Source organism: Pelecanus crispus, chromosome 2 (genome assembly GCF_030463565.1).
Source record: "Pelecanus crispus isolate bPelCri1 chromosome 2, bPelCri1.pri, whole genome shotgun sequence".
Taxonomy (NCBI): domain Eukaryota; kingdom Metazoa; phylum Chordata; class Aves; order Pelecaniformes; family Pelecanidae; genus Pelecanus; species Pelecanus crispus.
Window position 1 is genome coordinate 150,344,482 of NC_134644.1, and position 50,670 is coordinate 150,395,151.

At 41.0% G+C, this 50,670-nt stretch overlaps 2 protein-coding genes across 2 annotated transcripts; one reads left to right on the forward strand and one right to left on the reverse strand.

The window, feature by feature from the left end:
* Window positions 1–2,875: 2,875 nt before the first annotated feature.
* RIDA (reactive intermediate imine deaminase A) lies at window positions 2,876–14,174 on the reverse strand. Its single transcript, XM_075706316.1, has 6 exons — window positions 14,110–14,174; window positions 7,072–7,177; window positions 6,444–6,498; window positions 5,489–5,557; window positions 3,787–3,842; window positions 2,876–3,348 (listed from the first exon to the last, which is right to left on the reverse strand). Exons 1-6 carry the CDS (start codon window positions 14,172–14,174, stop codon window positions 3,286–3,288), a joined length of 414 nt encoding a protein of 137 aa, XP_075562431.1. The 3' UTR covers window positions 2,876–3,285.
* A 368-nt stretch (window positions 14,175–14,542) lies between these two features.
* On the forward strand, window positions 14,543–39,744 carry POP1 (POP1 ribonuclease P/MRP subunit). Its single transcript, XM_075706007.1, has 15 exons — window positions 14,543–14,663; window positions 17,823–18,005; window positions 18,833–19,008; window positions 21,988–22,236; window positions 24,083–24,170; window positions 24,489–24,664; window positions 25,296–25,546; window positions 25,685–25,778; window positions 26,577–26,688; window positions 27,658–27,777; window positions 34,335–34,450; window positions 35,850–36,041; window positions 36,935–37,089; window positions 37,927–38,271; window positions 39,090–39,744. The coding sequence occupies exons 1-15, from the start codon at window positions 14,543–14,545 to the stop codon at window positions 39,742–39,744; spliced, it is 3,033 nt and encodes a 1,010-aa protein (XP_075562122.1).
* Window positions 39,745–50,670: the final 10,926 nt, after the last annotated feature.

Sequence of the window (50,670 nt, forward strand, 5' to 3'; positions counted from 1 at the left end):
TGGTATGTTATAGCTGTAAATAAGAGAGTTTATTTCAGTTATTCTAGAATTCCAGTATCTGAAGAATACATATTTAGATCTGAGGCATTCAAGAAACTGTGCAGCTGGTCTCCAGCTAAAAGCTAAAGAACTGTAGAGCTGAAAGTGGATTTTATTTCCTGACTTTCTGCAGAATGGAACCTACTTACCGATACAAACATTATTAATGGAAGTAACATGTTGTGACTTGTTTGCTGCAGCCAGCATGCATTTTTTATTCAGGTATTTCACTTACATTTCAGTCTCAGACTGTACCTTACTGTGGAAAGTAATGGTATATTCACACCGCTTTGTACTAGTGAAGACACCCAGAGTAGTTCTATGAAGGACTTACATCAGCAAATGGACAAGTCAGCACACACCAAAAAAAATCAAAACTGCCATCTAGCGTTAGGTTCAAGCTTGGCAAAGAGGCACCATAGCACAAGTAAGGCAGCGGAGAATAACATGAGGTAAGAAGGGATAACTGCAGTGATTGTACAAGGCTGAACTTAGCTCGTGTTCAACACTATTGAAATCTACAGATGGAGAACTTTACCTAAATCTGCTGCAAAAAAATTAAATATATTCCAACAAAGTAATTATATCTGAGCAAAACTGTAACAGAGAAACACAAATAGAAATTAGTAATCTGTTTAAATGTAACTCCATTCAATTACATTGTTCTTAATTATTCTTAACTGACAAAGTGAAGCAACATTTGCTCTATGTTTGCTAGAAGGTCATATTCATATTAGTACTAGCTCCTTCCTAACAAGTCCAGTCATGTTTTTTCTTAGGTGGGATTGCTTCCTTGAGTCAGAGCTGTAGAGCATAAAAGACATTAATAGTATAGCCAAGGAGAGAGAACAAGAGCAGAAGCCAAAACTAATAAAGCTTATGTGTAGGAAGTTTATATGCAGAAAAGTCAGGTACTTTTCAAAGGTGGTTGCTTGGAAGTTCACTGTTTGAAACACTGAAAGCATTATCTTGCTTCTAACACAAATAAGTACCTCCCATTTTGGCAAGGGAAAGCAAGACAGTGCTGTAAGAAATCCATACATCTCTATATCGCTGCTGTGACAACCTCATTGTTAGTCTTTTTTTCCTGTAAAGATACAATTTACAAGCTCAGCAAAAAGCAGGACAAGTGGCCACTTCACATCTAGAAAGGGTAAATAGGGTTGACTGTTCTCACAACTTTCCAACTGCCCTTGTGGCGTATGCTGAAGTGATACCAGGAATGCATGAAAAATACAAAATAGTTACTACAATACTGCAACTGAAGTAACAAGAGCTGGAAAGCATGTTTGACAAGCAAGAAGGTAAGAAACCACAAGTGGGACACTTACAGTTTATCCAGGGGTGGAAGATGATTCACACAATGTGGCTGTGGTATCGAATGCAGGGGGATTTTCAGACAAGGCAGTATCTGCACGTGCCATGCAAAGGTAGACAGCAAAGGTAGACAGTACTGCCAGATTGGATTTTTCTTGCACGCTTACCATATGAAAATCATTAACCAATTAAAAGTGTGAGATGATCACCAGCAGGCATTAGAAGACAAATGATACACAGACAGGAGAACTGAAGTTTCGATTTGAGTTGTTGGACAGCTGAACCCACAGTATTGTGACTTGACCTGTCGCAAACCAGCATTATGCCTTCTCCTTGCTACACTGCTGGTTTTATGGCTTACCAAAATTGAGTGAGTTTGGTCACCCGAGATGGGACTAGAAACAGATTCTGAAGCGCTCAGTTGTGGCACCCTGGCATACAAACAGCAGCCTCTGGGAGGAGCAGCCTACAGGATGCCTTCTCACAGTACATTTGCTAATGCAGGTACATGTTTCTTCCACTGAAATGGTACATTCTCCAAGCTGCTGTATATAGCTATTTTTACTTTATACACAAAGAAAGTGAAGATACAGTGACAGTAGCATCCCATATGTAATTGGATCGCCATCTTCACAGAAGAGAGCAAAACAAAGACGTTGAGGAGACTACAACAGAAAAGAATTTCTGCTCACTTCTCCCCAAATAAACCGATACTGTGCTTAGTCATATGGCTGTGGGGAAGACAGGGAATCAACTCTACCATGAGATAGCTGACTTTCAAACCAGTTCCTTAAAAACACTGTATCCATTTCTACTTGGTTAGAAGATAAATGCAGGGGATGGGATAACTTAGGAGCATCACCAGTCTGACTTCCCGATATTGCTTAATCACCCCATCAAGCAGATGCTTCTGTCCTTAACGGCAGAGAGAAAAATGCCAAGAACTGTAATGTCATGGTAGCTGAAAGCTTCCTGTCTTGGAGGCTTATTTTCATCCTTAGCTATTAGGAGACAGAAAATAAATCTATTCTTTTGGTTTGAATCATTTCTTACTGAATAAGCAAGACAGGGACTTTTTTGTAATGGAGTATCAAAGCGTAACCAGGAAAAGAAAAGTTTGTTCCCAGAATAGACAACCACAGTTTTACAGATGCAATTATAATTTATTCTCATTAAACAAGATTTTTTTTTGTGTGTGTTTTTGTTTTGTTTTTAAATCAAGATGGTAAAAGTTGAATTGCTATAAAAAAGATTATGAAAAAGGTTACAGGTATAGATTAATTTACAGCTGATTTATAAAGTTAGCACTTTATTTCAGAAAAGCATAATTTTCTTCTTTCTGAACTTAGTATTAACTTTCTTAAGCAATTGCTTCCATATGAAAAAAATGTGAGTCCCAACAGTAATCTATTCTGTTTAGAAAGAGTTTAAGACAGTTCAGAAACAAATAGAGCAAAATTCCCCAAAACACAAAAGTGAAAACATACACTAAGCAATTCAAGTGTTCTACTGTCTTCCCATTTGTCATTTTTTCTTACTTAAAATTGTTACTAAAAATCTACTATTACAAATTATTACAGTTTTCCATGTCCATATCACCCACAGTATAACTGTCATATGTTCACCCAAACACGTACTTAGTATCTGAATATCCAGTCACCACCACAAAGTAAGGGACCTGTCCTGCAATCAAGCTCGGCTGATTTTAGCAGAACTCCTGAAGGTTTCAGGGTTTGCCTGCATAGAACTCACTGTAAGGTTGTATTTTAGAGAATCCAAGGCCACAATCCAGAAGAAAGCACCTTTCCTTGCTAAGTTTAGTGATTTCATCTGTATGTAACTGCTGATAGTCAATTGTAGGAATAGGATGTAAGGGAGAAGTATTAAATCTAAAACTGCTGTTGTAGGATATTCAGTTTCTATTTATAGTCAGGCTGAAGCATCTTGGAGGGGTCCCTGAATGGCAATAGCTTCAATCTCAACTCGGGCACCCTGTGAGAAAACAGTGAAGAAATTTATTAGGAATTTAATATATCTATTTTATGAAGCAAATGAATGTATAACACAACCTTGTAAGAACAGAGTGACATCTAGGTGAGATTATACTTCTGACAGTTATATTACTAATTTAGCAATGTTAAGTAATACTGAAAATTCACTTTACTCTTACTTAAATATCATAACCCCTTATTTCTAGTGTTGTAGCCATCTTCCACCATAAAGAAATGTATCTCTCATATTCAGATCTCTTATCATGTGTGGGAATAAGACTGGTATACTTAGGAAAAAAAAAAACCTACTTAAGAGTCTTCATTAAAATAATTGCAACTGAAGCTATTCCAGAACAAGAAAAGCTGACAGAATGCTTCAGAAGTAAGGAATTTCAGAAAAATCTTTTTTTTTTTTTGTAGGCAGAAAAATGACACTTACTTTTGGCAAAGCAGCAACCTGATAGGCTGCTCTGGCTGGGAAGTTTGTCTTGAAAACTGTAATTAAAACAGAAACATCCACCAACATTCACCAATCACTTAACTTTGCTTGATAAAACACCGTTCAAAGTAATCTGTATAAAATGCAGTCATTAGAGCAGTTTCAGGTTCAAGGCTACAAGACGAACAGTCTGTGTGAGCTATCATTTCCCCCTTGTTGGTTTTTTTTTTTTTTTTTGGTCACTAACTGGTCTAACATCTCAGCACACTACCATTCATCATGAGGAAGGCAGCTACAGTAGTGACATAGTGGCCAGTGATAACTTGCACTCTGCTGACACTGCATGGGCTTAACACCAACTTGGCTGAAAAGGAAAGATTAAATCAGAACAGTGATCAGCCAATTGCAAAGACCAGAGAGTGGGAGAGGGCTCTTTCACAGACAGAGCAAGAGGGAGAAACAGGCCCCTGCCAAAAGAGTCATGAGCAAAGATCCCAGATTTGCCTAAAGTCAACAGGGGCCAACCTCACTCATATCAAAGGAAGGCAGAGTTTCAACAGGCCCTTGACCTATTCCTCCATTCACAATTAGGCCTGGCACTCAAGGATATTAAAAGAACGGGGGGCAGGGGGAAGGGTATTGGTCAAGATACAGGAGCTGAACGTATAGAATCATAAAATAGTTTGGGTTGGAAGGGACCTTTAAAGATCATCTAGCCCAACCCACCCCCCCTGCCATGGGCAAGGACATCTTTCACTAGATCAGGTTGCTCAAAGCCCTGTCTAACCTGACTTTGAACACTTCCAAGGAATTTGCATAATTAAAGTTTTACTAGTGAGAGTTAACACCAAGCTCAGAAATGTTAATTTCAGGGTGCTGCACTGAGAAGGCAGGTTAATAACTCACAATCAAAGAACACCAACAACTGCTTTCTTGAACTACGGGTAGGAGGAAACAAGTAACTAAGTATCCAGCTGGTCTTTTTTTAACCCTGCTTAAATGGACACAAAATTCCATTTTGACATGCAGAAGACTATGTTGATAGCTCATAAATAAAAGACTTCATTCAAGACCAGATGTTGCTATCTAATTAAAACCCAAAGCTATATAAATAAGGAACTTACGTGCATACTCTCCCAAATGGTTCTGCACAATATGGCTCATTGGAATCACCTATTTCAGTCTACATTCAGTTTTGTTAACCAAGCTTTTTTTCTTCTTTTTTTTTTTTTTTTTTTTTTTTAAGTGGAGCAGCGTGGCTCATCCTTGTATAAAAAATGAGCCCTGTCTTATAACAATAACCCAAAAATCATTCAAAGAAACAAACAGACTTTAAAGAAATGGAGATACAAAATCTGAAATTAAGCATTTGAAGGCTGCCTACGGTAGAATTATATCAGGAACAATATAGCATCTATCAAGGTAAAGAGACATGGAAGATCAACCTGTAGGGATAGCAGGAGTTGATCTGCACATGACAGTGAGTTAGTAGGATGGTAGGACACAAATCCACAAGAAATTGGGCTGTGCTTGATCTGGTGCTTGCAAATTATTATTTTTTTTTTTTTAAACGTTATATTTCTACTGGAATCTCAAAGAATCTGGAACTACGTCATCTGAGTCACTAGAACATTTTGCTTAGTGTGAATATAATTTGTTCCACAAGCCATACTGGTAAAATAGAAACAAAAGATCTACTTACATTGTTTGTAAATATCATTAATATCATTGAAGTCCTTCATGTCTGCCATCAAAACCGTAGTCTTCACGACTAGAAATTACATAATTGTAGTTATTTTGGACTCTGACTTTTATATAAAAGTGGAAAATCTTTAGTGCATTTCTTGCTTTTATTTCATAAATTTCTCTCAAATATTCTAAACATTTTGAAAAGTTTTGCAAACAGATATTGACCATTAGAGCTACTACCTAGAGAACGATCTAAAAAATCTGAATGCCTAGTACATAATAAAACTTCAAGGAATTAGACATTCCTGGCCAGCACTGAAAATACCTGTTTTAAATTTTGTTCTAAGCCCAGTTCTTCCAAGAGGCACAGAACTGATAAGCAGGTTGAATAAAAAAAGCTATTGTAAGCCAGCTGTTGGCAAAAACTACACCATATATAATACCTGCTGCCAAAAAACAGTCCATAAAAGGCCTGAAGATATGGTCTATGCTAGAATTTTTTACCCATGACTGCCCAAGCCAACATTAATCCTGGTTTGGCTCCACTTTCAAGAGTCCTCCTCAAAAAAGGCAGAGAAAGTGCCTAGAATATTAACACCATAGACACAGACCTGCTTTTACCTGGAGCAGAGCCTAGGATGCTTAAAATGCCTGTAGTCAGTTGCAGCTCTGTCTATACCTGAGCTTCCTCAGCTAGAATTAACATATTAGTACTGTGGACAGGAACGTATGGTGAAAAGTAGTGTCCCATTGATACCCATCACAAACACTTGCACATTGATTTATTTCTTTTCTTTTTTAACCCAGACTCATGATTTCTTTTGTCTCCTTCAGCTGTTGATAACAACTGCATGTTTAGCAAACAGCTTTTTTTTTAATTTTCTTTAAAAGGTCACTTAAGTTTTTTTTTTTTTAATCCAGCTAGGTAAAAACAACCACTTGTTTGCCACCATCACCACAACACTTACCATTGCCATAGTCACAGCCTGCAGCTTTCAGGATTTCTCCCATATTTTTTAGAGCCTAATGAAAAATGACACAAAAATCTTTAAGATTCACCCGGGTTGTATTTAGGTAAGTATGTAAATATGAGTTGTAATCTGGCTACATCCATGTTACAGTATAAGTTCACCCAGCAAATATTCAACTGTCATCAGTGAGTAAGCAAAATCAGAAACAGATTAAAAAGTAAATTAATAAAAGGGAGCTTCCAATAAAACACAAATATTAAACCATCCATTCATTAGATGTAAACGCATGATGCAGCGCCTTCTCATCCTACCTATTACCTCACACCACCTCTTTGCCGCTGGGGGAACAAATCTTTCCCCATCTCAAAGCCAGGGTTTTTACTAGGGTCTGAACCTTTGTTACAAATATTGATTCTTTCCTACATGAAATACAGATTCTTCCCCTGACCTCCACATTGTTTGGGTAGAAAATGACAGGGATAGGATGGAATGACTTCCTCCTGCTTTTCCCTGATCTTGGAGGATGTGAAATGTGCTCTCTAGGGCTTTTCAATTTCTCAAAAGTCCATGTTTAACTAAGCACATGCCAACTGCATTACAAGTTTATTGCTAGAAGACATCTTACCTGCTTAGCTTCTTCCTTTGCCCCTCCAGAGACAAGCTGCCCGGTGGAAGGTTCTATACCTATCTGTCCTGCAATGTACATTGTCCGGTCTACCAGCACTGCTTGGCTGAAAACACAGGTGACATTTTAAAGGTTAATGTTTCCCCATTGAAACATTTCACTATCTGAAAGCACACTTCACATTTTCTTCAGTAGTTTATAGTACCTCAGAAAGACAGAGGACTTAGGTTATGCACGCACAAGTCTGTACACACAGTCATATGTTCAATCTGCTTATGCTTTGGGAGACCTGGAATTAGATCACCTATGGAAAGACATAGCTACATTAGCACAGCTCTGTTTTTGAGGTAATAAACCCTGTTTCTTGGAAAGGCAAAAGGCATGAGTGCAGCAACACAACACTAAACACAGCTACACAGATTCTACACTGCAGATAGCACAGGGGGGAGGCAGAGTAAATAAACATTTGTTGCACCTGCCCAGATATATATTCCATCCCAGTTTGATAGGTAGACAATACCTTTCATCTACATGTCAGCTGCAGAGGAATGAAGTTTAAAAAAAAAAATATCCAAAAAGAGCTGATTAGTAAATTTACCATTTTCTTCTCAAATGGGCATCATGATAAATGACTTACAGCTGTGAGGTGAAGCCCTGCACACTAGTTCTCTGGCATTATTCCTTCAGAGTCATAAATTTGGCCTGTCAGCACACCACCTTAATCACTCCATTCCCAGAACAATCACTCTCCTCTCACAAAATAACCTGGATGACCTGTTGGCTGGGTGAGTTCAGAAGAACGCAGAATTCAAGCTATTTGCAAAACATTTTTATATAGATGTCAGGTGTGTTTTTGCTGAAGTAGAGTTGGCAACTATTAATGTCTCTAATTACTACAAAGAGATTAAAAGATTAAAACAAAGATTTAAACTTCTTAGCAAACATTATGCGACAGACAAAATTTACTTCTCTTCAGCTGGTAATTAAAAATATTTTGCAAAGAAATTAGAGAAAGATTCTTTGAAAGCATCTGTGGTGTGTCAACACTGTTTTTCTTATCTCTTCCCATTCCACAAGAAAATGCATCGTTTTGACAGTTCAACAAGCCTCTCAAGTTAGACAAACTAGAGTTAGGCACCTCCCTGAAGTATCTAAATTAGGAGGTTAGCTTCCCTTTAATGTCAATGGAGAAAGGGATTATTTCAGAGAACGTTTTTACTACATCTCTTCTCTTAATTGAGATTGGTTCAATTGGATTGGCTCAATCCATGGACTTCACAGGGGACCAACCTAATTTAGGGACTTAGTAAAATGATTATGGTTAGGCAACAGTGCCATCACTCCCATCTTTCCTTTTACCCCTGTCCTACATTCACTTGTAATTTCATAAGGGGAAAAAATAGACAGTAACTTATCTGATATAGTAAAATATCTTACATGGTGATTATTTTCTCTATCATCAAGCAACAAAACTGGAGTAAATCACAAAACTACACTACATTTACAGAAGAGAAACTAGTGAATGAAGTAATTTTCTAACTAACACAGTCTTGTTGATAGAAAATGCGTGTATGAACCAAACACACATGCTTCTTCAATTTTATTTTCTTTCCTACCATGCCCTGCTTTTTTTGAGACACAGGCCCTCAGACCACAAACTTTTGTTTCTGTTTGAAGCAGAGAACCATGCAACAAGAAGGTATGAGCTCTCTAAAAAAATATTGTCTTGTACTGCTTATTATAAAGAAAATGACACAATGAAACATTTATCCCAACAAAGGCCTTCGGACAGTCCTAAATCCCGAATAATTTGGGAAAAAAACAAGCTGAAGCCTTCTGATACCACTGCCAGATCAACACCTGCAGCAGTCTTACTGGGTCCCCTTCTCTGCTCAACTTTCTTCTCTTGGTATGCTTACCAGTGGAATCCTCCATTCCCTGAGACTATTAACAATTTACCAGAGATATGGATTTGATGAGTGGACTGTTAGGTGGATGAGGAATTGGTTGGATGGTCGCATCCAGAGGGCAGTGGTCAATATCCAGATGGAGACTGGTGACAAGTGGAGTCCCTCAGGGGTCCATATTGGGACCAGTACTGTTTAATATCTTCATCAATGACATAGACAGTGGCATCGAGTGCACCCTCAGCAAGCTTGTAGATGACATCAAGCTGTGCGGTGCAGTTGACATGCCTGAGGTATGGGATGCCATCCAGAGGGGCCTGGACAAGCTTGAGAAGTGGGCCCATGTGAACCTCATGAGGTTCAACAAGGCCAAGTGCAAGGTCCTGCACCTGCAGGTCGGGGCAACCCCTGGTATCAGTACAGGCTGGGGGATGAAGGGATTGAGAGCAGCCCTGCAGGGAAGGACTTGGGGGTACTGGTGGATGAAAAGCTGGACATGAGCCAACAATGTGCACTTACAGCCCAGAAAGCCAACCGTATCCTGGGCTGCATCAAAAGAAGCGTGGCCAGCAGGTCAGGGGAGGTGATTCTGCCCCTCTGCTCAGCTCTGGTGAGACCCCACCTGGAGTACTGCATCCAGACCAACCTGTTGGAGCAGGTCCAGGGGAAGGCCATAAAAATGACCAGAGGGATGGAACACCTCTCCTACGAGGACAGGCTGAGAGAGTTGGAGTTGTTCAGCCTGGAGAAGAGAAGGCTCTGGGGACACATTATTGCAGCCTTTCAGTACTTAAAGCGGGCATATAAGAAAGATGGGGGCTGACCTTTTAATAGGGCCTGTAAATGATTTTTACAGCATTTCTTCTCTTGGTATGCTTACCAGTGGAATCCTCCATTCCCTGAGACTATTAACAATTTACCAGAGATATGGATGCTGTAAAAGACAATAAAAAATGCTTTTATAAGTACATCAGCAATAAAAGGAGAGCCAAGGAGGATCTCCATCCCTTGCTGGATGTGGGGGGGAACATTGTCACCGAGGACAAGAAAAAGGCTGAGGTACTTAACGCCTTCTTTGCCTCTGTGTTCAACAGCCAGACCAGTCATCCCCAGGGTACTCAGGCCCCTGAGCTAGAGGATAGGGATGGGGACCAGAATGGAGCCCTCATAGTCCAGGAGGAAGCAGTTAATGACCTGCTACGCCACCTGGATGCTCACAGGTCTATGGGGCCGGATGGGATCCACCCGAGAGTACTGAGGGAGCTGGCAGAGGAGCTTACCAAGCCACTTTCCATCATCTATCAGCAGTCCTGGTTAACAGGGGAGGTCCCTGATGACTGGAGGCTTGCCAATGTGACGCCCATCTACAAGAAGGGCCGGAAGGAGGACCCGGGAGACTACAGGCCTGTCAGCCTGACCTCAGTGCCAGGAAAGATTATGGAGAGGTTCATATTGAGTGAACTCAACAGGCAAGTGCAGGTCAACCAGGGGATCAGGACCAGCCAGCATGGGTTCATGAAAGGCAGGTCCTGCTTGACCAACCTGATCGCCTTTTATGACCTGGTGACCTGCCTGGTAGATGATGGGAAAGCTGTGGATGTCATTTACCTGGACTTTAGCAAAGCTTTTGACACCGTCTCCCATAATATTCTCCTTGGGAAGCTGGCAGCTCATGGCTTGGACGGGCGTAGTCTTCGCTGGGTAAAAAACTGGTTGGATGGCCAAGCCCACCAGGGTTCTGGTAAATGGAGTTAAGTCCAGTTAGCAGCCGGTCATGAGCAGTGTTCCCCAGGGCTCTGTTTTGGGGCCAGCCTTGTTTAATATCTTTATCAATGATCTGGATGAGGGGATTGAGTGTACCCTCAGTAAGTTTGCAGATGACACCAAGTTGGGTGGGAGTGTCGATCTGCTGGAGGGTAGGGTGGCCCTGCAGAGGGACCTGGACAGGCTCAATCGATGGGCCAAGGCCAGCTGTATGAGGTTTAATAAGGCCAAGTGCCGGGTCCTGCACTTGGGTCACAACAACCCCATGCAACGCTACACGCTTGGGGAAGAGTGCCTGGAAAGCTGCCTGGCCGAAAAGGACCTGGGGGTGCTGGTAGACAGCAGGCTGAACATGAGCCAGCAGTGTGCCCAGGTGGCCAAGAAGGCCAACAGCATCCTGGCTTGTATCAGGAATAGTGTGGCCAGCAGGAGCAGGGAAATGATTGTCCCCCTGTACTCGGCGCTGGTGAGGCCGCACCTGGAATCCTGTGTCCAGTTTTGGGCCCCTCAATACAAGAAAGACATTGAGGTGCTGGAGCGTGTTCAGAGAAGGGCAACAAAGCTGGTGAAGGGTCTGGAGCACAGGCCTTATGAGAAGCGGCTGAGGGAACTGGGGTTGTTTAGTCTGGAGAAGAGGAGGCTGAGGGGAAGACCTTATCACTCTCTACAACTACCTGAAAGGAGGTTGTAGTGAGGTGGGTGTTGGTCTTTTCTCCCAAGTAGTTAGTGATAGGACTAGAGGAAATGGGCTCAAGCTGCGCCAGGGAAGGTTTAGATTGGAAATTAGGAAAAATTTCTTTACGGAAAGCGTGGTCAAGCATTGGAACAGGCTGCCCAGAGAGGTGGTGGAGTCCCCATCCCTGGAAGTGTTCAAAAAACGGGTAGATGTGGCACTTCGGGACATGGTTTAGTCTAGTCTACCCTTGACTGGTTTAGTGTGGACTTGGTAGTGTAGGTTAATGGTTGGACTGGATGATCTCAAAGGTCTTTTCCAACCTAAACAATTCTATGATTCTATGATTCTATAGCAATAGGACAAGGGGTAATGGTTTAAAACTAAAAGAGGGTAGATTCAGACTAGATATATAGAAGAAATTTTTTACAATGAGAGTGGTGAGACACTGGCACAGGTTGCCCAGAGAGGTGGTAGATGCCCCATCCCTAGAAACATTCAAGATCAGGTTGGATGGGGCTCTGAGCAACCTGATCTAGTCAAAGACGTCCCTTGCTCATTGCGGGGGGTCGGGGGGGAGGGTGTTGGACTAGATGACCTTTAAAGATCCCTTCCAACCCAAGCTATTCTATGATCCTAAAGGGTATACTTCTACTACAGTTAAATGCATGAGTGAAGCTCAGAGAAACTTCAACTACACAAACCCCAATCACACTTCAACTGCAGATGTATCCTATAACTAGGGTCAATCGTAGCTACTCTTTAATCTCTGATTCAGCAGAGATGCCACCGTGTGCCTAAAGTCATTCAGGTTTCAGTATCCCTAAGTGCAAAACTGGACGGACATTATGACCTTAGAAGAACATCATCCATCAGAGAGATCATATTAAGAAGCATGCTCTTTAAAGACAAGGACTGCAAGGTTAATCAGATCTTCTTTAAACAAATGATTGGTGATTAATACAAAAAAAGTATCTCTGCTGTGTCTTTTAAAAAATGTAATATCATTAATGAGATGTATATATATATACACACATACACACTCAGACATATGAGTCTGTTTATATATCTATCTCCCTACCTATCTCAAGGTACTGGAAATTGGATGCAGTAAAGGCAATACAAAAATACATTAAAAATAGGTCACCAGAAAGCAGACTGAAGGGCTGTAGCAGAATCAGCAATACAGCCCATACATCCCAATTCTTCATTCCATATTAAGCCCTCATTCCTGTTACCATGCTCAGACTCCACAGCAAAGATGTAGCAGTTATTTCTTGTGCAACTTTTGCTCAATGGACTTTGACTTTTACTGAAACCTGATAAACTAAGTTAGCGATAAACTTATTGATGTTAGACCAGTCATACAATTAACAGGCTGCATAATAAGCAGTATTTCACCAAGAACTACCAATAAGCACAAAATGTTGGAGTGCAGTCAATCCACAACAGAAGCGGAGAGCTATGTTGAAGGCTAGGACAGTTGCGGAGGGGCTACGCAGTTGAACAATTGTTGCCTTCCCATGTCTTAGATGTTCTAACTACAAGCGATGCCAGGCCCCTGGCTGCAATGCAGTTTCTTGTTTACAGAAGTTAACCTTCATGTCATGTCTCTTGGCTTCTACGCTTTGTATTTCCCCATCTTCACAATTCCTATAAAGAACGCAGAGTTTGAAGCTAAGGAAGCTCAGTTTCAAAGTAATGGAGACAAAAATGCACCCGGAAGGCACTCAGATGCTACAAGTGGAAAAGTTTAAACCAAAGGAGTCTGTGTTTACATTGGCAAAACAAAGTAGAATTAAAAAGCAGAATTAACAATTCTTAGAAAATGCCCTGGTAAAAATCCCTCAGTACCTTAGATATAAGGGTCTACTATAGTTATTGAACATTTTTTCACATCCAAATAGCAGAGAGAAACCTTTCTCCAATTAAAATTGGGAATTTTTTTTTTTTAAATTACATTCAGAACCGTTGCAACTAACAATTTACTTGTGAAAACAAGTAACAACATCTTACATATTTTTACAGCAGTTAGCTTTTAGACTGAAAAGCACTTAAACTTGCTGGCAGTCACATTCAAAATAAGAAAAGATTTGCAGTTCCCAGGCAGTGAACTCTCCAACTGCCAAAGCACGCCCTGGATCGGGCTCGGCCTCCCCTGCCCATCACCTCCAGTCATCACTGCGCACTTGCCTATGCAATACACCTTTTTCTAGGAACACATTTTTTCCTTGAGAGGAATCGTTCTTTCTCTTGCTTTTTTTTTTTTTTTTCCCCATTTACTGCTTATCACTAATTTCAGAGTTATTTTCCCAAACTGACTTTCTGAGGGGCATTTTGAAACCCCACCTAAACCGATCAGGACCGCCATCACCCTCAGGCTGAAGTTTGCCGCCAGCACTGCAGACCCACTCGCGCTGTTAGGGCCACGGCTGCCCCTGAGGGGCTACCGGGGAGGAGACCGCTCCCTGCTCGGGTGGCCACCATCACCACAGCCCCCAGAGCAGCCTGACAGCCCCCAGAGCAGCCTGACAGCCCCCAGGGCAGCCTGACAGCCCCCAGAGCAGCCTGACAGCCCCCAGGGCAGCCTGACAGACCTCCCTGCTCCAGGGACCTGCTCGAAACCCTATGAGCAAAACCCGCTCCCGCTCACTCCTGCTTCTTCCAGGAGACCTCCCTCCCGCTACGGCATACCTGTAGGGACCCAGTGCAGCAGGAGCCTTAGCAGTGCTGATTATTTTCTTCACCAGCGAGGCCATCGTTGCCGCCAGCCACCTCTGCCCCCTCCTCAGCGCCCCGCTAACCCCCGCCTCCCCCCGCCCGCCCCGTAACGCCGCGGCGCGCAGGGGTGTCTGGGAAATGTAGTCCCGGTGGTGGTGGTGTGTGTTGTTGCGCCGTGCGCATGCGCGGTACTGAGGTTGGGGCGGCCGCGTGTAGCAGGCGGAGGCCGTGCTGCGGGTGCCCACCGGGCCGGTGCCGGGGACCGCTCCGCCCGCCGCTAAGCGCTCCCCGCGTGCCCCCCGCTACGGGGAGGCCGAGCAGCAACCGCCGGGCGCCTAAGGCCTGCCTGAGGGGCGAGTTGTTGTGACCCGCCCCCTCTCTGCACACGCCGCGGGCCCTGCCGGAGATGTCCGGGGCGAGGGAGAAGAAGCGGGCCAAGAAGATGAGGAACCAGCCGGCCAGCGTCACCCTTCCCGCCGAGCCGGGGCCCTTTCCTGGCGGCGGGAGCAGAGCCTGCCTGCCCCCAGGTACGACGGGGGAAACCCCTGCCCAGGGCCGGGGTGGGTGGAGGCGGAGAGGGTGTGTCACACCCCCAGGGCTGGGTGTCCCTGTCCCCCCCCACCTCAGGGCTGGGTGTCCCTGTCCCGTCCCCCCCCCACCTCAGGGCTGGGTGTCCCTCCCACCCCCCACCCCTCACCCCTCAGGGCTGGGTGTCCCTCCCCCCCCCCCCACCCCTCAGGGCTGGGTGTCCCCCCCCCCCCCCCCACCCCTCAGGGCTGCGTGTCCCTCCCCCCCCCACCCCTCAGGGCTGGGTGTCCCTCCCCCCCCCCCCCACACCCCTCAGGGCTGGGTGTCCCTCCCCCCCCCCCCCCCACCCCTCAGGGCTGGGTGTCCCTCCCCCCCCCCCCACACCCCTCAGGGCTGGGTGTCCCTCCCCCCCCCCCCACACCCCTCAGGGCTGGGTGTCCCTCCCCCCCCCCCCCCCCCCCCCTCAGGGCTGGGTGTCCCTCCCCCCCCCCCCCCACACCCCTCAGGGCTGGGTGTCCCTCCCCCGCCCCCACACCCCTCAGGGCTGGGTGTCCCTCCCCCCCCCCCCCCACCTCAGGGCTGGGTGTCCCTGTCCCCTCAGGGCTGGGTGTCCCTGCCCCCCCCCCCACCTCAGGGCTGGGTGTCCCCGTCTCCTCAGCTCCCGCGGCTGGCGAGGTTTACCTGCTGTGGGAACACGCCAGGGCCTTGTCCTCCGCTGGTGACCTCTTTAGCCCTGGTCCTGCCATAAATCTCGTTAATAGGCGCTTCTCTGTATTACCCCTTCGATTACATGACAAGTCCCTACCTGTTTGTTGCGGTTTCTAGTCTTAAAATTGACTTGGATGTTACACCTCATCCAGTGACCTCCCTTATCTTTCTGTCAGACCTAGGAGCTGCAGGAAGAGCTGGTTTAGTGTGCTGGCCCTATGATAAATGCACTGTTTTTCCATCAGATCAGCATGCCCAACCATTTTACCTTTTGGTGCTTGTGGCTCCTGTATCTATGGAAAAGTATTGGCAGGAGACAGCAAGGCATTTCCCTAAAATAGCAGTGTTGCTAGGCCATTGCTGGAGCATTTATGTACGCAGGTAACCTTTGCAGCTGAAGACTGAAGGATCCTGTCAACTTATATGCTAGATGTGTGTTTCAACCTGCATTCTGTATGCTTCAATTGGACTTTGATTTCTATGCACCCCCCCACCGCGTTTCATGTTTTTATTTTGCTACCTATTTAATTTCTGGAAAAACAAGCGTAAGTAGGAGCAGAGCCTGCTACTGAGAGGCCTTCAGAAGTTGACAAATCGCATCTTGTGGTTGAACAAAAAAATGCTGAGGTGTCACTGCGTATTTGGATGACTGAGAAGTTTGTAAGCAGACAGAATGATGTAGCAAATTATGGTCAGCCCTGTCTGAAGATTTTGGAATGTTGTTAAAGGAGTACTGCTAGATTAAACACAGTTTTCTAACTTCCTTTGTAGCAGGGAACTTCTAAGGTTACGTGGTTATGGTTTTCTGTCCTGTTGAATAGGGCGGATTTTCATCCATATAACATTCTTCTGTAGTATTAGTGAGTATCTCAGTTTTATAGGGCTATTTTGTAGAAACAGGAAAGAAAAAAATCTAAATATGTATTATAAAACTATGGATCTACAGAGTACCTGAAAGAATTTAATTTTTCTTTAGGTATTAAGTCAGTCGCTGTCTTTTAAAACACTCTTCCATCTTCTGATTAAAATAGTTAGTTCCTCCATTCTTAGGCTAACTTGATAGTGAAAAGATGTTTTTGTGATAGGAGTTAATTGTTGTCCAGTTACCCTCCTATGATTGACTTGGGCTGTAGGTCTACACAGATTTGCTGACTCAGGTAGCATCCATCTCGCTCTCCCAGCTACTTCCTTCTCACCTTCCCCTTAGTGTCTGGACAGTGCTGCTCTCAGCCATGTGGAGAACCCAGATCAGGGAGTTATTCCACATGAAAACTAACTTCTGTTTCCACCCCAGATTATTTTTTCATCTGAATTACTGCAGTTCTGCGTGATGTGTGGTTGCATCGGGGCTGCAACAGCATTGCTACTAAACATAAAACTTCATGCTTATTTGAAGTGGAAAAGGAGGTTCCTTGACATTTTAAGTTCATATAAATTGAGGCTACTGGAGGTGAATCTGCTCCAGCCTGTTCCTCGTGCCAATGATAGCATTTCTGGGACAATGTGATAGGCTTGTTTAAGAAGCTGATCAACCTGAAACTTGATTTTTTTTAATCCCTTACCCCATTTTGCCTGACTCACGGGTTGATTTTCACCAGAGGAGCTCCCTGAACTGTATGGCCCCATGTTCCTTTAAGCACTCATCTTAATGCAGTGGGTGGGATGGTGGGAATGGCTGTCTTGGCCCATTTTAGTCCAGTTGTCCAGCATGAGCTGCCTGAGAACCATATTTCAAGTTGTGCTAGAAATCCTAACCAAGTCTTAACTGAATGGGTTGAATATAAACTAATCTTTAAATATGGACTTCAAGGCCCTTTTAAACTTGAAGTGCTGTTAGGTGCTTATCACTCTTGAAAGATATTTCTCTACCTTAGGAAGCTTACTATAGGTTTTAGTTACTTAATTTCAATATTGGTTTAAATGCCTGTACCAGAAAAGTAACTTACCGCACCAACATACCTGTATCATGGTTACCTTATTTATTGCTGTAACAGAAATACATGTCAGTGTGACAAGAATACATTTGCTTACGGGCAAAAAAAATCAAGGGGCAAGAGTGAAAGATACTGACTTTGCTGGTTTGGTACTAAAACCCTGACTAGACAATAGTAAAATTCACTACTGATGTTGCATAGGCTGATTTTAGTCAGGTCTTTCCTATTGGATCTAATAGAGTATTGGAGGCAAAGTCTGGATTGGGTACCATTTTCAGAATGTGCGAAAGTTACTTAATCTACTGCAGACTTGCTGCAGGACAGTGCAAAATTTGTATTTCTTCCTATAAAAAAGAACTTAATTCTTTTGATTTCTGATAGCTTTTTCAGGTACATATATTAAATATAATAGGAGGAATGTGCAATGCAATCTTATGAGGAAAGATTGTGTATAGTTATCAGTTACTCACACTGCTTTGCATTTCTGTTACCTCTTTTCATCTCTAAACCCTCCAGGAGATGTTCATTCTGAGCAGCAGTATCAGCAGCAGAAATTTTCGAATCAGTCATCTGGGCCTTCTTACAGGAAAGACCAGTATTTTCCAAAAGGGCAGAATAGAGGAGAGAGAGGCAGAGGAAGAGGAGGATGGCAAGGAGGACGCCAGAGTGTTTCTGAGGAAATGCCGAAATACATAACAGGTTTGTATATAAGAAAAAGGTCATAATTTATAAGTCCAGGACAACTTGCTGGTGATTATATTTGCTGTCTTTCTTTGGTTTTGTACAAGAGCAAAAATTAGAACTGATGCTGTGTTCTTCTGTTTTTCCTAATTTTCTGCAAAATACAGAAGTAGTTGTGTACTGGAATGAATGACCAGCTGTTGTTCAATGAGTCCTTTCAGACTTCTGGGTTGAAAAATTGCACTTACTTGTAATGAGGGATATGCATTTTGGTTTCTGTTCACCAGCAAAATGAGTACTGACAGTCATCTGCTTTTAATGTAGCCAGTGAAACTGGTTTTGCCCATGATGTGAGTTAAAGACAACTTTTCATCTAACAGAATGTTTATTTAGGAGAGCAGATAAGCTTTTCAAAATGTGGCAGTGCTCTGATAGTAGGTACACTTCCATAAGCATAAAACAAGACCAACCTCTGGATTTTTTATTTGATCGTTTTAAAACAGTCTGTAATATGGTTACCGCTTCCTTTTTTTCCCATGCTGAAGTTTTTTTCATCTCTGAATACCATCTGAAAAGATTGCTACTCTAATTTAGTAAAGTACTTAATGCAAATAGGATTTGTTGGTTATACCATGGCTTTCAGTTTCATTCATGTATAACTGTAAGCTTCAGAATATCTAAAGAATTGAAATTTCTTCAGAAATAGTATATCGTATTTTTATCTCAAGAACTCATTAGACTGATGTACTAGGAATGCTCTGCTGGAATTCAGTAATTTATGTACAGTGTCCCCTTCTTTGATTTTTGCCATTTGTCATGCTCTGATGCAGTTCTTATCATTCCAGTGTCTACCTTTGCTCAAGCTCGTGCTGCTGAGATCAGTGCCATGTTGAAAGCGGTTGCGCAGAAGTCTTCAAACTCTCTAGTTTTCCAGACTCTGCCTAGGCACATGCGAAGGCGAGCTATGAGTCACAACATTAAACGCCTACCCAGGCGGCTCCAAGAGATTGCCAGGAAAGAGGTATAAGTATGTTTTATAGTATTTGATAGATGTCCTGGTTTCAGCTGGGATAGAGTTAATTTTCTTCCTAGCAGCTGGCATAGTGCTGTGTTTTGGGTTTAGTATGAGAATAATGCTGATAACGCACTGATGTGTTAGTTGTTGCTGAGTACTGCTTATGCTACTCAAGGACTTTTCAGCTTCCCATGCTCTGCCAGGTGCACAAGAAACTGGGAGGGGGTACAGCCAGGACAGTTGATCCAAACTGACCAAAGGGCTATTCCATACCATATGATGTCATGCTCAGTATAAGCTGCGGGGAGTTGGCCGGGGAGCCGCTATCGCTGCTCAGGAACTGTCTGGATATCAGTCAGTGGGGTGGTGAGCAATTGCATTGTGCATCACTTGCTTTGTATATTATTATTACTATTATTATTCTATTGTTACTACTACTACTACTGTTTTACTTTATTTCAAATATTAAACTGTTCTTATCTCAACCCAGGAGTTTTTCTCACTCTTACTCTTCCGATTCTCTCCTCCATCCCATCGGAGTAGGGGGAGTGAGTGAGTGGCTGCGTGGTGCTTAGTTGCTGGCTGGGGTTAAGCCACGACAATAGACTATATAGTGGGCATAGCTAATGCACAGTGTTCAGCTGTACATTTATTCATGTTCAGACCTGAGCTTATCTGCAAAACTTCCCTGCGTACACAGGTTCTCAAACTTTGACTGACGTTTGGATTCAAAATGCAGGAACACCTCAGCTTTAGGTGGTAGCTGTAGTAGATCTCACTAACCACTTGGCTTTGTTATTATTTGACATCTTGAAAAGCTATTAGAATAGTCATGATGAAAGGGTCCACTGTAGGAGGAGTTGTTCAGGTGATCCAGGAGTCCTTGATAATGCCTGTCTGCCTTGCACCCCACCACAGCTGTAGGGTGTGACCCTTCTGGCCTCAAGCCAGCATAGCCTGTTCATGTGTTATAGCTCAAAAGTGGGAGGTATGCTGGAGCTGTTGGCAGGCTGCATGCAGCTTAAGACTTACTAATTGACTATTCCTGGTTGCTCATGAAACTGTCTCATTTTGTGGCAGTATCTCAATGTTTAGTCAGAATGCTCCTGTGGAGTTACTTGCTCCTTACCCACTGTGGCCTTCCTGTGTGTTTAAAAAAAACCCAAAAAATTGGTTCAGCAGGATTTTATTGTAAAAAGATCTGTTTGATGTTTGGCATTGATCACTTTATCATCTCTAGACACTTCTTAAAGTGATCAAGTGAGTTTACTTGGTAAGTTTTCTGTGTATTAAGGTTGACCGATTAACATACTACTTGCATTCTTTTTCCCCTTGCATTATCTTTTTTAAGTTCTTTGAGACCTTACCCCCTCCATCCTGAGTTCCTGAAGATAGTTGTTCATGATTCAGAAATTGCTTCGGGTACTTCCACACGTGTTCCTTAAGATGTATTTTATTGGATCTGCATAACCTGTATCTCTTCTTTTACTGCTCTGGTTGGCATTCTTTTTGCTTTGTTAGTCAAGACAAGAGATGCAATTTGGCCTGTTTCCTGAGAACTGGAGGAAGAAGGTGTGGGCTATTTTGCATAGTTAGTTGTGTGCTCTATTCTTGTTAAATAATCTTGAATTTCTTTAATGTTTATGCTTGGTTCTTTTGTGTCCTGCTTTTTTAACTCCTTTCACATGATAGCCTTTCTAACTTCTCTGTACATCCTCACACTTATTCTCCCATCCTTGTTTCCACTCCTTGTGTGATTCTTGGATGTTTGAGATTATTTAATTGGCCCTGGTGCAACTGTATTTCTTCTGCTATGTTTTCTCTCCTCAAGTCTTTTGGTGTAGTTTGTATGTTTGCACAGGCTGTTTTGTTTCATGCTTTCTTGCAGCTTGTCATATCTCCTGAGCTCTTTCCTTTTGTAAAGGTTCTGCCTCCTACTTTTCAGTGTTTGGAGTCTGCTTCTTCAAAGTTAACTGTTCTGATTCTGCTGCATTTTCTTCCTTTTTCTTACATCCTTTATCATGACTGCTTTCATCCAAACATTTACCTGGACTATCTCTTACCTCTTCATAAGCTTAAAGACATGCATTTTTCATCTACAATACCACATCCCTTTTTCTCTAATTGTCTTTCTGAACCAGTCACATACCATTGATCCAGTGGCTTATATTGCCTACTCTGTGGTGGAATGATGGGTCTGATGGGAACATATTTTATTTTTTTGTGCATTTGTATTTTGATGTCATGTGTTGCTTCCATGTTTTCTGTGTTCTTGGCAGTGATCATCTAGCATTCTCATTCCTTTGCTATTCTTACAACCAGTGGTCTGTTGTCAGCTCTTCCTTGGTGAGCTTACAAAGGATATCCTAAGAATTTTTTTGTGTCTTATAGTCCCTATTTCTTTCTACCACTTCTCTTCACAAAAAGACAAATCAAACATTGATTGAGAGAGTCAAGCCTTCCTCTCCAGCCATGCATTTACCTATAATAATTCAGACCTTGACTGAGTATTTATCAAGAATTTGGTCAAGACATCACCACAGTCCCATCCTATTCGCTTCTACACATTGTACAATCATCCTTAGGGCCCTACCTAGTGGTCTGAGGTCCATACTGCTTCTGTACAAGCTCAGATCTCCAGGTGTTCCTAATGTCATGTTCATTTGTTCAGGTGGATATATTAATGTCAGGCAAAAACTTCACACAGGAAGTGACAGAACCAGTGATGTTCACTGGTAGGTTTCTGAATGTGTAGGGATTTTGGTTTATCTATGGGTTCCAGTCAAACCTCGATGCGCTTGTGTGGATGGGGCTTGTGTATAAAGTTTCAAAGTGTTAGTTAGCCTCAAGAATTATGGAGAACTAACATCAGAATGAAGTATAACTTAATGCTGGTGCTTCCTGTATCCTTATATATTTCAGCCTTTTTTTTCTACAGAAGTTTTTCCTTTTGAGATTTACGTCAATATCCTCTCTTAAAAACAGGCAGAGAAAGCTGTACATCAGAAAAAAGAACAGTCAAAGACTAAATGCCGCAAAGCTAGAAGGCGTCACATAAATTTGGTAGCAGAATTTAATCGCAGGCAAAGAAAGAATATTTGGCTGGAAACGCATATTTGGCATGCAAAGAGATTTCATATGGTGAAGAAATGGGGATACTGTTTAGGAGATAGCCCAACGGAGAAGAGCTACAGGGCTTGTTACCGAGCCATGACAAAACACTGCCTTCTTCAGGTACCACATTTACATCTGTTTTCTTTGTTGTTTTGCCAAGGTGAAGTAATCAACTGTTCAGTTATAATCAATATTTCTGTCTCTCTGAAGTACTGTTGTGTCAGCTGTTAATAACTGCTAAGTATGAAGTGAGTGATTTTGTAATAATAGTAATAAATTCACAATAAGCATTCTCCCAGGGAAGCTGGTAGCTTATGGCTTAGACAGGTGTACTGTTTGCTGGGTAAAATACTGGCTGGGTGGCCAAGCTCAGAGAGTTGTGGTGAATGGAGTTAAATCCAGTTGGCAACTGGTCACAAGCTGTGTTTCCCCAGGACTTAGTTTTGGGGCCAGTCTTGTTTAATATCTTTATCAATGATCTGGATGAGGGATAGAGTGCACCCTCAGTAAGTTTGCAGATGACAACAAATTGGGCAGGAGTGTTGATCTGCTCAAGGGTAGGATGGCTCTGCAGAGGGATCTGGACAGGCTGGACCGATGGGCTGAGGTCAGTTGTATGAGGTTTAATAAGGCGAAGTGCTGGGTCCTGCACTTGGGTCACAACAACCCCATGCAACGCTACACGCTTGGGGAAGAGTGGCTGGAAAGGTGCCTGGCCGAAAAGGACCTGGGGGTGCTGGTTGACAGCAGGCTGAACATGAGCCAGCAGTGTGCCCAGGTGGCCAAGAAGGCCAACAGCATCCTGGCTTGTATCGGGAATAGTGTGGCCAGCAGGAGCAGGGAGGTGATTGTTCCCCTGTAGTTGGCACTGGTGAGGCTGCACCTCGAATGCTGTGTCCAGTTTTGGGCCCCTCAATACAAGAAGGAGATTGAGGTGCTGGAGCGTGTTCAGAGAAGGGCAACGAAGCTGGTGAAGGGTCTGGAGCGCAAGTCTTATGAGGAGCGGCTGAGGGAACTGGGATTGTTTAGCCTAGAGAAGAGGAGGCTGAGGGGAAGACCTTATTGCTCTCTACAGCTACCTGAAAGGAGATTGTAGTGAAGTGAGTGTCGGTCTCTTCTCCCAAGTAGTTAGCAATAGGACGAGAGGACATGGGCTCAAGCTGCGCCAGGGGAGGTTTAGGTTGAATATTAGGAAAAATTTCTTTACTGGAAGAGTGGTCAAGCACTGGAACAGGCTGCCCAGTGAGGTAGTGGAGTCACCACCCCTGGAGGTGTTCAAAAAACATGTAGACTTGGCACTTTGGGACATGGTTTGGTAGGCATGGTGGTGTTGGGTTGACGGTTGGACTAGATCATCTTAGAGGTCTCTTCTAACCTTAATGATTCTATTCTAGTTTTACTTTAATTAAAAAATAATCCAGCCACCAAACCAGGAAACATGAAATTAATCATTACTTCACCCTTAGCTGGTTTAGTGGTGGACTTGGTAGTGTTAGGTGAATGGTTGGACTTGATGATCTTAAAGATCTTTTCCAACCTAAATGATTCTGTGATAATTGTAATGAAGGGTGGCAAGTATCAGAGCGAACAAGATGAACTTTTAGGAGAGTCTTTTGGTAACTGTGACTGAAATACTACATCTTCAGTCTTCTCAAGAGCTAAGAGATTCAGTGAATCCCTGCATCATCTTCCTGAGCAGGATGCTGCTGAAGACAGGCACTTTGTTCCATGTCCTTTTTGGTCTGCTGGTTTGAGAAGCAGGTTGTCCCTCAAACGAGAAATGCCTGACAGCTCTCCTATAACTAACAATTTTAAGTTCAAAAAGAAAACTCATTTCTCTTTGACACAAATTTTAGTGAATGAAAAATTACTGCTTCAGTGTAAATTGTGAAGCTCTGTCTGGTCCTTCCTTGCCAGGCTCACTTTCAAGAGCTAGTCTCACTTTGCCACTCTCCTATTGTTTCAGGACTTATCATATTATTGTTGCCTGGAGTTGACTGGTAGAGAGAGCGAGCTTCTGAAGCAACTTGCTCGAATATGTAGCGTTGAAACAGGTAAATTTTGTGTAGTTCAAAATAAAGTTAAGATTCTGAATAGACTAAAGGATGACCCATCCTTTTCCTTTTTTAATACCCTACCAATCTCAATAGTAGTAGTAACAGAGTTGATACTGAGTTGTGACTTTGGTTGAAAAACATAATTAAAATGTATCATACTAGGACTAGACATTCTTATTTTCAGTTGCTTATTAATAAACTAATTGTGGTACATGTTCTTTCTTTGATACTGTCCCAGCAACCAGACTGAATTTCAATCTTCTCTTTTTTAAACGAGAGATTATTTTGGTTTTCAATAAGTATCATCTTCTTTAGGATTAACATTTGAAGAGGCTTGTTGTCTGTCTGGAAGATTTGAGGGTTCCCTGAATCTTTACCGAGCAGATCGCTATCCTGAGGATATGCTTGGTCCCATTACATTTATTTGGAAACCCAGGGATGGGTCTGAAAACAGACAGTTGTGGATCTGGATGCATCCAGCTCTCAAACAGGTATTTTTTTTCTTTATAGCTGGACTTTGATTTCTTTATGCATTGTACATTTTTAATGGTGAAGACACCTTCTGAAAGGTGTAGAAGAGCTGGATATAATGCATGGCTTTAGAAATTAAAAGTTGGAAGATTGTTTCTGCTCTAACAATATTTATGTTCTGCAGCTTGTTTTTATAAAGCTTGTACAGAAGGTGCATGCGTCTGAGGTTTTTTTTAGTGTTTGAGCTTGTTAAGAGTTTTCTAGTGTCACTTGCTTCAGGATACATTTGCAATATGATGTTGCTTGATTCACATCCTTCCCACCGGCACCCCCAACAGGCTAAATTTAGTCTCATCACAGATAATCATAATCTGATACTTAGCTATGAACTTTAAAAAAATAAAAATTAAAAAAAGTAAAATTTTGTGCCTGGCAATTTTTCTTGTGTTAATTTGAGTGAGAATAAATTCTTAACAACATCCAGTATTACTTTCAGCTCTTGATAGTAAGCCCTGGACTTCAGCAGAATGAAGTTTATTCCCTTAAATCCATATAGGAAAATAAAATAGTACAGTGTAATTCTTAAAAGTGTACTTAAGCTTTACAATGCACTGCTTATCATCCTAATCCAAACTTTTCATTTTTCTTAAGGACATGCTGAGAGAGTTAAAAACAATTTTTCACTGTTCAGAGCCTGAAGAAATCTATATTCCTGAGCCTATTACACCATCAGTTCAAGAGGAAAAACAAATGGATGTTGCTCTGAGCCTTGGCAAGAAAAGAAAGAAGGAGGATAAAGAAGGAGAAAAAGCTGTGCCAGTGAAAAAAATAATTGGTGACGGCACTAGAGATCCATTCCAGTCCTACTCTTGGATCTCGCAGACTACTGGCATTGTGATCAGGTTTGTTCATAGTAGAGTCAGAAACTGTGACCCTTAACCAGTTAGTATAGCTGAATTCTGGCTTAACAGTACTGGGGGAAAAAAAAAATCGTGTTTTGTACCATGGTACCTTCACCTGAATTTTTTTCTCTGTTTCAGTGATAGAACTATGGAGATTCTCAGATATCGGCTGATTGGCCCATTATCACACTCTGTCCTTACAGAGACCTTGAAAGCTGCTTCTCTCCAAACAGTAAGGAAATTGGCAGTTTGGATATTACTATAATTTTGATAAGGTTTCTAGAATGTGCAAGCTTGCTTTTGCTAGAAAGAATCGTAAAATATCTAGCTTTACTTATTATAAAGGCTAACCGATATGTTTTTACTCTGTTAGCTTCTCTATATTGAGCCACTTGACTAACGCTGATCTCAGGAAGAACTCCTGTCTAGATTTTAAGTGGGGGTAGGAAGAAAATAGAAGCAATGGTGGTGTTGAGCAGGCTATGTAGTTTCTACTGTAGTGGTGTGTTGTGCTGAGAGGTCCAGAATAATTCACATTCTGTTTGACAAACCATAGATCATGTTTCTCAAGCAATGAGCTAGTGCACCTAGAGCTAAAGGGTAAGACATGTAAGGTATAGAAAACTTCTGTGTTTTCAATCAAATATGCAACTTCTCCAGGGTTTAGTATTTTGTCCACCTCTTGGCACATAGCATCACTGTGGTTTTAATGGGGTTTTTTTGTCTCTTGCAGCAAACGTGATGAGGCCACGAAATCTCTGGCTTTCTGTAAAGAATAATTAACAGCAGAATTAAGGGAGCATTGTGGATTGCTTTGTTTATTTTTGGGACACAGGTTAAACTGGACAGCTTATTGGGATTACTGTAAGGTGGAGTATAGGAATAGACTGCATTAGGAAAAAACGATTTTGGTTTGAAACTTGAAGAGGAAGAAAGCAACCATAGTGATTAAGGCAAACTGAGAGTCTATTCATACTGATATAAAATACTGAATGACCACTCAGGTTTAATTAGATGTGTTGTTTTCCAGGAGACGGCAGATTCAGAGACAGAACTGAATAACTGGTGGGTAGAAAACTGCAAGGACTCTGAAAAAGTATCTCTTCATCAACATCAAAGTGCTATCTTTGAGCTATTAGAAGGTATTTGAGCATGTGGGTTCTATGGGAGGAAGGGGAAACTCTTAAACTCTAGTAGTCAAAACTGGCATACTAATAAGTTGACTTCAATTTGGAAATGCTTTTTTTTTTTTCCTTGATCAAGAGAGTGATGTCATTGAGCATGTGCTTAGGTAATCACCGTGGCATGTCAAAGATTTAAGAAATGTTACATTAACTTTTTTTAAGGGAATTTTAATCATCTGTGTAGTCCAAACTCATAATAGATAAACTGAATCTTATTTCTTATCTTCATGAACTTAGATTTGAGATTGCTGATGGGATATACAGTCTGACATATACTCTCACTCTCTTCCCCCCCATACACCCCAGATTAAAGCAATAAGTTGTACAATACCTCCACAGATAAAATGGTAGGCTCCTACCCAAAGTGAAAGTATTATACCTTGCTTTATATATTTTTGTTTCTAATGAGTGGTTGTATATTTGGCTGAGTTGTAAAGTATCATAAAGTTAACTTCTCCTCACTTTCTAGCACAGAAGCAGGTAAGGAACTGGCTTTGGTAGATCTCACACTATACTCAAGCTATCCAATGTGAGGCAGTTAAGCAGAGAAGAGGTAAAACTTCAAAAACTTTTTTTTATTTCCTTTGGAAGACAAATATAAAACAAAGGTTGTTTGTTCTTTAAGAGATGTGCCAAGTGCAAAGGATGAATTGAGTCTGTAAGTTGTGAGAGTGACCTCACTTCCATGCTAAGCATAAATGTAATTGCAAACTAAGTCTTACGCTATTATTGTTGTCTTCTGTTATTGAACATTTGACAAGCATTGGTGAGTTTTCAAAACATGTTAAATTGAGCACTCTGGATTGCTTCTCTGACTTACAGTGGTGTCACATCCCTGCAGGCAAAAATGCGCAAAATAGTAGTGCAGAAAAAGATCACAACTTAATTGGTAGTTTCATGGCAATGTTCATCTGTGTATTTTTAAAGGGATAAGTTCACCATCAGAAATGCCACCAGGTACAATACTGGGCCTTACTGTTGGAGATCCTCGAGTCAATTTGCCAAAAAAGAAGACAAAAGCCATGCCAGACTTTGAAAAATACCAAGGTAAAATGCCTTGCTTATACTCTGCTTCTCCTGGAACTGCCAAAGGCAAGAGATTCAGTTTCTCTCTATGCTTTTGTTTTCATTTACTGTCATCTTCTACTGATTGTCTCTTGCTGTTTTCCTCTAGCATTCAGTTTCAGAATGTTTCCTTCCCCTTTCCACAGCCCCTGGCAGAACAGAAACAGCTTGAAAGTCGCATAGGTTTTAGAACAGCAATTGTGAGGGAGGGACATGCACCAAAGCTGGTCTTGTGCTCAGTGGAAGCCTCTGTCTGACCATACAGATGATCCAGGTTCGAATCCTGGCAAGGCCAACCAGGTGCTAAAAGCTACTTAGTTTCTGTTTGGTGTTTAGTCTTCCTGATGCTGTTTATCTCTCCAAGAAGATATCTGCTGTTTCTGGTTTATAGTCCTACAATGATGAAAGTTGCAATTCCACTAAAAAAAAAAAAGAATTACAGTTGCAAGATTAGCATTTCCAATGGCGAAGATGCTGGTTATGTTAAAAAATGGAAGATGCAAGCGTGACTTCTGAAACTTTCATTTCAATGCTGACATACAATATTTCAGTGCAAAATTCAAATTCAGTTGGATTTGAACGTCCTTGAAAAATGTGCAAAAGCATATGCAGTATACAATGGAATTTGTGTACAGTGCTATGTAGGCATTTCCAATTAGGTCAGATGGACACAGACTGCCTCACCTAATACAAGAAACATAATAGCCAGCTAGCAAACGGTAGCAAATAGGACAAGTTGAAGGTTCCAGAGACTGGGAAATACTTCATTTCCTTGGCGGTGTGTTTGCAAGATGCTGGAATAAACTAGCCTTACCTTTCACTTAAATCAGGTTGAACACCTGTTTCAGTTACTGTCTTTTAGCAATCTGCACAACTCTCTGTTATTTGGATTTTCTTACATCCTCCTATTCTACTGTCTGTATCTAGAACAGACTTTTTCCTGTTAATTAGTTCTGCTCAGCTAACTTTCTCATCATGCTGCATCATACATGACCTCTCCTTTGGTTCCTTTCTGCTGAGAAGTAAGGTGAGCTATATAGCACTTGTTTACAGATACTGGTTTGAGCTGGTAGACGAGTTAGCAACTACAAGAAGTAATTTGTCTCCCTTCATTCTGCTTGTTGTGTATGTAAAGATGTGTTCAAGAAGGCAAGATCAGCAGAAGGCATCTAGGCATTGGAAATGTCTCATAGTAGTTTCTCTCCCACTGCCAGAGCTGAGTGTCCCTCAGGAACGAGGGGCATGGTAAAGAGGTAATGATGTAAGATACGAAGTCAAGAGGAAAAAAATACCTATGCCTTTTTTTCCTTTGGCTGGCTAGAAATGGCCTTCTTCAAGAACTTTCTGCTTGGGGTTATTCTTCACTTGCAAAAAATCTTCTAACCCGCAAACATTCAGAAAATCTGGTGTTAGCTTCTGGTTCCTTTCTGAGTTGTTTTTTGTTTCATCATGAACTTAAAACTGCATCTGCCCTCTCTGACTTTTATTCGGGAGAGGGAGAAGGTCCTTGATCAGCTAGCGAGGACAGGTAAACTGCATGATACCTTCTAATTTAGGTTCTCCTAAAGGACTTGATGTTACACAAGCACGTCACTACTAAATAAGTTGAGTAGGTAGAAGGATGAAAGAAGACAGACAATACAGCTTCTAGGAGAAAATCAAAAGGACATCATGGTAAGGGAGTAGAAAAGGAGAGGCCAGCCCTCCTACAAGAAGCAGTTAAGGAGAAAATACAGGGGACTGATGGTTCAGCAGGGAAAGTGGCTGCTGTTTTCCACATTTCCCACCTGAGTGACTTCCTAACGCTATGTGGGAAGAGTTACAGGATCATTCGCAATCCCCTGCATACCTATTACATGCGCAGTGGGGGAATCCTGTGGCATGGTAGTTCATCTCTCCTACCCAAGAAACTCAAGACTGAGGTCTAACTGTCACTCTCCTGTCACCCTCATTGAGTATTCCTAGGTGTTAGTTAGCTGGAAAGAGGCTATTGTTACTCTCCAAAGACTGTTGTTACTAAGCTAATTTTGTAGTTGGCTATGTGACAGCTACTACCTGTTCTGTATCTCTGCCTTCATGGGCCTCCTTGTTCAAGTAGTTTAAGTTACATTTTTTTAAATACTTCTAGAAAATTAATCCATGTTAGATTAGTAAACTCAGATACTTTCATAATTTTCTAGTCAGGGGAAAGCAATCAAGTGCATTTAATTCTTGGTGTTTTTGAAAGAAAAAGTAAAATTGCGTAGGAATTAATAAGAGGAAGCCTAGGCATAATCAGTTATTGTGCAGAAAGCATTTTATGTCCAATCTGTTCTCTCTGTGCAAGCATTATGCTTTCTTGCTGCTGTTTACTATTTCAGGACCCATTATAAGGTCTTCCTGAATTCTGTCAGCTTGGTTTGTAATCTCCTTGGAGAGTGGGGTCTTGTCACATATTTCACTGCCTCTGTACACCAATTAGATTAATTCCTTTTTTCTATAAGCACCCTTGATTGCCTGGCAGGTTTGCAGGAGTTAAAAAAATCCATTAAATATATGAAAAAGAACCTATTGAAGGTCACTCAATGCAAAAGGATCACCTCTAACTGAAGAAGTCTGTAAGTCACAAGTGGCTAGAAACTGGCAGAGTGAGGAAATGCAACACTACATACTGATTCCAGTGTTGTACTCTTCCCCAGGACCCTGTTATTGGTCATACTTGGAATCAGATTACTGAAATGCCCAGCAAGAATTTCATCAAAAGCAACATACTCCCCAAGGTTAGTCTAGTTTGATTTAGCACTTTTGCCAGCATTTTTCCAACCAGTTCTGTCCCTTCATTCTACTGGTTCTTTTGCCAAGAGTGACCCAGGAATGGAGACTATCCTCCTCTGCAGTTTTTTGAAGGGCAGTTTGTTTAACCAAAAAAGGAGTTTAATCATGGCACATAGTATACATCACTACAGCAATAGTATTACCAACATTTCCACAGTGACACCCATGCAAAAAAAAGTTAGACTTCTCTAACATCTGTAACTTCATTTGGGTGGTATTAATTTGCCCCTTCTGTAAGAAGAAATCTTTTTATGAACCTTAGAACTACATAAACTTTCTGAGCCTTGGTTTTGATGTAACCTTACTCAGATATGGTAATATAGTGAGTTGATGTTTATTTAAGAAATGTTAGTAGTCATTCATTTGCCTTAATGACATGTCATGTTGATTGAGCAATATAAAGGAACCCTTGCTGTATTCCACACTTTCTTCCCCTTTTTGCTTCCTGGACATTCAAATACTATTAGTATTAGTAAGATTGAAATGGCACTACGTATGTTAGCAGATTCTGTACGTGTTTTAGCCTCTCTTGTTCTTTAATGTGGTATAGAAGCTAACTTATTTTCTTAGGAAATCTTTACTAAATTAAAGATGCATTGTTTGTCAAATGAGTGACTAGTTTAGGTAAGTTGCAGCCATCATTTTTGCTTGTGGGTTGTTGTACATGCAATCTGTCAAATGATACACAGCTGTCCATATCCCTTTTTTCCCAAAATGTTGTTCAGAGATATGCCTGTGTAGTTTTTCCCTTGTGAAGTGACATGCTAACAAATCAAAGGTAATTTCAGTCTTTCCCAGTTACTCTCACTCCTGAATGCATAATGCATGTGTGCAAGCTGTGTGTTATAGACATGTGCTGATGGGATTTAATCAAAGAACTATCCTTTTTTCTTCAGGCTGGGGGATAGAAAGTTTGTGAATAAATCACTTTTCACTGCCTTCTCAGCAGGTTTATGCCTTCTGGAAGTCAAGACTCCCAGTAAGCAGTCAGTGCTTACATGACTGCAAATTAGTGCTGTCTTTTCTCCATTTTAAAGTATGCTTCTGACATTTTGATATGCTTTTACTGTCTTCTGTGGGAGAATATAAATTCCGCTGCCTTAAAAACTGCTCAACATGGAGTATGGTGGAGCTTTTAAACAATCACTGAATGAGATGCATAGAAGGAAAATACATCGTGAAAGATAAGTGAGCTAAAGTTCCTTCTGCAGACAGAGAGCCTGAATCCTTGTCTGTAAACGCACCTCTTGCAGAGGTTTAGGTGTCTGGCATCAGTTGTCCTGGGACCATGCACCCCTACTTACATACGGCTCTGAAACTGCTCCCTAGCAGTGCTTATATTTTTGCTTTTTGTGCTCTTTCCTCACAGAGGGAAGCAAAAATTTCAAATAGAAGCACTCTTACTCTTAGGCCTGTCTTCTAAGACTGTTAAAATAATCAGCGACGCAAATCAGAACAGCTTGAAATGGAACAAAACCTTCCTCTGTCTGCCTATGTTTTCTAAGCACCAACCATTGACACCAGCAGAAGTAGATAATGTGCTGATTGTCACTGAGCGTTGTGTGCTTAGTAATACAACTCCCTATTTCCTATACTAGCTCTAACATCTTACTTCCACCATCATCAGCAATTATTCATCAGTAGGGTTATTTCCCCAGCAATCTTAAAATGTGGACTGAAGAAAACAGGAGAGAGGTAAGAAATAAAGAGAACTGGTGTGAGAATTTGGCATTCTGATTTGAATTATAGTATGCTTAGTAGAGAGATTAAATTCTCCAAGTTCAGTGGAGATCAAGGAGAAAGAATGTACCAAGTTAGAGAAGGATATTTTAGGGTAGTGAGGAGGATATTGGATGGACTGTGGTGATGGAAGGAGACTGACTTAAAAGGGCTTTCTAAAGTGGAAAAAACAAATACTTATGCCATTATAGAAGATAGGAATTGTAAAGAACTCCAAGAATTTGACAGGGATAGACTGCCTAAACTGTGGTAGTAGAAAGAAGTGGTAAAAAAAAAAAAAAATAAAATCAGAGAAAGTCACAGTGAATAATTTATGGTTGAAGGAACTAGAACATGTTTAAATAATTTAACATCAAGAGATTTTGGTGTTCACAAATGTTTTCTGTACAGAAGACAGAAAAGTCACTTTTCTTATGTTTGCTTGTAATTATGTGCCTTTCCCCCTTGGTTATCTGTAAGGGTCAGGAAGGAATTCCCCCACCACCACTACACACAGTTTTGTTGCTGTCTTTTTCTCCTTCCTTTAAGGCATTGATATTTGCTGTATCTCCAGACAGAATGTGCTTTGCTTCTAGGAGTATTGAGTTCTTTTAGGTTCCTGCTCAGGTTCCTATCCTTAAGTTTTGGTCTGAGAAGGAATTCTAGCTGAATTGGCAAGGACTTCCTTTTTAGTTGTATCGTTCTTAATTTGAAGGAGTGCCACCCTAATCCAGTAATTTCTTTAGTATTTCTTCCTCTCACATAAATGTAAGAATACTACATCAGCAAGAATGTGTAGCAAGCATCAGCTTAATAACACCCTTCAGACTGTCAGGAGTGCTACTGTATTTAATATTTCTTTTGAGAGATTTTGCAACTCTTAATAATGGGGACAACTTAAAGATCATAGATTTTAAGTAAATAATTATTGCAGTTATGTTTGGCAGTACCTATTGTATTGTTAGTACCACTGAATAATCCATTATCTTCTGTGCAGAAAGTCTTTGTCAACATTAACTGGAAAAATTAGCTGAATCTTCTTTTGAAAGACTGAGTGATTTAAAAAACAAAACCAAGCCCATACTAGCTACTGTAAAGAAAATTAACTCTATCCCAGCCAAAACCCGCACAAATATGTAAGACCTTGTAGATGACAAAATGGCCACAGTCCCTGTAAGTTGTAATCACAGAACTATTAATAGGTTCGTTGTATTGTTTACTGGTAAGAATTATTGTACTTAAAATATGGATCAGCATGCATTACATACTGTACACTGAAGGCTTGTAATGCATAGATCACTAAAGGTAGGTATACATTTTCTCTGTTTTCGTTAAATTGCGGAGCTGCAGAAGATAGGTTATTTAATACCTCGACGATCAGTTTCAAAGCTAGAAGTGTTATTTGTCTTCAGTAACACATACAACTGTTGGTCTTTGCAGACATAAGCAAAGAATAGTCCTTTCCTTGAAGTGCAGAACCTGAAAAGATGCAGAGTGGGAAGCGAGTGCTAAATAAGTAGTTGCATGCTAGTCATACCCATAAAAATATTTCCTGTATGTACATTTCTTAAAGGTCATCCTCGCTTCTCTTACAAGTTTACTTAGGTGGACTTACTTCAGGCTTTGTAATGTTGCTTTTTCTGATTTTCACCAAACCTGTTGAGCTTCACACTCTGCCTGAAAGTCCAGATTTCAGAATATTAAAGGTGGCACGCTAAAGATGTAACTTACATTGCAAAGGTGATGTCGTTTGTAATAATAAACTCCTATTCATAAGAGAATGCTAGGTTAATGCTTCTAAAACTAACAGTTTATTTCATATTTTGTATTTGGAAAAACGTGATAGTTAAGATATTGCGGAAGCAGTGATGCTTGTTATGCTTTTAATAGTCTGTTCACTTAGTTGTCTGCTTATTGTACTTATGATAGTGGAGTGGTTTTGGTAATTTGATACTTAAGCCACAAAAATTGTTTGAATTTTGTTTGAAGGTTCTCTTCTTTTGTAGATAATGATAAAGTTAGGCAGCTGTACCTGGAGGGTGTACCTGTAGACTGTGCTCACAGCTTTATCTGGGACCGGGACATCTGTAAGAACGTCACTGAAAATAAAATCTCAGAGCAGGTAACTAAGAAGGTGGATTGCCATGGATAAAATGGCTAATGGTTCATAGAGCAAGACTCTTGAAACTTGTATAAATCCAAGAGCAGTAGTTTCCTAATGTCATAGTATCCAGCTGCTGAGTTGAAGTGTTTGTTTTGTAGCCTTTGTGCAATGGTTTTGCACAACCATTGTTCATGATTCAATTGAAAGAAAGCTTTATTGGATTGTCTACAGGACTAAATAGTTGTAGGTTTATTTATCAGAAGGGTTTGGAATTGGATTTTCCTACATCGCTTTGACTCATGTGCAGCAGTTAAAAGGGATGAAGTAGCACAGAGAGGCTCTGGCCATTCACTCCTCAGTCATAGGCAGGTCAGTTCTGACAAAAGAATCATGGAAGTTGGAAGGAAATAAATCCCTCTGGTTGTGAACTGCAGCACACTGTGTTGTGGGCATTTTGGGCAATACCTGTGACTTGTAGAGAGCCTTAAATGTGCTGTTACAGGTTTGAAATCTCCTATCTTGACATTTCCCTTGGCAATGGAGGAGCAACCCATAAAATGCATGGGTAAAATGGTGATTTAGTCACAAAAGGTGATAAACTTTTGGCACCATTGTAATCAAAAAGAAAATACTGGTGTGGCAGAAACATCTCGCCTGAATATTCTCTTCATGAAAATTAGTTTTGTGCTCTTTCAAATTGGCTGCCATAGTATAAAAAAGCAGAGTACTTAAAAAAAAAAAACCAAAACAAAAAACAAAAACAAAAAAAAGCCCCAACCAACCTACACTAGCGCATAACAGGTATCAGCACACTCTTCTTGTATATGAGTGTTTTTCATGCTGTCATGAAAGGTAATGTTTACCTTATAAAACAGCTGGTGCAGAAGGGACATGTAAAGAGGCAGTCTGAGGGTCTGGTTTTTTATAAATGTATTCTTAATGTGGTACAATGAAATATAACAACTGGTGATTGACAAAGCCTTGGTGCCAGCATGCTTTGTGCAAAACTGTTTTGTGACCAAATGTTCTTCCCATCTCCCTGGAGGTAGTTCAGATTTGCTCTGTGTATTGACAGACTGTTTGAAAGCACCTGTTCAGTCTAGTCTTGTGCACAAATCTATAAATATCAAGTTGCAATACTTGTTTTTCCTCCTTCATCTGTGCTGTACATTTTTGCTCTGAGTTTCAGTACCTACCCTCCATCAAGGTCAGTGGAAATAAGGAGGAGAGAAAAAAGGTGCTTAATGCTTTTTTCTAAAAACATTTTTCATGCCTCCATGAAGGTCAGTTCAAATGTGTAGCACATTACTAGTATATTTTTCCTAGTTATAAGCTCACCTTCTCTCTGTATCTTGGAAGGGTATCTAGAAGAGGGAAAATGGTTACTAACTTATTGGAAATATCTTCTCCTCCTCAGGATTTAAACCATATGAGAGCTCAGTTACTGGTACCTGGATCACACCTTGATTTGGGTCCTTGCGAATCTAAGATTCCCATACTGTTGGTGCAGCAGCCAGGGAAAATGGCTGGAGAAGATCGACCAGGATGGGGGAGTGGCTGGGATATCTATCTCCCAAAGGGCTGGGGCATGGCTTTCTGGATTCCTTTTGTAAGTGACTTTCATTGCAAATTGCAAGTAAATGTGACAAATTATACAATTTTGTTCAAAATAATCAATTTTAGAGAGTATACTTCACATTGTATAACCAATTCACAATTACAGGATCAAAATCCCACTTTAAAAGGGTGTATGAACTGGTTGATGGCACAGGCTTGGTCTTAAAGTCTCAAAAATAAACAAGAGCTTTTTATGTCTTCTGTATAACTGTACCCACATGGCAGTCTAAAGCAGGAAATCAGAGTAAGGAGAGAAGGCTGATGCTATAGCTCTTTGGTTTTGTGTTTCTAAGGGCATAGGTCTCTGAAGAGAAATCATTTGGTGCCTGCTGCTAATCCATTTCCAGCTTGGCTATCTCCATCACTCTGTCAAGAAATTGGTTGCCTCTGATTTGGGAGAGACCTTGAAACACAAAGATTGAGTTAAGCTTGAGTACTTTTCTGGTGCTGTTTGGAGCTTCCTGCTTTGAATGTCTAGATGGCAATTTTAATGTCTTTCTGCAGTTAAATTTATGCTTTTGAATGTGCAGGGGGATTAATTGCAGTGATACCTATTGTACAGTTAAAATAAATTGGGCAGTGACTTTGTCAAAGTAATATGACATTCCTGGCAACATACAAGATCAGAACCTGTGAAATTCTCTTCAGTTTTGTTGATAGTTTTTTCAAAATTAAATTTAAAGATCATGACTAACGTTTTTGTTGAAATGAGCATCTAGAACTGTGAAAACCATACTTAAGTTTATTTTTTCGAAAGCTAAAGTGGTAGACTTTCCCTTTTCTAAGGCAGTTGCTTCTGGAGTATTAATGGTTTGGGTTTTTTTTCAGTTAGGAACCTGGAATCAGTACAAACACTGCTTTTTTGGGTTTTGGTTTTTATAACAGATATATCGAGGTGTACGAGTCGGTGGCTTGCAAGAGGCTTTAAAGCATTCTGAATATCAAAGAACACCTCACACTCCAAATGATTTCCCAGACTGTCAGGCGGGAATGCAGTTCGCCAAAGAACTGGAAACCAGTCTTCTTGAAAAATTCAAACGGTAATATCAAATTCAAAATTGATTGCAAGAATGAAAAAAATGAATACTGCTTAAAATATGCCCTTAATTATCTGTTGTGTTCATTTAGACTTGGACTTCAGTAAGATCTTTCACTAGTGTTTTAAATCCTAATATTATAAGAAAGAAAAGAATCCTAGGTGTATTTAACAGAAAAGCTCTGCTAAGCTGGATATAAATTAACTAAAACCTTCTATTCCCAGAGGTATGCTCAGTTATAAGGCTGTAACAAGGCTGCATAACAATGAAATAAACAAAGCTATTTCAAGCTCCCTTAGCAGCAAATGAAGGGAGGACGTAGGAGAAGGCAAAGGCAGAATATCAAAGTATGTACTAAGCGTTAAAGAATGAAGTGAAGAGGTACTATTTCAGTGTCCACTTTTTAAATACCAGGTATTCTGAAGTTTGCCTTCATTTTCACTACAGTAAACATAGAACTCTTAACCATGAGTATGTGGTAGCTGGAAGTGTCCTCTGCACCAACTGCTGTTGGCTCCCCTTCCAGCTAGGAGGGGGAAGTAGGAGAAGTTTAGAGGAAAAGGTGGTGGTGTCAGTCACAGTAGATAGAAATATCCAGCATGGCTGAAAGGATATGGTGGTCAGAAATACAGCAGTGTTGTCTAGAAGTATAACTTTAAAATTCTTCCTCAGTGGGATTACAAAGGGAATGCACAGTTAACTTCCTGTTCTAAATACTTTGGTTTGAAAACAGAAAACATTATTAGACCAGCAGGACAAAGTAGACAGCCTGTTGAAGTGCTAGGGACTGAATATGGGCCCAGAAAACAAATATTCTTACCTACTTGATTTATCATTCAGACGTCCACCTGCAAAAAGGGCAAATTATGTCAAGCTGGGCACTTTGTCCCCTTTCATCTGTCCTTGGGGGCAGCTGACGAAGAACTGGGAAGGAAGAATGAAAGCTTCAGGAGAATTTGTACATCCTTCTTCCCCACACTCTGAGTGCTGCGCAACTGAAGAGCATAGCTTTTGTGACCCCAAAGCAGAAGTGGTCCAAGAAGCTGGCCCTGAGACTGGTGAGGTAGAGGAGACCATGGAAATAACAAGCTCTGAAGGTGTCGTAAAGACAGAGGATGTTACAAGCACCCAAGACTTTGTTGAGAGAGATGAAACTATGACAACAAATGACTTTATTGTTCTCAGGTATGTCAAAATGATATATGCATGGGAGGTGTTCTTTCTTTATTGGGAATTTTTGAATTGGGGAAAGGAAGAGCTCAGCCTTGATTATTAAGATGAGAGAATTATTTGATCCAGATACAGTGAGGAGATTAGTTTTGTTGTGGATCAGAATTTGCTGTTGAGTGGAAGTCTTTCTCCTGCTTTTCCCCAGCAAACTTGGTGACTAGATGAAGTAAACTTCTTAAATTATCTTAAATTTAACACTCTTGAGTTTAATGTGTTCTTGGAATTGGCATATTCTGTCTGCTTCCAGGTGGATGAAGCTTTTAGAGGCTCATATTTGTGATTTTAAAACTGTTGCTGTGTAAATAAGCTTGCATTCTCTTTTCTAATATATCATCACAGGTGTTTCTTGCACTACTTAATAACGTCTATAAAGAAAACAGAGAATCCCCTGCATTCCAGTGCAACACATGAGGGCAGCAACAGTGTTTGGAAAGTGTCTGAATGCAGGTCTTTCATTTTTGTGTAGTTATCAGGGGAAGAAAACATTGGCAGTTCTGGACTGCATTAATGTCACTGAAGGTTTTAGAGCATTTAACAAGTTTTGGGGGTTTTAACAGGTAATGTCTCCTTCTGAAGAAATAGCCTTGCACATGAATTCCACTCACCCATGTTCTTTTTGTGCTCAGAGTGATACAAATACCAGCTTGGAAGGTTGCAGAAAGCCCCAGGGCTTTTTTTAATCGAGCTCTTGCAAATATGCAGGGTGCTGGATTTGTGTTGTACTTACTTGTTAATAGCTATCCTTGATGTTTATTTTTAAAAACTTTTAATAGGAGTGAGAAACTACTAATGCAGTTATCAGCCTGGTGCTATCCCACTGCTGGAAAAGATCGGCGAGTCCGCCTTATTTCTCGACTGGGGCAGAAGGAAATGACTGAAGATGTGTTTTTGCCAATCTTGATGAGCTATCCAAGGGCTCTTGTATGGGTCAACTTGTCTCTCCTGAGAAAGGGGAATCCTGAATTACATGCCATGATTTGCATCCCAACAGAAGATGACTTGCTGCATCTAAGCAAAGACAAACTCTTCTGTGGTCCTCAAGAACCCAAACATCGTGACATATTCAAGCACAAGGTACAGAAACTAAAAGAGGAGAAGAAGAAAAAGGGTTACACAAAGGCTCTAGAAAGTGACCCCCTGAGCGTTCCAGATAAAGAAACAACTGAGGCACATGAAGACCTAATTCTTGGTCTTTGGTCAGACATTCTCCCAGATGTTACTTCCCACTGCTCCAGAACTCTCTTGGGATATGTCACTCGAGGGGATTTTTCATTGGCTGCAGGCTGTGGAGAAGCACTGGGTTTTGTTAGCTTGACAGGGTTACTTTATATGTTACACAACCAGCCAGCAGATAAAAAAGGGCTCGTTTTGTTAAGAACTCCAGCATCTTTACAGTACAGATTTGCAAGACTTAATATTGAGGTTTAAGTATCATTGCAATGCAGTAGAATGCCAAAAATACCAAAGAATGTCTGTTTTGTCTTCTGTGGCCTTTCTGGTATGTCTCAAATTTGAGGTGATTGTGAGCCCCACATCATCTTGAGGATTATGAAATAATTAAAAAGCTTCATAGCATTATTAATGAAAATAACTAATGCATAGACAGACTTAATAATTACTTTTGATGTCTGCATTGATAAGGATTTCTAACAGTGACGCATCCGTTGTCGTAATCTTCTTCATCTCTAAAGAAGCATATTGTTCGTTTTTCACCTCAGAGCAGTGGATGCTATAACAATACACAGAAAAACATTATTTTCCTCTGAGAAATCTTTTGGTCAGATGGATTGTAACTTTCCAGTGCATTGTTCACATGTAAGTGCATGTGGTCTGGACCAGTGTATATAGCAAGTGGCTTTTCCTGATTCTTTGTGTCTGAATGCATGTGGCTGCAGTGGAACAGAGCTAAGTAGACCTATTATATAATATTTTGTTTCTATTAAGAAAGCAGAAGGGTACGTACTTTGGTGGAACAGCTCTGTGCTTAAATGAAATGCAAATAAAACATAGCCCAGCTATATAATCTTGAATTATAATAACTGGAGCTCTTAAATTGGAAAGCATATCAGTCCTCTCTAGTCTGAGAGAAAACTAGTTTTGAAAGGTAGTAAGCCTTTCAGTTGCAAATTGCTGTTGATGGGTCAGCATACATTTTCTGTTAATCATAGAATCGTTTAGGTTGGAAAAGACCTTTAAGATCATCCAGTCCAACCATTAACCTACACTACCAAGTCTACTCTAAGCCAATCAAGGGTAGACTAGACTAAACCATGTCTCAAAGTGCCACATCTACCCGTTTTTTGAACACTTCGAGGGATGGTGACTCCACCACCTCTCTGGGCAGCCTGTTCCAATGCTTGACCACCCTTTCCATAAAGAAATTTTTCCTAATTTCCAACCTAAACCTCCCCTGGCGCAGCTTAAGCCCATTTCCTCTCGTAATAATAGGGGATATTTTGGTTCCTTAAAACACAAGGTTATTTTTGTACAGAATGTGCTAGGATTGAAGGTTTCATCACTTTACTGTATGGTTTATGAATGTTGTTCAAATTCATAAAACTTGTACAGTATGCTGGAGGGGTGAGGGGAGAAAGGTGTTTGATTTGACTGAGGTGTCGTGGGTTGACTGGTTGGGTTTGGTGTTTTGTTGGGGTTTTTTTAATGATAGCCTTAAGCTTCTAGCCATTCTTGAGTTAAACAGCTTGAAAACGAGTTTACAATAATACACTGTAGTTTGGTAGCAGCATGATACAAATGTATACCAGTTGGTAAAATTACCCTGAAACGATCATGTACAAATAAAAATCTAATCTATTCTTGATTCAGGAGTCTACTGACTAAGCTTGATTCTTTAAGAAATTAAATGTGGATCAGTTAATGTCTTAGTCTTTCTAAGTATCAGTCTGGAAATTAATTCCCTCATTCACGGTTTTGTTTGAAAAAGTCTTAGTTGAATAGATTAATGTTGTTTCGAGTTGTTTGTTGGAGGAAGGATTTAGAGTGCTTTACCTTCACAATTATTAAAATTTAGGGCCATTGTTGGATTAAACATGGCACACACATGTGGAAGGGGGCACAACATCTCTGATTCCAAGGGAAGTATGGGAAGTGGAGCTGGATTTTTGTTTCAGTCTTCAGAAGACTTGATTTAAGAATCATGTGCCAGTTGGAGTTATGGCGGCATGTGGGATGGAAGACGCAGCCTCCAGCACAGCTTGGACTACAACTCCCTGAGAAATCATGCCTAATGGCTCCAGCATCACTCATCTTTGATGCACCTGATAAAGCAATCATTGTCCCAGAAGGGTCCCGAGAAGCATCTGCACAAAAGCCGGCAGATGGCCCCAGAGGAAAGAGCTTGATTCTGCACAGGGCTGGGATTCACATGCTCCTCGCTGTGTGACCGTGAACGCTGCAGCCTGTAGGTATGCCACTTAAACATTACAGCCTGGCTGCTCTGATCAAGTTCTCTTGGGATAATAATCCTGGATTTAATGAACCTTTTGAATTGTGAGCCCGATTGAAATATTTCTAGGATCAGAGTTTCCAGACCTGTGCTTCATGGGAAGAAAGGAGGGGAGGTGATGTTTATATGGCTTTTTTCCCCACTTTGTCTCCCTCATCTTCTTAGTAGGTAGATATTTTCTTGCCTCACTAGACCTGGCTTGTATGTGAGAAAGAAAGAGAAGAGGCCCCCCACCCAAGCTATCATTTTTTCTTTTCTGCTTATAGATCTTTTGTTCACTGAATCTTTCCCAGGTTTTTATTTTTTTTTAAAAAATCTGGAGTCTTTTTTTCTTTTCTTCTTATTGGTAATTTCTGCCAGGTTTTCATTTTGACACTTCCTGTTACTTTTCTTTGATTTCCATTCTCTATTTCTGATTTATGATCCTTCTCTCTGGTGAGCCAATGAACAGAAACTGGAATCCAAGTGCATCCTGTTCTGGATATCTTGTAATATTGTTACACAGTTGTTTTCCTTTAAGTCAATGATTTATGCCTTAAGACTTCGCTCTCCTTGTAAAATGCACTGCAAGCCCGATAAGTTAAAAATGCTCAAAACTCTCAGCCAAAGTTTGTCAGAAAAATACTGTGACTTTATGTAGCTGCAGGGAAATTTTTATCTGTGGTTGGGATTTCCAGATTCTGAGCGTCTCAAGGGTGACTTAGTCATAAAAACCATGTCAACACCGGATAATCAAACTGTGGGTAATTAAACCTGTGTTATCTGTGCATCAGCTGGACAGTATGTCTGTGTTCATCATGTTGAATCAGGTGTAGTTTGCAGCACACATCTGTTCTTGGGCTGTATCTTACTGCAGTTACTACCCATTGGTTAACTACCCCAGAGCATCTGGATCAGCTCCCATGGGCTCTGATACATGAGCATTTTTGGGAACCCAGGAAGCTTTTGCTCAGTGAAAGAAGCTCTCACGAGCTCTCTGGCTCCCATGCTGTTCTCTAGATAACTTTCTCAAAATGGATGCCAGCACAAACACTTAGCTTTCATTCCTTGCTTGGCAAAAGATTTTGGAAGCTGATGTGAAGCACAGAAGGCAATTCCGGCATTATCTGTAGCACTGTGAAAAGCTTGAATGCTACCGCGCTGCTCCTGTCACTCTTCCTACGGCTCCCTCAGAGCAGCTGAGTAAATACTGTACCTGAGACTCACCTGGTGAAGGGTCTTTTCCCAGCCTGAACCATGATTTACATGGTACTGCCTGCTATGTTAAGACAGGCGCAGTGACTGATTGACCTGCCAAGCTGAGGGTCTCATGGCTCTGAGATGCATATTCTTTACCATTGCAAATCCAGAAAATGAGGTTGCAGAAGAGGGTGGTGATTACTCTGTGGAATGAGGTGAGGTGGGACCCTGGCCAGACTGTTGTGTGTTTGTTAAAAGACGTTCAGGGCAATCTGTTTGTTTAGCAGTGCGTAAGTAATGGAAGAAGTTACCTGGCAGAAAGGCAGCTGGGGTTGTTGAAACAAATCTGGGAAAATAATTGGCAGAGTGACAGCCCTCTCGACAAGAGGTGGAAGCCTTGGGGGATCATGGCACATGCAGACAGAGGGTAGTCAAATGTAGTATGACAGTTTTCTTTCAGTGCTCTAAATCTGGAAGAGCCCGATATGTCAAATCCGATCCATTCACATGTCCATGTGAGATAGGTAGTAGGAACAGAGCTCAGGGGAGTAAACTACCAAAGGCAGCTTTCTGAAGTGCTAAGACTGAGAAGAGCAGAAAAGCAATAGCATTGTTTTATTTTCCAAAAATACAATATGCAAAAAAACCCAACCCCAAAGTCCCATGCTTCTAAATGCTCTAAATGCTAAATAGGTCAACAATCTAAATAGCATCCACAGTTTACCTCTTGCAAATTCAACTCAGCTGTACTAAAATTCTTCTTTGTGAACACTGGTCTCATCAAATCCCTGCAAGAGCCAATAAACTTGTACTGCATAATGAGAACTCTGGGAAAGGACAGAGGAGATGGGCTGAAACCATTTTGTGGCCGCGTGAAGGTCAGAGCCTGCTTGACCCTGCAGAAAATAAAATTAATGAGTTCAAGGTAGTTTGCAAAGTAGGTGGGGTGACAAAAGAACAGAATAGACAAAACACAGCTTCATTTATTGCATTGGGTCTCTTCTTAAAGAAATACATTTTCTTCTATAGTAGGAAAAATGCCTACACAGAAAGATTTTTTTTTTTTAAATTTTTTTAGACACTCCAAGATGTGCATTACATCTACCACCATCAGCTTGCTTGACACATTTTAGCTGTCTTTTCATCATGGGCTTACAGCAGTGCTGCTAATCTGACAGCCTTCCACAGCTAAGCCCAATTCTTAAGAAATAGAAATCAAAAAGACATCCAGGACACAGCAAGAGTAAAGCAGAGAATGAAATAACAGTCTGAAAGAAGAGAGTGGCTCAAATTTCATGATGCAAATTTGTGAGGGTTTGCTGTAATTTCTAGAAAGGATGGTGAAATTCAATATTTCATTTAATCTCAAGAATATCAAATAGATAGCCAAGATGAGAAAGGCTGTTTGTTTCAGCTTAGTCCTTCTCTCAACATCCTGTTTCTGAGCCTAGAAATTTTTTTCTTTTAAAAAGAATACAACAGTTGTGACGGATGGGAGAGCTCAAGCATCTGTAAACCAATGTGCCTGTCAGGGCTCACTCTCACAGATCACTTCTCTTAATTTCTGTGTTTGTTCTTTTTTTCACGTTGGGTAATTTCAAAAAGACTCTTGTCTTCTTTTTTTTTGGTTTTTTGTCTTTTAGCAAAAGGATGAAGTGAAGGTAAACTTGGACAGGCAAAACCTGTGTTACTTAGAGCTTTATCATTCAAAAAAGTTTAAACGCCACCTCAGAAATAAGCCACCTCCTCCTCCCCATTTGAGACACCCCATTTGTTTTAACTGTGGCTCTAGTGATGAATCCTATGTGTCTACAGTTGTAATTAACTATAAATACCACATATGTACTTCTGAAAAATCTTACCCCGGTTGTACCAGGTGTCACCCAAGGCAGCTTCACCCACGGCCGAAGCCAGAATGGGTTGGGTGAGAAAGAGGGACCACGCATGTCAGTCTGTTACTTTTCCTTGGCACTCAAAAAAATCCAGAGTACATGCACAGGAGAACAAATTGTAAATCTGCAATTAAAAATACACTTTCCAGATTGGCAGTTGCTTAATGCAGTGATTTTTAATTTTTTTTTTTTTTTTAAGATGCATGTGGAAGTGGTTTTGTTACAGGTCAGCAGGGATTAAAGGGTTAACAATAGATAATTTATTTTCCTGTAAGACAAAATGTCTTACAGGAATCAATTGCATCCAGGTTTTCTGAATATTTTTACAGTGCAATAATTCTTGTAAATTAGTTGGCAAATATATCAAGGGGGTTCAAAATGAAATCACAAAAACGTATGAAATTGGCTAAGAACTGTAACCAGATTTTTTTTCAAAGAGAAGCAGATGAAAATAAACATTAGTGCATCAATAAAATAGTAGTCCAGGGAAAGTCTTAAAAGAAAATTTACTGTAGTTGCCATTAGTCCTTTTAAGACTTTCACTGAGCTACTGTATTTTGAGGCTTTAATGGTTTGTAAACATTAGAGTAAATTCTCTTTTAAAAAATTACCTGCAGTTTCTACTAGTGTCTTCAGGAACTTACTTTTATGCCTGTAAGTAGCACACAGTGGCACAACTTCTAAAATGGCAACCCCAAACCTACAGATTTCTGTAGCCCCTAAACTGTCCCCAAACCTGATGCTGGGACCAAGGAGGTTTCCAGGGCAGTGCCCAACCTGGCTGCGCACTCAAGACAGGTGCTGGAGCATGAGAAAACCACCTTTGTCGAAACTGGCCCTGGAGCAACGTGACAGCACCCTCTGTCAAAAGCTGTGGAAGCCCATCCTTCCCGTGCTGATAGCGAATCTCCGGAGTCCTTTGATGTTGGAGAAGGAAACAAAACAAATAGCTCAGAGATCCCGATCCTGGCATTCTGGGTTCATTTGCCCCAAAAAAAAAAGGAAGAAAAGAAGAAAACTTTCCTTTTCAGGTTGGTAGATGTGCAGAAGGCTAGTTTCACTTCCTTTTAAATTGTCCAACAAAACCAGAAATATCCAGAAAATAGCAATCCCCTGCCTGAGGGTTTGTTTCTCACATCACATGCAATCAACACCTTTTTGTTGTACAACATGCTCATGTAATGCTGGAGCTCACCGTTACAAGATGTTCCTGTGCAAGTGCTTGCACATGGGCAAACACACATGACACACATGGTAAGAGGCTTCCTAATGAACGTACATTTAAATTGCTTCTTCCCTTGGAGCAAATATTTTTCTTTGATTTCCTGAGGAGCAGAAGAGGCTTGACACAGCTTTAAAATCAAAACCTCCAAAGCCAGAGATGTTTTTAATCTCTCCTGGTAAAAGGACTATGGTTTGAAACTTGAGCTTTCTCCTTATTTAGAAAGGTAATTTGAATATTATTCTGTATTTTAACTTGTAAAAATGCCTCAAGTTCAGTTCCTTTTAATTAGTGGAAGGTATCCTTGCAGCCTGTTGAAATTATGTTGCAGATGCAGTAAAATAGATCACATCAGAAAAATGGAAGTCCTAGGACAGGCCTCCCCGTAATATAGACCATAAAAGCGTACCACAGCGAGATCTTTGGGGAAGATGTTCTGTCATTCACATTTTTAAACATGGCAGAAAGGTGCACCAAGTACTATTTTCTGGCCCACCTGCAGTGCCTCAGGCATCCGTCCCTTCCAGGGCTAGAAAGGTGGATTCAGTTCCCACCTGGAGTTTTTTCCAAGACCCGTACTCATACAGGACAGTGAGGAAACTGATCCACGTGCCACCAGTGACACAAACTTTTGGCCGTTTCTCTGGATGGGCACTAAGCCCGGTTCTTGGAGTGTCCTGTATAAACAGTAGCAGTCATCCATTTGCTGTTTTGATTTTTTTCCTATTTAATTTCTTGTGATTTTAGACTGCTTTAGTTTTTTAATTGTAATGCTGTAGCCTTGGGTTTATTTTCTATAGCATACACACTATAGCATATACACTTTAACGTGTACATTAAAGCACATCAAATGAAGAGTTAGATATTAGTCCATAGCATTAGCGTGTGTCTCAAGTAATAAATCTCTTTCAGTAGTTAAAATGCTTGGGTTTTGAGAGCTAAGTATTTCAAACCAGCAGCACCCCAAAGGGGACCTCAGCCCATGGGGGGGTTGGGTGTGCAGCTCCTACTCTGGTTCTCATCAAATCCTTCCACAAGGTCCTCTGCTGAGTTCCCCCCATGAGTTTGTAGGCAGTGCCCTTGCCATTTGGTGTGGAAACGTTTGTTTTTTGACAATGTTCCTGTTGAAGTGTGGTAGAGACCACAGAAGAGGGAAAGGCCACATTTATGCTGTATCTGTGTTTTAAATTCCACTTTGGTCCTCCTCTGAGTAAATCTTGGCCTTCATTTTGAAATACTCTGTATTTTTTATGCAGATTTCCTTCTGTAAAAGGCCGTCAAAAGCTGAAAGATTACTGTCCCACATTACAAGGAGGGATACTGTTAGTCTGGCCAAGCAGCTATCAAAAATATGCAGGAAATACAACATAAATTCAGTTTTCTCCAAATGTTTTCTACAGACGAGATCCCAGGCTATTAGGTTAACTCCAGGTACTATAAAGACAATAACTTGAACTAGAAGTCCCAGGACACTAGCCAGGTTTCACATGGTCTTCAGGGACGGGAACAAAGAACCCTACCAAAAATAATAACTTCCCTTTCACCACTGAAAACAGTGAACTCCACATGTCAGCTAGATTTCAGAGTTTATTAAGAAGCAAGAGAGTTGACCTCTTCTATCTGCAAGGTCTTTAAATTGATGACCATTAAAAATCTATTCTTACCCAGATCCATTTGTAAAATTAATTTGCATATTTTCAGGAATATAAATTAGTCTATGGGGACCTAGACTTGGAGAAAAACATGCAAGTTGCAGTATGTTTCCTCTTTTTCAGACCTCAAAATGTTAAGACCACTGAGTATTGAAAAATATGAAAAGCTTCAGCCAACCTCCTGACTGAAGTTTGAGTCTCCTTTTCAAACAGGAGCTAAACAGCATTTCTGATCTCGCAGACAGGATATACTTTTATCCCATAACATAAAATTATAGAAAACCTTTAAAAGATTACCCTTTGAACTTTGATTGCTATCATTAAAATTTCTTTCCTTTAGGATAGTACGTATCTTCTTTCATAGACTGCAGTAGGCACCCTTCAATTAACTGGATGTTTTTCTGTATGTACCTTCAGTTTTTGTCATGGTAAAATTTTTTTCAAGTGGAAAATACAAGGGGGAAGAATGAAAAGCAGATATTTTCTCTGAGCCTGTAGACATGCAGGTATTTTTTCCCAAATATGATGCAATATGTGTTACAGAAACTCTATAGGAGTATGGTTTTCCAATAAATTAAAATATTAATTCAAATAAAAAATACAAATATTTTTAATGAGTTTTCTGTTTCCACTTTCAAGCCCTGAAATACCCTTGGATAAACTTGCAGGGCACTTCTCTTTCCGTAAGTCTCTTTTGGGTGCCAGCATGCATTCTGAATTGATTCCTTTCCTCTAAAGAATAAAGCTATCAATCTCTATTTTCTGCCACTTCAAATTCAAGCTGGATGCTGAAGGAAGAAAAGTAATGATTGGCAGATCTTGGAGAGGGAGCCAGGATGAGCAAGGAGTGCCAGCTCATCCAGCAGAAAAACTCATGCGAAACAATTCCTGGTCCAAGGAAACCAGACCAAAACTCTCACTATAACATCCATCATTGATAGAAACAAAAGCTGTCGTGCTTCTGAGTGTGTTCCAACTTAATGAAGGGACAAGCAACCAAAAGGAAAAAAAAGAGGAACCCCCAACTGTGACTGCACATATGAACAACATCTCTTCACGAGGGAAATAAAGCACTGAATTAAAATTTATGGCTTCCCAGTAGCATTACATACCCTGGGAACAGTGAATGTTTTGTTCCTTCCCAAAATGACAAGTGTTAAGATCATAAAATCAAACTCAACTGGAGTAGCAAATTGATTCTAGACTATCTAGTTCTTCCAGGCTGTGTCATGCCGAGCAGAATCGGTGGTTGGTTGCCTAGGGTAGCAAAATATTAGGAATAACACAGTATTTAGTGACTGTTCCTTACGAGCGTGCCTCTGAGAAGGGAGGTGTGTTCATGTGTTACTGTGCTTAGCGCAGCAGAAACCCTAGAACTGAGTCAGTCCTGAGTGTTGCCTTTCTAGCCAACTTTCCAACAGCAATGAACTAATAGCATTTCCAAAGGTTAACATTTCTGTAACTTTGCCAAATGGTGGGGTCGTGCCCTGTTTTTCTGCTAATACAATTTACTTCCCTCATTTTTTTTCTCATGACCTTTCCCCCACTATTTGCCACCATCCATTTTGGCCCTTTCCCCTATTGCTATGAACCTCTAACACACTGCTGAAATTATCAGCTTCGTATTTGTGTTTTGCTCTGTCTGTGCAAGTAAGTGCTGCAGAACTGCTGTAGCCCTAACAAATTGCCGAAGCCTTAGCTCTAATCCTGCAACAAACAAGGTAGTGTCTTAACTTCAGATGTGTGCAAGGTTCCTCATGTGTCCAGTGTGTTCAGGGCTTAAGACTGGCTTTCATGGAATATTAACTTGACAGCAATAAGCACATAAGCGTGTGGAGACATTGTCCTGGTGTTTACCCTTACAATTTGGTGGCACATCCTTCCCCCTTTTTTTTTTTGTTTTGATGAGGCAATGCTGCATCTGTCCTAGAAGAATGTGTTCCTAGAAGCCTTAACTTTTAATAAGGAGACCATCAACACTTTCACCCGACGTGCAATTGCTGGATAGAGACCACCTGGCTGTGGCCGGAGATGGGATAATGATCTGGGTGCATCGCTGGTGTTATCTGATGTTGCATGTCTTTTATAAGTTTAGTAGTCCTTCAGTGCTGGAGGATATCCACCACATGGTTCTCAGCCTCAGAAACTCTTGCTGCTGGGTCTGAAACTTTTTCTTAACAATTTTTTTCACAAGTATGGTGGGTGTTTTAATCTTTTCCCCTTGGATGCTACGTGCTATTCCTGATACAGCTCATGTGACGTCTCAGAGGTCCTGCAAGAGATCAGGACTTCTGTGCCTCTGTGCCATCTCTTGGCTCAACAAAGCCATTTAGTAGCACAAAATGCAGTGAGGACAGATCAGGTAAGAAGAGATGCCACTCAGCCAAAAGAAAGTAAGAGACACAAATAAGAGATGATTCCCGTCCAAAGATATCACTCTTCTGTGCAGATTTCTCTGAAGAGATGGCCAGCATTTACTGTATCCTTGTGTTGTTTATTGGGCTCTATTATTCCCTAGTTCTCAGAGAAATGGGTCTTCAGAACTGTAATTCCACTGTGACCATATTCTCTAGTTAGATGTCCAACTTGTCTGCATTTTTGGAGCACACTGCATTTTTTGTAGCCCAAAAGCATCTGTAGGTGGCACTAGCAGAAGAACTTAACACGGTGAGCAGGAGCTGGCCCACAAGCTTGGGAGAAGCTCTCACCTGCAGCCCACAGCTGGCCAAACATGCCAGGCTGAGGCTTACAGGGGAGAGCACTGCTCCACAATTTTGCCATCTGCAAGAGCTCACCCTGGGCATGGGATTTGTCCTTCTCTTCAGACTGTTGGCTTCCTCAGGCCATTTATTTCTGGAGACAACAGTCCTGCATGTGGCTGTTTGCTGCAGAGAAATGCACCAGGTGCAGGTTGAATGAGTGAGACAGTAACACCCTACCCCA

Bases quoted from the DNA above. Each gene is read 5' to 3' on its own strand.
- RIDA (XM_075706316.1), bottom strand. From the start codon at position 14,174: ATGGCCTCGCTGGTGAAGAAAATAATCAGCACTGCTAAGGCTCCTGCT. The intron at 6,499-7,071 runs GTAAGATGTCTT...ATTTTTCATTAG, and splicing joins CAAAGGAAGAAGCTAAGCAG to GCTCTAAAAAATATGGGAGA. The intron at 5,558-6,443 runs GTAAGTGTTGTG...TGTAATTTCTAG, and splicing joins AGGCTGTGACTATGGCAATG to TCGTGAAGACTACGGTTTTG.
- POP1 (XM_075706007.1), top strand. From the start codon at position 14,543: ATGTCCGGGGCGAGGGAGAAGAAGCGGGCCAAGAAGATGAGGAACCAG. The intron at 18,006-18,832 runs GTTTGTATATAA...TTATCATTCCAG, and splicing joins AATGCCGAAATACATAACAG to TGTCTACCTTTGCTCAAGCT. The intron at 27,778-34,334 runs GTAAAATGCCTT...CTTCTTTTGTAG, and splicing joins AGACTTTGAAAAATACCAAG to ATAATGATAAAGTTAGGCAG.